Source organism: Pseudophryne corroboree, chromosome 8, assembly GCF_028390025.1.
Source record: "Pseudophryne corroboree isolate aPseCor3 chromosome 8, aPseCor3.hap2, whole genome shotgun sequence".
NCBI classification, from domain to species: Eukaryota; Metazoa; Chordata; class Amphibia; order Anura; family Myobatrachidae; genus Pseudophryne; species Pseudophryne corroboree.
The window spans coordinates 457,756,012-457,828,100 of record NC_086451.1 but is presented as its reverse complement, the minus strand read 5'-3'; the positions used below and the strand labels follow the sequence as shown (position 1 = coordinate 457,828,100).

General features: G+C 47.0%; 10 non-coding genes across 10 annotated transcripts; 4 read left to right on the top strand and 6 right to left on the bottom strand.

Moving 5' to 3' along the window:
- The first annotated feature begins 34,839 nt into the window (after positions 1-34,839).
- TRNAA-AGC (transfer RNA alanine (anticodon AGC)) lies at positions 34,840-34,912 on the top strand. Its single transcript has one exon. It is a non-coding gene; the product is annotated as a tRNA-Ala (tRNA).
- Positions 34,913-36,049: 1,137 nt separating this feature from the next.
- TRNAN-GUU (transfer RNA asparagine (anticodon GUU)) lies at positions 36,050-36,123 on the bottom strand. The gene has a single exon. It is a non-coding gene; the product is annotated as a tRNA-Asn (tRNA).
- A 4,490-nt stretch (positions 36,124-40,613) lies between these two features.
- Positions 40,614-40,687, bottom strand: TRNAN-GUU (transfer RNA asparagine (anticodon GUU)). The gene has a single exon. It is a non-coding gene; the product is annotated as a tRNA-Asn (tRNA).
- Positions 40,688-44,462: 3,775 nt separating this feature from the next.
- On the top strand, positions 44,463-44,535 carry TRNAA-AGC (transfer RNA alanine (anticodon AGC)). The gene has a single exon. It is a non-coding gene; the product is annotated as a tRNA-Ala (tRNA).
- Positions 44,536-52,383: 7,848 nt separating this feature from the next.
- Positions 52,384-52,457, bottom strand: TRNAN-GUU (transfer RNA asparagine (anticodon GUU)). Its single transcript has one exon. It is a non-coding gene; the product is annotated as a tRNA-Asn (tRNA).
- Positions 52,458-56,646: 4,189 nt separating this feature from the next.
- On the bottom strand, positions 56,647-56,720 carry TRNAN-GUU (transfer RNA asparagine (anticodon GUU)). The gene has a single exon. It is a non-coding gene; the product is annotated as a tRNA-Asn (tRNA).
- A 370-nt stretch (positions 56,721-57,090) lies between these two features.
- TRNAA-AGC (transfer RNA alanine (anticodon AGC)) lies at positions 57,091-57,163 on the bottom strand. The gene has a single exon. It is a non-coding gene; the product is annotated as a tRNA-Ala (tRNA).
- Positions 57,164-64,412: 7,249 nt separating this feature from the next.
- On the top strand, positions 64,413-64,485 carry TRNAA-AGC (transfer RNA alanine (anticodon AGC)). The gene has a single exon. It is a non-coding gene; the product is annotated as a tRNA-Ala (tRNA).
- A 355-nt stretch (positions 64,486-64,840) lies between these two features.
- On the bottom strand, positions 64,841-64,914 carry TRNAN-GUU (transfer RNA asparagine (anticodon GUU)). The gene has a single exon. It is a non-coding gene; the product is annotated as a tRNA-Asn (tRNA).
- Positions 64,915-67,792: 2,878 nt separating this feature from the next.
- On the top strand, positions 67,793-67,865 carry TRNAA-AGC (transfer RNA alanine (anticodon AGC)). The gene has a single exon. It is a non-coding gene; the product is annotated as a tRNA-Ala (tRNA).
- Positions 67,866-72,089: the final 4,224 nt, after the last annotated feature.

The window sequence follows — 72,089 nt, the reverse complement described above, 5'->3', positions numbered from 1 at the left end:
AGGACATTATACTGTGTTATAGGATGTTACAGGGCATTATACCGTGTTATAGGACGTTACAGGGGATTATACCGTGTTATAGGACGTTACAGGGCATTATACTGTGTTATAGGATGTTACAGGGCATTATACCGTGTTATAGGACGTTACAAGGCATTATACCGTGTTATAGGGTGTTACAGGGCATTATACCGTGTTATAGGATGTTACAGGACATTATACCGTGTTATAGGATGTTACAGGGCATTATACCGTGTTATAGGACGTTACAGGGCATTATACTGTGCTATAGGATGTTACAGGGCATTATACTGTGTTATAGGATGTTACAGGACATTATACTGTGTTATAGGATGTTACAGGGCATTATACTGTGTTAGAGGACGTTACAGGGCATTATACCGTGTTATAGGATGTTACAGGTCATTATACCGTGTTATAGGGTGTTACAGGGCATTATACCGTGTTATAGGACATTACAGGGCATTATACTGTGTTACAGGATGCTACAAGGCATTATTCCGTGTTATAGGACATTGCAGGCCATTATACTGTGTTATAGGATGTTACAGGCCATTATACTGTGTTATAAGGTGTTACAGGGCATTATACCGTGTTATAGGATGTTACAGAGCATTATACCTTATTATAGGACATTACAGGCCATTATACTGTGTTATAGGACTTTACAGGGCATTATACCATGTTATAGGATGTTACAGGGCATTATACTGTGTTATAGGGTGTTACAGGGCATTATACCGTGTTATAGGGTGTTACAGGGCATTATACCGTGTTATAGGATGTTACAGAGCATTATACGGTGTTATTGGGTGTTACAGGGCATTATACCGTGTTATTGGACGTTACAGGGCATTATACCGTGTTATAGGAAGTTACAGGGCATTATACCATGTTATAGGACGTTACAGGCCATTATACTGTGTTATAGGACATTACAGGCCATTATATTGTATTATAGGACGTTACAGGCCATTATACTGTATTATAGGATGTTACAGGCCATTATACTGTATTATAGGACTTTACAGGCCATTGTACTGTGTTATAGGACATTACAGGGCATTATACCTTATTATAGGACATTACAGGCCATTATACTGTGTTATAGGACATTACAGGCCATTATACCGTGTTATAGGATGTTACAGGCCATTATACCGTGTTATAGGACATTACAGGCCTTTATACCATGTTGTAGGTCATTACAGGGCATTATACCTTATTATAGGATGTTACAGGCCATTATACCATGTTATAGGATGTTACAGGCCATTATACTGTATTATAGGACGTTACAGGCCATTATACTGTGTTATAGGACATTGCAGGCCATTATACTGTATTATAGGACGTTACAGGCCATTATACTGTATTATAGGATGTTACAGGCCATTATACTGTATTATAGGATGTTATAGGCCATTATACCATGTTATAGGATGTTACAGGCCATTATACTGTGTTATAGGATGTTACAGGCCATTATACTGTGTTATATGGTGTTACAGGCCATTATACAGTGTTATAGGATGTTACAGGGCATTATACCATGTTATAGGACGTTACAGGGCATTATACCGTGTTATAGGATGTTACAGAGCATTATACCGTGTTATAGGACGTTACAGGGCATTATACTGTGTTATAGGATGTTACAGAGCATTATACCGTGTTATAGGACGTTACAAGGCATTATACTGTGTTATAGGACGTTACAGGACATTATACTGTGTTATAGGATGTTACAGGGCATTATACTGTGTTATAGGATGTTACAGGGCATTATATCATGTTATAGGACGTTACAGGGCATTATACCGTGTTATAGGATGTTACAGGACATTATACTGTGTTATAGGATGTTACAGGGCATTATACCGTGTTATAGGACGTTACAGGGCATTATACCGTGTTATAGGACGTTACAGGGCATTATACTGTGTTATAGGATGTTACAGGGCATTATACCGTGTTATAGGACGTTACAAGGCATTATACTGTGTTATAGGGTGTTACAGGGCATTATACCGTGTTATAGGATGTTACAGGACATTATACCGTGTTATAGGATGTTACAGGGCATTATACCGTGTTATAGGACGTTACAGGGCATTATACTGTGCTATAGGATGTTACAGGGCATTATACTGTGTTATAGGATGTTACAGGACATTATACTGTGTTATAGGATGTTACAGGGCATTATACTGTGTTAGAGGACGTTACAGGGCATTATACCGTGTTATAGGACGTTACTTGGCATTATACCATGTTATAGGATGTTACAGGGCATTATACCGTGTTATAGGACATTACAGGGCATTATACTATGTTATAGGATATTACAGGCCATTATACCGTGTTATAGGATGTTACAGGGCATTATACCGTGTTATAGGACGTTACAGGGCAATATACCGTGTTATAGGACGTTACAGGGCATTATATCGTGTTATAGGGTGTTACAGGGCATTATACCGTGTTATAGGGTGTTACAGGGCATTATACCGTGTTATAGGGTGTTACAGGGCATTATACCGTGTTACAGGATGCTACAAGGCATTATTCCGTGTTATAGGACATTACAGGCCATTATACCGTGTTATAGGATGTTACAGGGCATTATACCGTGTTATAGGACGTTACAGGGCATTATACCGTGTTATAGAATGTTACAGAGCATTATACCATGTTATAGGGCGTTATAGAGCATTATACCGTGTTATAGGATGTTACAGAGCATTATACCGTGTTATAGGGTGTTACAGGCATTATACTGTGTTATAGGACATTACAGGCCATTATATTGTATTATAGGACGTTACAGGCCATTATACTGTATTATAGGACGTTACAGGCTATTATACTGTGTTATAGGACATTTCAGCCATTATACTGTATTATAGGACGTTACAGGCCATTATACTGTATTATAGGACATTACAGGGCATTATACCTTATTATAGGACATTACAGGCCATTATACTGTGTTATAGGATGTTACAGGGCATTATACCGTGTTATAGGATGTTACAGGGCATTATACCGTGTTATAGAATGTTACAGAGCATTATACCATGTTATAGGGCGTTATAGAGCATTATACCGTGTTATAGGATGTTACAGAGCATTATACCGTGTTATAGGACATTACAGGCCATTATATTGTATTATAGGACGTTACAGGCCATTATACTGTATTATAGGACGTTACAGGCTATTATACTGTGTTATAGGACATTTCAGCCATTATACTGTATTATAGGACGTTACAGGCCATTATACTGTATTATAGGACATTACAGGGCATTATACCTTATTATAGGACATTACAGGCCATTATACTGTGTTATAGGATGTTACAGGGCATTATACCGTGTTATAGGGTGTTACAGGAAATTATACCGCGTTATAGGGTGTTACAGGGCATTATACCGTGTTATAGGATGTTACAGAGCATTATACCGTGTTATAGGACGTTACAAGGCATTATACCGTGTTATAGGGTGTTACAGGGCATTATACCGTGTTATAGGATGTTACAGGGCATTATACCGTGTTATAGGGTGTTACAGGGCATTATACCGTGTTATAGGGTGTAACAGGGCATTATACCGTGTTATAGGGTGTTACAGGGCATTATACCGTGTTACAGGATGCTACAAGGCATTATTCCGTGTTATAGGACATTACAGGCCATTATACCATGTTATAGGTCATTACAGGACATTACAGGCCATTATACTGTGTTATAGGACATTACAGGGCATTATACCGTGTTATAGGACGTTACAGGGCATTATACTGTGTTATAGGGTGTTACAGGGCATTATACCGTGTTATAGGGAGTTACAGAGCATTATACCGTGTTATAGGGTGTTACAGGGCATTATACCATGTTATAGGGTGTTACAGGGCATTATACCGTGTTTTTGAACGTTACAGGGCATTATACTGTGTTATAGCTTTGCAAGGGCAAGGGCAAAAGACTGGCGCCCAAGATGGCTGCCTCACCTTTTGTATGCTCCTGATCATCTCCATAAAACAGCTTAAATTCACCACAACTGACCTATGAATCATCATAAATATCCATGGACTTACCTTTAACTTGTACTACTCTACGTGGACATTTCATCAAAACCAACGGATTGCATTCCTGCGCTGAGATACACACTGGATTGAATCCTGGACTGAATCCTCTGCATATCTCCACTGAGAAATCCTTCAGTTTAGCAGCTGCTGTACTCTGCATTGGACATTACCCAGATAAGGTACTGTGGATTACAACCTATCTTTGGCTACATCCAGCCCCTCACTTAGACATCATCCACCTGTGTTCTCTGAGCAACAAATAACTGACTTATTGCATTAATCTACTAATATCAGTATATTCAGGCTCTGAATTGCTGAAGGCTCACTGTTTAAAATCAGGATCCATTTCCAGGACACGTTATCACTACTACCCCCACAAAAAAAAAAAAAAAATCTACTTCAAAGGCTTCTCACACTGAGACTTTTCACACCTACACAGTAGGAATTGGCTTCTAACACCTTCCAAAAGACTGCCTATCCTAGGATAATTGACTAAATCAACAGTTATTTTATTTATTACTTGCTTCAAATACACCCAATAGGTTATAGCAATAACTTTGTTCATAATCCCATTATAATTTTGGATCACATACCGAATTGGGGGAAAACAAAACACACAAAAAAAAACAAACAAAAACAAAAAAACACTGCTTTCTCTCCCTCTCTCATCATATGCAGCTCAAACTTATAGTAATCTGTCATTGATGACCAAATGTATACGTATTGCTCCAGCTTCATTATTTCACTCCGCCCACCACGTTCTGCAGTTCCTATCACACCATCACAGGCTTCTATTCTCCAATCCCTTGGCATTTTAAAAAGAAAACACTGGCGCATTCGTGGGAAGCGAGCAGGCCGGAAATGTATTTCCCCCGGTAACCATCTAAGTCCTTTGCCCACCTGCTCACCCCCATACTCAAAGAACAATCAAATAGAAGTGATACCCAAAAGACGGCCCTGTGTTTGGAAGGACAGAACTGTCAACTCTCACTTTGTGACCCCCATACCCAGAGCTCCTGCACTTAACATAAAGAAAACTAAAGGCCCTCTGGTATGCGCAATCAGGTCAGTCCTTTGTAATGCCAGATCTATAAGAAACAAGACTGCAACAATTGCTGACCTTATTGAATCTGCAGATCTAGCCTGTATTACAGAGACCTGGCTAGATGAAAATGCAGCACCTATATTGGAGGCTGCAGTACCAACAAACTACTCTGTCATCCACAACCCAAGACTGGACCGCAGGGGTGGCGGGGTGGCTATCTGCTTCAAAAAAGAACTTAAACTTAGGGTCCACCCTATTGAAACTACTCGCTCATTCGAGTGCATTGCTGCCCGGAGTTCGACAGGATTAGGTTTCAGAGTACTTCTCATTTACCGGCCACCTGGAGATGGAAAGATATTTCTACAAGAAATTGCAGACACTGTTGCTGGCCTGGTTCTGGAACATCAAAGATGGCTCATCCTCTGGGATTTCAATGCATGGGTGGATGATGAGCTCTCATGCCTTGGCCAAGACCTCCTGTGCACAATGAATGGTCTGGGCTTCACACAGGTTGTTCCCTCTGCCACACATAAAAGTGGTCACACCCTCGACCATGTCTTTCAGATTGGATTAGAAGTCACTGACCTAAAAATAAACCCAGTCATCTGGTCAGACCACTACTCCCTCTGGTTCTCAGTTGCAACCCCTCAAATAAAATCTCTGCCCGTGGAGTTGACCAGGTATCGTCCAAGGAGGGGTATGACTCCCCAGGCTCTTGCAGCAAATCTGGATCTCTCTGCTATACTGGGTGCCTGTGAAGATCCCTGTTCCCTAGTCCGTTATTATAATAGGGATGTTATGGCTGCAATTGATATTATCGCCCCTGTGCGTTTAAGACCTCGTAAACCACAACGTCAAGCTCCATGGTTCGACAACAGTGTTAGTGAGCTCAAGAAAAGGGGGCGTAGACTGGAAAGACGATGGAGGAAGACTAACCTAGTGGATGACAAAATAAAACTAATAAAGCATAACGAAGAATATCAATCGACAATCACTCGTAAGAAAGCACAGTTCCTGTCAAATTAGATCACAGCAGCAAACAATAGGCCAGCTCAACTTTTCCGCACAGTGGAGATGCTTTGCAAGCCAGCATGCCTGCAGATTGATGAAACCCTCTCCCAGGCAAGATGCAACGAGTTTGCAAACTTCTTTGCAGATAAAATATCCACCATCCGGGCTGGAATCTCCACAGTGCCATCAAAGGAGTGCCAAACTACAAAGCCTGCCAATATAAGCTACCTGCCTTCATGGACCAGCTTTGACCCAGTGGATGGAAAGGACACTGCTGAAATTGCTCGGATTTTGCGTCCCACCACCTGTGATCTGGACCCAGCCTCAACCAAGCTTCTAATCGGTTGTATGGATATAATTGGTCCTGTCTTTACAAAAATTGTTCAATGCTCTTTGCAGACAGGCATTTTTCCTGGACCCCTAAAGGAAGCAATTGTTAGACCGCTTCTTAAAAAACCTAATTTAGATCCCGACTGCATGACCAACTACAGACCGGTATCAAACCTTCCTTTCCTAGGAAAGGTTATTGAGAAAGTCGTTGCAAATCAACTGGAAACCCGCCTGACAACCCATGATATTTATGATCCATTTCAATCAGGATTCAGGAGAAGACATAGCACTGAAACAGCCCTGGTGTGTGTGTTAAATGATCTTCTGATGGCAAAAGACAGAGGTGACTGTTCAATATTAATCCTTCTGGATCTCTCGGCAGCATTTGATACCGTGGACCATGGGCTTCTGATTGAGCGACTGATACATTTCTGTGGTCTGGATGGAACAGTCCTAAGCTGGTTCAAATCATTTCTCACAGGCAGGTCACAGAGAGTATCATCTGGATTATACTCATCACCACCAGTGCCATTGCCATGTGGTGTCCCACAAGGTTCTATACTATCCCCCATGCTTTTAGCAGTATACATGCTCCCATTGGGCGAAATAATCAGGCGCCATGGCCTCGTCTACCACTGCTATGCAGATGATACACAACTGTACTTGTCCTTTGCTCCGGGCACTGATAACCCAATAGCCACCCTAAATGGCTGTCTAGCTGAACTACAGGAGTGGATGAGCGCCAGCTGGCTGCGACTGAACCCGGATAAAACAGAGGTCCTTATGATACGACCGCAACATCAAAGGACAAGACTGCAGCATAGCCAACCAACTGGACTTACACTCGGGGATTCAGAATTACAGACCAGTGATCGTGTGCGGAATCTTGGCGTTGTCCTGGATGGTGGCTTGACACTTAAACATCAGATATCAGCCACAATCTAATCCTCATTCTTTCACCTGAGGAACATAGCCAAAATCAAGCACTTAATTCCCTCAGATGATCTGCCAAAAGTCATACATGCATTTGTATCATCTCGTTTAGACTACTGTAATGCCCTCTACCTTGGTCTACCAGCAAAAGAATTGCAACGCTTACAGCTGGTGCAAAACACAGCTGCCAGGCTATTAACCAACCAGCCCCGTTCTAGCCACATAACACCCATCCTCTACTCCCTTCACTGGCTGCCTGTAAGATGGCGAATCATCTTCAAGATTGGCTTACTGAGTTTCAAAGCATTACATGACCAAGGCCCAAGGTACCTGAAACAGCTGCTGACCCCATACTGCCCCACTCGATTACTGCGATCTGTAGATGAAGGACTTTTAGCAGTACCTAGAATATACCGTAATTCATCTGGGGGTGGAGCTTTCAGTCATGCGGCTCCAACTCTATGGAACTCACTTCCCCGCACAGTGCGAGAGGCCCCAACTATAGAATCCTTCAAAAGTAGACTCAAGACTTTTCTGTTTACTCAAGCATTTCCATAGTGTCCCTTTTAGTATCTTCATGCTTCTGTATTTTATGAAAATGTACTTCATTATTTTCTGTACTATATTATGCTATGTATCTGTTAAGCGCCTTGAGTCCTATTGGAGAAAGAGCGCTATATAAATAAAATTATTATTATTATTATTATAGGACGTTACAGGCCATTATACTGTATTATAGGACATTACAGGCCATTATACTGTATTATAGGACGTTACAGGGCATTATAGGATGTTATAGGGATTAATAACACCTGATCGGTGCTTTGTGTGTTCGCACAGCAGCGCTCAGGCCTGAACGGCTGTCTTTGGCTAGCGATCGCCTCTGCCTGATTGACAGGCAGAGGTGGTCGATGGGTGGGAGGCGGCGTTAAGGGGCGCGGTCCGGCCAATGCAGGCGTGACCGTGCCGGTGTCGGGTCGCAGCAGCTGCGTGATGTCACACGCAGCCGCTGCGACCCGGGCAGCGACGAGTAGCTCCCGGCCAGCACGCAGGAGCTAGTCTGGCCGGGAGCTACTCCTACAGTACAAAAGCATCGCCGCTGTGCGATGCTTTTGTGCTTCTGTGACGGGGCAGGGACTGACACGCGGGGCGGACTAGCCCTGTGCTGGGCGTCCCCCCGCATGTCAGTGTGCCTGATCGTAGCTGTGCTAAATTAAATTTAGCACAGCTACGATCATCTCTGAATCACCCCCATTGTAGGATGTTTGAGGGCATTATAGCATACCTCCCAACTTTCTGTTCTTGTGGAGCGGGACACTCGCACGGCGAAGCCGCACGCGCTCCCAAAAAGGGGTGTGGTCTATGAAAAGGGGGCGTGGCTTCGCAGGAGGACCCACGATCGCGAGCCACGCCCCCGTTTTCGTAACTGAGGGGGCATGCCCAGCGCTCTGTGAGCAGCTGGCATGCCCCCTCTCCCTCTAGTTAATAGACGCTGTGCGCATGCGCACAGCGTCTATTCACCGCTGCTCTGCTAAGCAGAGCAGCGATTGACAGAGCCTCCCAACTGACCCCCCCACCGCGGGACACTGTGGCCCGCGGGTGGGACAGCGGGACACTCCCCAAAAACGGGACTGTCCCGCGAAAATCGGGACAGTTGGGAGGTATGTTATAGTGAGTTATAGGACATTATAGTGTGTAATATGATACATGTGGACATTACAGGGTGTTGTAGGGCATTACAAGGCCGTAGGTGTTATAGGATTTTACAGGACATTATAGATACTACAAGGCATTATAGTACTAACCAATCAGTTTTTCTCATACGTCCTAGAGGATGCTGGGGACTCCAAAAGGACCATGGGGTATAGACGGATCCGCAGGAGCCTGGGCACACTATAAAGACTTAAACTGGGTGTGAACTGGCTCCTCCCTCTATGCCCCTCCTCCAGACCTCAGTTAGATTCTGTGCCCAGGAGTGACTGGACACACACTAGGGGAGCTCTACTGAGTTTCTCTAAAGACTTTATGTTAGGTTTCTTATTTTCAGGCAGACCTGCTGGCTACAGGCTCCCTGCAGCGCTCCCTGCTCCCGCACACCATGGGCTCGTGCAGGGCGCTGGGGGGGAGCGCCCTGGGCGGCATATTTGGACAGATCGCTGGCGGGGGAACATATTTAGTTGCCCGGACACCGGGTAGCTTCACCCCGCCAGGGTACCCCAGCGTGCGCGCTGCGCTCCATGGCTCCCACACACCAACGGCTTCCGAGGGTGCAGGGCGCAGGGGGGGTGCCCTGGGCAGTTTTTTATATATAGGGATATATACAGGGGGTTACCCTCTGTATGTAGGCCCCCCCAGCTCAATATAGATATTTATATATATATTTCTCTTACGTCCTAGAGCAGGGGTGGCCAAACAGTCGATCGTGATCGACTGGTCGATCGCGGACATGCGACCAGTCGATCGCGATCCGCCGCCCAGCCACCCGAAGCCGGGCCTCTCCTGCCTGCCGCTCTGCCTCCTCAGTCTGGTCTGCGGCAGTGACGGCCGAGTGTATAGCTCAAATCAGGTGCCGGTTCGTTAGCCAATGAGAGCTCGCGGACCGGCACCTGATTTGAGCCATACACGCTGCCATCACCGCCGGAGATCAGACTGAGGAGGCAGAGCAGCAGACAGGAGAAGCGCGCGCTGCGCTCTCCACACACAGCACGGTGAGCTCTTCTATGGGGGCATATCTGGCACTGTGGGGGCACATAGCTCAGTGGGGGCATATCTGGCACTGTGGGGTCATATGTGGCACTGGGGGCATATCTGGCTCTGCGGGCACATGGCACTGTGGGGCATATCTGGCACTGTGGGGGCATATCTGGTACTGTGGGCACATGGCACTGAGGGCATATCTGGCACTGGGCACATGGCACTGTGGGGGCATATCTGGCACTGCGGGGGCATATCTGGCACTGTGGGGTCATATGCGGCACTGCGGGCACATGGCACTGTGGGGGCATATCTGTAATCTGGCGCTGTGGGGGCATACCTGTAATCTGGCACTGTGGGGGCATATCTGGCACTGTGGGGTCATATGTGGCACTGGGGGCATATCTGGCTCTGCGGGCACATGGCACTGTGGGGGCATATCTGGCACTGTGGGGGCATATCTGGCACTGTGGGGGCATATCTGTAATCTGGCACTGTGGGGGCATATCTGGCACTGTGGGCACATGGCACTGTGGGGGCATATCTGTATCTGGCACTGTGGGGGCATATCTGGCACTGTGGGCACATGGCACTGTGGGGGCATGTGTATCTGACACTGTGGGGGCATATCTGGCACTGTGGGCACATGGCACTGTGGGGGCATATCTGTATCTGGCACTGTGGGGGCATATCTGGCACTGTGGGCACATGGCACTGTGGGGGCATGTGTATCTGGCACTGTGGGGGCATATCTGGCACTGTGGGCACATGGCACTGTGGGGGCATATCTGTATCTGGCACTGTGGGGGCATATCTGGCACTGTGGGCACATGGCACTGTGGGGGCATGTGTATCTGGCACTGTGGGGGCATATCTGGCACTGTGGGCACATGGCACTGTGGGGGCATATCTGTATCTGGCACTGTGGGGGCATATCTGGCACTGTGGGCACATGGCACTGTGGGGGCATGTGTATCTGGCACTGTAGGGGCATGTGTTTGAGGTTTTTACCTGTGGGGGCCAATGTGTTATTTCGTGTGAGGCAGTCATTACACTCTGCGCAGCAAGGCTACGTCCCTTTTTTTAGTTATACCACGCCCACTTTTTGTTATACCACGCCCACTTTTGTTATACCACGCCCCTTTTTTGCACGCGCGCCTGCGGCGCGCACTATTATTCCTCCTGGGTAGATCACAAAAGCTTTTTAGCTTTCACAGTAGATCACCGACTCCAAAAGTCTGGCTGCCCCTGTCCTAGAGTATGCTGGGGACTCCGTAAGGACCATGTGCACTGGCTCCTCCCTCTATGCCCCCCCTCCAGACCCCAGTTAGATCTTGTGCCCAGAGGAGACTGGATGCATTACAGGGGAGCTCTCCTGAGTTTCTCTGAAAAAGACTTTTGTTAGGTTTTTTATTTTCAGGGAGCACTGCTGGCAACAGGCTCCCTGCATCGTGGGACTGAGGAGAGAGAAGCAGACCTACTTAAGTGATAGCCTCTGCTTCTTAGGCTACTGGACACCATTAGCTCCAGAGGGAGTCGGAACGCAGGTCTTCCCTCGCTGTTCATCCCAGAGCCGCGCCGCCGTCCTCCTCGCAGATAGAAGCCAGGTGAGTATAAGAAGAAAAGAAGACTTCAAGGCGGCAGAAGACTTCAGATCTTCACTGAGGTAAGCGCGCAGTGTTACCGCTGCGCGCCATTGCTCCCACACACAACACATAAGGCACTGATGGGTGCAGGGCGCCCTAGGCAGCAATAAACCTCTAGGGCTGGCAAACATACATATATAGGCTACAGAGGCAATATATATCATAACCCCCGCCAGTATTGTAAAAATGAGCGGGACCGAAGCCCGCCGGTGAGGGGGCGGAGCTTGATCCCTCAGCACTGAAAGCGCCATTTTCTCCACAGCACACTGCATGGAGCTGGCTCCCCGGACTCTCCCCTGCTGAAGACACAGGGCAAAACAGAGGGGGGGGGGGGGGGCACTTATTAGCAGCAGTGAGTGTATATAATGTGACTAGGTGATTAATCGCGCCCTACGGGCGCTCTTCACACCGTCGAAAGGGGCTGCGCCCCATTAACCCCTGAACGGTTTTCTGCCGTTTATACTGACAATGGCCACAGGTAGCAGAGCCGCTTATACACACAATGGCCACAGGTAGCAGAGCCGCTTATACACACAATGGCCACAGGTAGCAGATCCGCTTATACACACAATGGCCACAGGTAGCAGAGCCGCTTTTACACACAATACCCACAGGTAGCAACGCCGCTTATACACACAATACCCACAGGTAGCAGAGCCGCTTATACACACAGTACCCACAGATAGCAGAGACGCTTATACACACAATACCCACAGGTAGCAGAGGCGCTTATACACACAGTGCCCACAGGTAGCAGAGCTTCTTATACACACAATGGCCACAGGTAGCAGAGCTTCTTATACACACAATGGACACAGGTAGCAGAGCCGCTTATACACACAATACCCACAGGTAGCAGAGCCGCTTATACACACACACAATACCCACAGGTAGCAGAGCCGCTTATACACACAATACCCACAGGTAGCAGAGCCGCTTATACACACACAATACTCACAGGTAGCAGAGCCGCTTATACACACACACAATACCCACAGGTAGCAGATCCGCTTATACACACACAATACCCACAGGTAGCAGAGCCGCTTATACACACACAATACCCACAGGTAGCAGAGCCGCTTATACACACAGTGCCCACAGGTAGCAGAGCTGCTTATACACACAATACCCACAGGTAGCAGAGCCGCTTATACACACAGTGCCCACAGGTAGCAGAGCTGCTTATACACACAATACCCACAGGTAGCAGAGCCGCTTATACACGTAATACCCACAGGTAGCAGAGCCGCTTATACACACAATGGGCACAGGTAGCAGAGTCGCTTCTACATACAATGCCCACAGGTAGTAGCTGCATTTATACACACAGTGTGCACAGGTAGCTGTTTCACGTATACACGATGCCCACAGGTAGCAGTGTCACTTATACACATAATGGCCACAGTATTGGTGTTTCTTATTAATCCAATGTCCATTGGTAGCACCTACACTCACAGAAGTTCAGTGTGTGTGGGTGGGCTTGGAAAGGGGGTGGGTGCAGTGAGGTGGAGGAGCCTCTCCATGCCACTGATCACCCCTTATTCAGGGAGTCACTGGTAGCGGCTGCGGATGGTGTTGAAGGAGCTACGTGTGGTGGAGGGGTGGGTGCAGAGGGGGGCTGTGGATGGGAGTCCAGAAGTGCAGGGGCTGGGGGAGGGGCGGATGCGCAGATGGGGGGAGTGCAAAGGTGCTGTGGGTGGGGAAGGGACGGGTGCGCAGGGGGCATGGATGGGGGAGGGGGTCTAGAGGTGCTGTGGATTGGGGAGGGGGTCTGTATATGCTGCTGTTGGGGGGGGGCGGGGGGGGGGGGGCGGGGATGAAGGAGGGGGTTTGGAGATGCTGTGCGTGGGGGAGGGGTGGATGCAGGGGTGGTGCATTTGGGGGAAGGCTTCTAGAGGTGCTGTGGGTGGGGGAAGTGTGGGTGCGGGGTGCCGCGGATGGGGTATGTAGATGCAGCGGGTGGGGGGGAGCTGTGGATTGGGGAGGGGGTCTGGAGGTGCTGTGGGTGGGGGAGGGGTAGGTGGTGGAGATGTGGTTGCAGAGGGGGTGCTGCGGATGGGGGAGGGGGTCAAGAGGTGCTGCGGGGGGGGAGGGGCAGGTGGGGGAGGTCAGCAGATGGGGAGGGTGTCTGTAGATGCTGCTGGTAGGGGGTGGGTCAGATGGGGGAGTGGGCCGGAGGTGCTGTGGTTGGGGGTATGGTGGGTGCGGGGTTGCCGCGGGTGGGGTAGGGGGGCGGATGCGCTGCAGCCAAGAGGGGCGAGTGTGGAGGTGCCGCGGTTGGGGGGGCGGTGCAGTTGGTGGGGGAGGGTGCGGTGGTGGTGCGGGAGGGGGAGGGGCGGGTGCTAGGGTGCTGCGATGGGGGAAGGGGGGCAATGCAGGGGTGCAGGTGGTGGGGGAGGGGCGGGGGTGCCACGGGTGGGGGAGGGCCTGGTGCGGGGGTGCTGCAGGTGGGGGAGGGGTGGGTGCACGGGGCAGGACGGAATTAGAGTCTGCTACACTACAGTGAGCAGATGGGATGGTGGTTAGTGTGTAAGACAATGATTCTGCAACTCTAATACTGCTGAGTATACAGGGATTTGCATTTCTCCTCATTGCACTGACAGCTCTCCTATCTGGTAACCCCATCACCCGAGGTCACCCATTCCAGCACTCACTGAACTACTCCCCGTCCCAGCAGCACGGAGTCTCCTGTGTGTCACACATCACACATGGTGGGCTGCAGCAGGTCTCCATTACAGGCTCTAATCCCAGGCAGCAGGAGCAGGGCTTCCGAGACGTCACTACTGGCTGCACACAGCATTCAGAGAGCCGACGTGTACACAGGAGGAGGGGGCTGTTACTGCTGTCGGGTGGGGGGATAACGCTGCACTGTGTGAAGGGCGAGAGGGTAATCTATCTCCGGGACTGCTGGCGCCCCCTCTGTCCCAGTGCCCAGAGCATGCACCCTGCTCGCCCCGCCAGTGCCGTAACTAGGCATTTTAGCGCTGTGTGCAAGAAATGGCATTGGCGCCCCCACATTCAAGATAGGGGCAGTGCGCGCCGCAGGCGTGTGAAAAATATATAGGGGCGTGGCTTCATGGGGAAGGGGCATGGCCACAAAATAATACCAATTCATACTACGGTGCACAGTAGTCACCATTATTCAAATTACGCTGCACAGTAGCGCCACTACACCAGGTAGAGCCCCTTTTACACATTACAGCAGCCAGTCCCCCTTGTTACACATTACGGCAGACAGCGTCCCCCTTTTTACACATTACGGCAGACAGAGTCCTTTTTTTATTTACACATTACGGCAGACAGCGTCCCCCTTTTTACACATTACGACAGACAGCGTCCCCCTTTTTACGCATTATGGCAGACAGCGTCCCCTTTTTTACACATTACAGCAGGCAGCGTCTCCTTTTTACACATTACGGCAGACAGCGTCCCCTTTTTTACACTTTACGGCAGACAGCGTCCCCCTTTTTACGCATTACGTCAGACAGCGTCCCCTTTTTTACACATTACAGCAGGCAGCGTCTCCTTTTTACACATTACGGCAGACAGCGTCCCCTTTTTACACATAACGGCAGACAGCGTCCCCCTTTTTACACATAACGGCAGACAGCGTCCCCCTTTTTACACATTACGGCAGACAGCGTCCCCCTTTTTACACATTACGGCAGACAGCGTCCCCCTTTTTACACATTACGGCAGACAGCGTTCCCCTTTTTACACATTACGGCAGACAGCGTCCCTTTTTTACACATTACAGCAGGCAGCGTCCCCTTTTTATACATTACGGCAGACAGCGTCCCCTTTTTTTACACATTACGGCAGACAGCGTCCCCTTTTTACACATTACGGCAGACAGCGTCTCCTTTTTTACACATTACGGCAGACAGCGTCCCCTTTTTACACATTACGGCAGACAGCGTCCCCGTTTTTACACATTACGGCAGACAGCATCCCCTTTTTACACATTACAGCAGGCAGCATCCCCTTTTTACACATTACAGCAGGCAGCGTCCTCTTTTTACACATTACAGCAGGCAGCGTCCTCTTTTTACACATTACAGCAAGCAGCGTCCCCTTATTATACATTACGGCAGACAGTGTCCCCTTTTTTACACATTACGGCAGACAGCGTCCCCTTTTTACAAATTACGGCAGACAGCGTCCCCTTTTTACACATTACGGCAGACAGCATCCCCTTTTTACACGTTATGGCAAACAGCGTCCCCTTTTTATTTTAAAGACCACAGATTGCATTTAGATAAACAGACCAAAATATATTCAAAATCAGTCAAATAAAAAAAACATAAGAAATAAAAATAATAATGATTTAAAAAAAAAAGAAGAATCATATATGTAGACAGAAGCTATGTTATTGCTGGAATGTGACCCCATAGCAGGCTATACTCCCCAATCAGTCACCAGTTTAAACCCCCCCTACAATAAAGGAGCCATTTACAAAGAGACCTCTGATCATTGGGGCAGCCCATTACTTCTACTCACCCTCCTCCAGTGCTGCAGTGTCGCGGCCCCTTCAGTGCAGACAGTCTCACTCTGGCTGGCAGTGGCTCATTCACTGTGCAAGCGCGCTTACACTCCAGTTTAACCTGATTGGTGGATAGCACCAGCCATCCACCAATCAGTGTTTAGATACTCCCGAAAACTGTGATAGGTGGATGGCCAGCGCCATCCACCAATCGACACTTGTCTCACCCAGCAGTGGAGCCGCAGCGTGACTACGGACACTGACAGCTCCTGGGCTGGCAGTGAAATTGTGTATAGCCCGGCGACAGCTAGCGGCTGGGAGCCAGCAAGAGAAAGCTGGCCGCTCCAGTTGTGGCAGGTAAGCATTCTTTTCCTGCCACTGGGCTGCGGCCATTGAATGCAGAGCACAAAGGGTTGCGGGAGCCGGAGGAGCAGCCGGAGCGGCAATAAGCGGAGCACACGGGGGCAAGAGGCGGCCGATCGGGGTGTATGTGGAAGGTGCGCCCACAGGGCAAATGCGCTGTGGGCAATGCACCTTCTGCACACACCTAGTTACGGCCCTGCGCCCCGCCTTGGTCTTACACCACTGACCGAGAGTTATTCTGATAGGGGAGGGGGAGAGCTGGAGCCTGAGACGCACATCTCGGACAGAGAACCAGTGCAGGTGGCTTGTCAGAGCGGGTGCTAGGCGCGGCCCTGCGGAGTGTCACTTTGCTGCCTATGGGAGAACGGGCAGCAGCCAATATCAGCAGCAGTGGGTGACATGAGTGGGACGGGCCCTCACTCTCCCCCTTGATGGTGGCCCTGCCCAGATCTGTGTCTCTGACTCCGCCCAGCGTTACGGCCAGGCACAGAGTCACAGATCTGGGCTATTATACAGGAGATTATATAAAAGCGCTGTTTTATCTGGGAATTCTATTTCCGGTGTCAGTTGGCGCTGGGTGTGTGCTGGCATACTCTCTCTCTCCAAAGGGCCTTATTGGGGATCTATCTCCATATAAATATCCCTGTGTGTGTGGGGTTGTGTCGGTACATGTGTGACGGCATGTCTGAAGCGGAAGGCTCATCTAAGGAGGAGCAGATGATTGTGGTGTCTCTGTCGGCAACGCCGACACCTAATTGGTTGGACATGTGAAATGTTTTAAATGCAAATGTCATTTTATTACATAAGAGATCGGTCAAAGGATTTGACTGTGTCACAGGGCCCTTCAGGGTCTCAAAAACGTCCCCTGTCCCAAATAGTAGACACTGATACCGACACGGATTCTGACTCCAGTGTCGACTATGATGATACAAGGTTACACCCAAGGGTGGCAAAAAGTATTCATTATATGATTATTGCAATAAAAGATGTTTTGCATATCACAGATGACCCCTCTGTCCCTGACACGAGGGTACACATTATTTGAAAAAGCTTGGGAAACTCCAGACAAAAAACTGCAGATTCCCAAAAGAATTATGGCGTATCCTTTCCCCTCGAAGGACAGGTTACGGTGGGAATCATCACCCACGGTCGACAAGGCCTTACCGCGCTTGTCCAAAAAGGTGGCCCTACCGTCCCCGGACACGGCGACACTAAAAGATCCTGCGGATCACAGGCAGGAAATTACCTTAAAATCTATTTATACACATACGGGGGCTTTGCTCAGACCGGCAATAGCATCGGCTTGGGTTTGTGGCGCGGTAGCAGCTTGGACAGATACCATGGTCAGCTGATATTGATACCCTAGATGGGGATACCATTTTATTGACCTTAGGTCACATCAAAGACGCAGTCTTATATATGAGAGACGCTCAGAGAGACGTTGGGCTGCTAGGTTCAAAGGCCAGCGCAATGGCGATTTCTGCTAGGCGAGCACTGTGGACCCGCCAATGTACGGGTGATGCCGACTCAAGGAGGCATATGGAAATTTTGCCTTACAAGGATGAGCTTTTAATTGGGGAAGGTCTCGCGGACCTGGTTTCCACAGCTACCGCGGGTAAACTACCTTTTTGCCTTATGTTCCCCCACAGCAAAAGAAAATGCTGCAGTATTAGATGCAGTCCTTTCGGTCGCATTAGTCCAGAAGAGGTCGGGGCTCTTCCTTCCTTGCCAGAGGTAAGGGTAGAGGGAAAAGAATACCTGCTACGTCCAGTTCCCAGGAACAGAAGTCCTCCCCGGCTTCTACTAAATCCACCGCATGACGCTGGGGCTCCACTGAGGGAGTCCGCTCCGGTGGGGGCACGTCTTCGATTCTTCAGCCGCGTCTGGGTTCAGTCGGATGTGGAACCTTGGGCGATGGAAATTGTGTCCCAAGGTTACAAGCTGGAATTCGAAGACGTGCCTCCCCGCCGATTCTTCAAATCGGCTTTACCAACGTCTCCCCCAGAGAGGGAGATAGTGTTGGCTGCAATTCGAAAGCTGTGTCTACAGCAAGGGATTATCAAGGTTCCCTTAATGCAACAGGGAAAAGGGTACTATTCAACCCTATATTGTGCTCCCGAAACCGTATGTCTCGGTCAGACCCATTCTCAACTTAAAATCCCTGAACCTGTACTTAAAAAGGTTCAAGTTCAAGATGGAATCGCTCAGGGCAGTGATCTACAGCCTGGATGGGGGGGATTTTATGGTGTCACTAGACATAAGGGATGCATACCTTCAAGTCCCCATTTATCCTCCTCATCAGGCGTACCTGAGATTCGCTGTATAGGGCTGTCATTACCAATTTCAGATGTGGCCGTTTGGGTTTTCCACGGCCCCAAGGGTTTTCACCAAGGTAATGGCGGAAATGATGGTACTCTTGCGCAGGCAAGGAATCACAATTATCCCGTACTTGGACGATCTCCTGATAAAAGCGAGATCAAGGGAACAGTTGCAGAAAAGCGTGTCTCTCTCCCTGAGAGTGCTGCAACAACATGGCTGGATTCTAAATCTACCAAAGTCACAGTTGGTTCCAAAAACTCGGCTGTCTTTCTTAGGCATGATTCTGGACACAGAACAGAAGAGGGTTTTTCTCCCAATGGAAAAAGCCCAGGAACTCCAGAACATGGTCAGAGACCTGTTAAAACCAAAAAGAGTGTCAGTCCATCAATGCACTCGAGTACTGGAGAAAACGAGGCCATCCCCTTCGGCAGGTTTCATGCGAGGACTTCTCAGTGGAACCTTCTGGACAAGTGGCCCGGGTCTCACCTTCAAATACATCAGAAGATAGCCCTATCCCCCAGGGCCAGGGTGTCTCTCCTGTGGTGGCTGCAGAGTGCTCATCTTCTAGAAGGTCGCAGGTTCGGCATTCAGGACTGGGTCCTGGTGACTACGGACGCGAGCCTCCGAGGATGGGGAGCAGTCACACAAGGAAGCAATTTTCAGGGACTGTGGTCAAGCCAGGAGGCTTGTCTACACATCAACATACTGAAATTAAGGTTCATTTACAACGGCCTACGACAAGCGGAGAATCTTCTTCGCGACCTACCGGTTCTGATTCAATCAGACAACGTCACAGCTGTGGCTCATGTAAACCGCCAAGGAGGTACAAAGAGCAGAGTGGCAATGGCGAAAGCCACCAGGATTCTGCGGGGGGCAGAAAATCACGTAAGCGCTCTGTCAGCGATATTCATTCCGGGAGTGGACAACTGGGAAGCAGACTTCCTCAGCAGACACGATCTCCGTCCAGGAGAGTGGGGACTTCATCAAGAAGTCTTTGCAGAGATAACAAGTCGTTGGGAGCTTCCTCAAATAGACATAATGGCATCACGCCTCAACAAGAAGCTTCAGAGGTATTGCGCCAGGTCAAGGGACCCTCAGGCAGTAGCGGTGGACGCCCTGGTGACACCATGGGTGTTTTCAGTCGGTCTATGTGTTTCCTCCTCTTCCTCTCATCTCAAAAATATTGAGAATCATAAGACGAAAAAGAGTACAGACAATACTCATTGTTCCAGATTGGCCTCGAAGGGCCTGGTATTCAGATCTTCCGGGGATGTTCACAGAAGATCCGTGGCCTCTTCCTCTCAGAGAGGACCTGTTGCAGCAGGGGCCCTGCGTGTTCTAAAACTTACCGCGGTTACGTTTGACGGCATGGCGGTTGAACACCGAATCCTAGCGGAGAAGGGTATTCCATAAGAAATCATCCCTACTCTGATAAAGGCTAGGAAGGAAGTGATGGCGAAACATTATCACCATATCTGGAGAAAGTATGTATCTTGGTGTGAAGCCAAGAATGCTCCTACGGAAGGTTTCCACTTGGGCCGTTTTCTCCACTTTCTACAGACAGGAGTGGATATGGGCCTAAAGTTAGGCTCCATTAAGGTACAGATTTCGTTCCTGTCTATATTCTTCCAGAAGGAATTGGCTTCTCGCCCAGAAGTCCAAACTTTTGTAAAGGGAGTGCTACATCCAGCCTCCTTTTGTGCCCCCAGTGGCACCATGGGACCTTAACGTAGTGTTACAGTTACTTAAATCACACTGGTTTGAGCCTCTTTAAACAGTTAAATTGAAATTTCTCACTTGGAAAGTGGTCATGTTATTGGCCTTGGCATCTGCAAGGCGGCTGTCCGAATTGGCGGCTTTGTCTCACAAGAGCCCCTATCTGATTTTCCATGTGGATAGAGCGGAATTGAGGTCTCGTCCTCAATTTCTACCTAAGGTAGTTTTGTCTTTTCACATGAACCAACTTATTGTGGTGCCTGTGGCTACGGGTGTCTTGGAGGATTCCAGGTCCCTGGATGTAGTCAGGGTTTTAATAATATATGTAGCCAGAACGGCTCGGGTTAGGAAAACAGAGGCACTGTTTGTCCTGTATGTAGCCAACAAGGTTGGCGCTCCTGCTTCTAAGCAGACTATTGCACGCTGGATCTGTAACACGATTCAGCAGGCTCATTCTACGGCGGGATCGCCGTTACCGAATTCGGTTAAGGCCCATTCCACTAGGAAAGTGGGCTCTTCTTGGGCGACTGCCCGAGGGGTCTCGGCATTACAGCTTTGCCAAGCAGCTACTTGGTTGGGTTCAAACACTTTTGCTAAATTTTACAAGTTTGATACCCTGGCTGATAAGGACCTCATGTTTGCTCAGTCGGTGTTGCAGAGTCATCCGCACTCTCCCGCCCGATCTGGAGCTTTGGTATAATCCCCATGGTCCTTACGGAGTCCCCAGCATCCTCTAGGACGTAAGAGAAAATAAGATTTTAAACCTACCGGTAAATCTTTTTCTCCTAGTCCGTAGAGTATGCTGGGCGCCCGTCCCAGTGCGGACATATTTTTGCAAGACTTGTATATAGTTGTTGCTTACATAAGGGTTATGTTACAGTTAAGATCAGTCGTTGGCTGATACTGTTTTGTTCATGCTGTTAACTGGTTGCGTATATTCCAGGTTATACGGTGTGGCTGGTATGAATCTTGCCCTTGGATTAACAAAATCCTTTCCTCGTACTGTCCATCTCCTCTGGGCACAGTTTCTCTAACTGAGATCTGGAGGAGGGGCATAGAGGGAGGAGCCAGTGCACATGGTCCTTACGGAGTCCCCAGCATCCTCTACGGACTAGGAGAAAAATATTTACCGGTAGGTTTAAAATCTGATTTTTTTGAGCGGGCTTAAGCGCGCCGGGAAGGGGCGGAGCTTAGCCCTCACAGAGGAGTCAGCGCCATTTTCCTCAGGTCCCCGCCAAGATTTACTGTATAGTAAGAAGGAGGGGGGGCACAGTGTTTTTAATGCTATATGGGTGTCATATAGCATTATGTTTGATAATGGACGCATAATCCTTGTTGTGATACATAAATTCAGTGATTCCCTGTTTGTTTACCCACTATCGGTTAGTCGACATATGTCGACAGGTGTGAGTGCTTTGTCAGAAGCTACTGTGGGGATAACTGTCGGCTTCGCCGGCGCATGGCGGTACTTGATTCGGAAAACTAAGTATTAGCAGCTTGGTGTTTGTGTGCTTAAAAAAGTAAACACGCTAGGGGAGACACAGTGGTTTGTGATGCCCTGTCGGCATCAACGGTATTTCCTGGGTGAAAAAAATTAACAGGCTGTTATTGCCTTGTACCTGTATATATATATATATATATATATATATATATATATATATATATATATTTATGGGTATATGTGGGGGGAGTGTTATTGAAATTGTATATGTATGCTTCCCTCAGACCCCTCGGGGTTCCAAGATTATTATTATTTTTTGCCCGCTTACTATTCCTTGCTGTCGACATTTACTCAGTTTCTGTCGACCATAACGTTCCTGGTAGATCCACATCGGGGGCACGTCAGTACATGGTCATACACATTCACAACACTTTACTGTCACTAGGGACCTGACAGGTCTGGACAATCCACTTGCGTATAGGTTATATCTATATGTGTATATATGTAGATATAGGTTATATATGCATGGTTAGGATATGTGTGTTTTGTTGTGTATTACATTATGTATATCCATGAATGCTGAAATAATGGTATTCTTCTCATGTGCTGATCGCTCTGTTGATTAGGCTCTAGATTGGCCGTGTCGAGTTGGTTTTCGATCCTCTCAAGGAGTCAGAATATTATTCTCTTCCCGACGCGGAGAGAACATTATGGCAGTCAACTCCTGGTCGACGCAGAGCCCGGTCGCAAAGGATCATACACAGGCAGCTAAGTGGTATTTTATTTCTATACTTTGACCTTATTTGCATTGCATGCACATGAGGGAGTGTTGTATTCGGGTAGGCATCCGATAGAATTACCCTACCCAGAGTGGGTAAGCTTGCTTATGTTGATTCTACCTTATAACATTACAGCAGGCTGCCGCGTGACAGCAGGAGGTGTAGCCGGGAAAATGCTGAGGATGACTCCGAGAGATACTGGAGGGAGGTATTCAGCTGTATGGAGAGGCCTCTGTTCAGTCAATCTCGGCGGTGACCACTGGTAAGTCTAACTTCGTGAGTTAGCCTCCTTCACAACGGTTGGTGACGCATTCTTTTGTGGGATGCAGTCGTTTTAACTGGTTCGATACCGTTCTTTTTTCCTTTTCTGTGCTGACACTGGAAAGTTGAAAGGTAAGAGTTCTGCAGCCTTGTTAGGTTCGCAGAAGCGGATGTCGTTTTCTGTTTCCACCGCTGGTCGCTGAGTCTATCTGGCTGGTTCCCACTCCGGTGAGCACTCGTCTACTAATTTTAAGTTAGTCCAGAAATAGACTAGGACCTATGAGTTAATTATAGAATCCGAAGGGGGACATTCTGAGTTACGGTTGTTTCCCCTTACTGGTTTTTCTAATAGATCTTGCCATTCCCCTCTGGAAGGGGAGGTAGTACGCGACGTCATACAGAGGTGCGTCAGGTTCAGGACATTGTCCGGTTGTCCCTGTAAAAAGGTGCAAATCATTGTTTCTCTCTGACTGTTCTTCGACACAGGGATTGGCTGTTGTTCCCATCGACACAGATGTCAGAGGTGGGTTTCAGAGTAGATACTGACCGGTTAATGTTCGGTGTTTTTTCCGGTGGAAAGAGGTCTGAGGGTCCAGAGTTGGATCAGCTTTGCTGTGACACTTCATCAATATGTTCTGTTACTAAAACAGATGGGTGCGGCCTAAGAGGCCTTTTTTTGGTGAGCAGGTCTACTGCCAGAGTGGCTTTCAAGGGGCCAGTTGGAAATGTGGTCCGGGTCTCACCTACACATGCACCGGAATATAATCCTAACGGCCAGGACATCACTCCTGTGGTGTCTGCTCGGTTCTCTCCTTCTAGAGAGATGACGGTTTGGGATCCAGGTTTAGATCCTGGTGTCCGTGCATACAGATCTCCGAGGCTGGGGAGCAGTCCTTGCAAGGGACGTATTTCCAGAGGATAAGGTTCAGTTGGAAAGCTTGTCTGCAATAAGCTTTCTTGAATTAAGAGCTATTTTCGACGAACGTATTCTTCGTGTTCTGCCCATGTTAGTTCTGCCAGACCACTTGTCAGCAGTGGCGTAAGTAAGCCGCTATGGCGGAACAAGGAGCAAAGCGGCGATGGCAGAAGATGCACAGCTTTGCCGTGGAGTGGAAAGTCTGGTAAACGCTATATTAGCGATCTTAGTCCGGAGGTAAACGACGGAGGAATAGATTTCCTCTGCTGACGCGATCTCCATCCGGGAGAAATTCAGTAATCATCGAGAAGTTTTCACAGACGTGACAAGTCTTTGTGGAGTGTCGCAATTGGTCATGTTGGTGTCTCGCTTCAACGAGAGGCCTCAGGGATATTGTTTCAGATCAAGGGACACTCAAGCTATAGCAGTGGACACCCTCGTGACACCGTGGGTGTTTTTAAGTCTGTCTATGTGGCCTCTCAGCTTTAATTTTTTCTGAAGGTGATAAACGTAAGAAGAACAAAGGTTCAGGCGATCCTCTCGGATCCGGTCTACCCAAGGAGGGTTTGCTATCCAGTTTTTCATGAGTTACTCATAGAAGATTCCTGCCCTCTTCCTCTACGTGAGGAGCTGTTACAACAAGATTAGGGCGTGTATCAAGACTTACCGCGACTGCGTCTGACGCAGTGGCGGTTGAATGCCATATCCTAAGCCGAAAGGATGTTCCCAGTGAAGTCATTTCCTCCATTCTTCAGGCTAGGAAAGAAGTAACGGCAAAGCCTTATCACCGTAGTTGGTGTAACTATGTGTCTTGGTGTGAATCCAGGAAGGTTCCTACGGAAGACTTTCAGCTAGGTCGTTCTTATCCATACTTTACAAGCCGGTGTGGATGCAGGCCAAAAGTTAGGCTCCATTTCAGTGCAGTATGGCCTTATAATTTTCTTTAACAAAATTTATTTCTTGGAAAGTGGTCATGCTATTGGCTTTGGCGTCCGCAAGGCGGGTGTCGGAAGTGGTGGTTTTTATCTCACAAGAGCTTTGTTTGCTCTTCCATGTGGATAGAGGGGAATTGAGAACTCGGATAGTAGTTCTGCCAATAGTGGTTTCTGGGTTTCGCAGTAATCGATCTATCTTGATGCCGGTGGTTACTTAGGCATTAGCTGATTCAAAGTCTCTCGATGTTGTCGGGGATTTGAATATTTAGGTCGCCAATTTGGCTCACTTTGGAGAAACAGAGGTTCTGTTTATCCAGTATGCTCCCAGCATGATTGGGGTGACTGCGTTATGCAGTCTGTTAAACGCTGGATCTGTGATGCGATTTGGCATGTTCGTTCTACGGCTGGATTGCCGTTACCGAAGTCGGTAGAGGCCATTCTAATGGGAAGATGGGCTCTTCTTGGGCGGATGCCCGAGGTGTCTCAGCGGTTCAACTTTGCCGAGCGGATACTTGGTCGGGTTCAAACGTTTTTTGCTATGCTCTACAAGTTTGATACCCTGGCTGAGGGTGACCTTTTGTTGGCTCAATCGGTGTTGCAGAGTCGTCCGCACTCCGCCGCCCGTTCTGGAGCTTTGGTATAGACCCCATGGTCCTTTTGGAGTCCACAGCATCCTCTAGGACGTATGAGAAAATAGGATTTTAATACCTACCGGTAAATCCTTTTCTCTTAGTCCGTAGAGGATGCTGGGCGCCCGTCCCCGTGCGTACTGTGTCTGCAGTTACTGGTTTTGGTTACACTCTGGTGGTGTTTCTTCTCTGTCAGGCTGTTGCTGATGTTGTTCTTGACATGGCACGCGGTGTCTTATTATTGGTTGTGTTGACACACAGGTTGTGTTACATATGCACTCAGCATATGGCTGTATGTTTTTCATACCGAGGGCTGGTATTCTGTTGAAGGCCATGTCTTGCGGTATGTTTGTGGTGTGAGCTGGTATAACACTCACTGGGCCAGATGTACTAAGCTTGAAAAGTGATAAATATCACTGTGATAATGCACCAGCCAATCGTCTCCTAACTGCCATGTCACAGGCTGTGTTTGAAAAATGACAGTTAGGAGCCGATTGGCTGGTACTTTATCACAGTGATATTTATCACTTTTCAAGCTTAGTACATCTGGCTGACTGTGTTGAAATTATAATTTCTTTCCTCGAAATGTTCATCTCTCCTGGGCACAGTTTTCTAACTGAGGTCTGGAGGAGGGGCATAGAGGGAGGAGCCAGTTCACACCCAGTTTAAGTCTTTATAGTGTGCCCAGGCTCCTGCGGATCCGTCTATACCCCATGGTCCTTTTGGAGTCCCCAGCATCCTCTACGGACTAAGAGAAAAGGATTTACCGGTAGGTATTAAAATCCTATTTTAACTGTAATTTCTCTTACTTCCTAGAGGATACTGGGGTTCCATTTAGTACCATGGGGTATAGACGAGTCCACTAGGAGCCATGGGCACTTTAAGAATTTGAGAGTGTGGTCTGGCTCCTCCCTCTATGCCCCTCCTACCAGACTCAGTCTAGGAAACTGTGCCCGAGGAGACGGACATACTTTGAGAGAAGGATAGATAAGGATCGTGGTGAGATTCTGACCCAGCACACACAACAAGAGGAAAGTCAAGCTAACCAAACTTTAAACAGGAACAGCAACGGCTGAACTAACATTACTTAACCAAGTAACAGTGCAGGAAGAACGAAGCACCAGGCGGGCGGCCAGTATCCTCTACGGGCTACGAGAAAAGTATTTACCGGTAGGTAATTAAAATCCTATTTACAGGCTGTGTTTAACAGATAGAAGCTGACTGGGTATTACTTTATCTTTTGATATTTTATCTCTCTCAAGCTTTGATAAATCTCCCCCTGTGATATAAAAACCTCTCCAGATGACTACAGCCATTGTAGCCAGTGGGCTATAGTATTGCTGGAGAGGACTGTTGTGATCCCTCACCGGTAGCCGCGGGCATCTGCCAGGTGAAATATGTATAACCCTCCCTTGCAGCCTAACCCCCCTTCTCCTGCAGCCTAACCCTCCCCTCCCGCAGCCTGACCCCCCTTCTCCTGCAGCCTAACCCTCCCCTCCCGCAGCCTGACCCCCCTTCTCCTGCAGCCTAACCCTCCCCTCCCGCAGCCTAACCCCCCTTCTCCCGCAGCCTAACCCTCCCCTCCCACAGCCTGACCCCCCTTCTCCTGCAGCCCAACCCTCCACTCCCGCAGCCTAACCCCCCTTCTCCTGAAGCCTAACCCCCCTTCTCACGCAGCCTAACCCCCCTTCTCCCGCAGCCTAACCCTCCCCTCCCGCAGCCTAACCCCCCTTCTCCTGCAGCCTAACCCTCCCCTCCCGCAGCCTAACCCCCCTTCTCCCGCAGCCCAACCCCCCTTCTCCCGCAGCCCAACCCCCCTTCTCCCGCAGCCTAACCCTCCCCTCCCGCAGCCTAACCCCCCCTTCTCCCGCAGCCTAACTCTTCCCTCCCGCAGCCTAACCTAATCTGGCTAATCTGCGCATGCATATGCACCGCAGTGCGCACGCGCGAAGTACGGGACAAAGAGCATCGTGGTTTTGCACAGGTTCTAGCCAAGCTTTCAGTCGCACGGCCGAACGCAGGAAGATTGACATGAAGTGGGCGTTTCTGGGTGGCAACCGCCCGTTTTCAGGGAGTGCTTAGAGAAACGCAGGCGTGCCTGGAAAAACACAGGCGTGGCTGGGTGTTCGCTGGGCGGGTGTGTGACGTCAAAAGCCCACCGTCGCTAGAATCAACGCACACGAAGAGTAACTACAGGGCTGGTCTTGTTTTGCACAAAATGATTTTGCAGGCGCTCTGCTGCACAAGCGTTCGCACTTCTGCAAAGCAAAAATACACCCCCCAGTGGGCGGCGACAATGCGTTTGCACGGCTGCTAAAAGTAGCTAGCGAGCGAGCAACTCGGAATGACCCCCAATGAACGATATGAACAAGTAATGAACGAGAACGTTCATATCGTTCACTACTATCTGCCAGTGTGTCGGGCCCATAACACTTTTCTAGCTGGGTACAGACTCCTAAATACTAACAATATATTGAATACTCGATACAAGGAACTCTGTGGCTACAATTTGCTAACCTACAAAAGAGACTTGTCTGTATTGAGTGTGATAATTGTTTTATGAATAACAGTGTGCTGTTGGGAAATTAACAATTGTTTCATTTCTAGGTAAAAAAAAATCAGCCGTTTATATAGAGAGACCAATTTTTATGTCTTAAAGAAAACCTAAATAAAAATAATCTATCTGTACTCTGTTTTGCTGTCTTTGTCTATATCTACAGTATCTATTTTTTTCATACTGGCGATTATTTCACAAAAATTCTATAGCATTTTGGAAATGTCTAACAAAAGAAAATCCCCCCCCCCCAAAAAAACATTTTTTTTTTAAATAAATGACTCTTTTTGTTTCTGCGTTTTTATGTTATCTTTGGTTGGAGAGCAGTCCCACACTGTGTGCACAGTTCTGCATACAAAGCCTAAGGGGGTCATTCCGACCTGTTCGCACGCAGCGGTTTATCGCTGCGGTGTGAACGGGTCCGGAATGCGCCTGCGCGGCGGCCGCAATGCGCGTGCGCGACGTTGCCCAGCAACAGGGGTTGCCGGGTTACGTTGCGTCTAACGAAGGAAGCGGTCGCAGAGCCAACCGCAAAGAAGATCCGAAGCATTGGAGACCGTTTTCGGGGAGTGGTGAAGAAAACACAGGCATGTCCAGCAGAACGGAGGGCGGATGTCTGACGTCAAAGCCGGCCCCAGCATCGCAGAGAACGTGGCACAGGGTAAGTATGTCCAGGGCTAGTCTACTTCTGCTTGACATTTTTTTAGCTTAGCAGGGCTGCACAAGCGATCGCAGTCCTGCTAAGCTAAAATACACTCCCCCATAGGCGGGGACTAGTTGGTCTCAGCAGCAGCAAAAAGTTGCTGGCTGCGATCAACTCGGAATGACCCCCATAATGTAGATTTGCAGTGTGAATGTAAGCACTGCCCTCCCTTGTGTTGTTGATGCATTTCCTGACAGCGGTTCCTTTGATCAGTAGGGTGCAGTATTTTTGCGACACCCTTACAGTAAGACAGTGCTAGAATTTATGGTGCAGATACTTGACATGTCTCCTTTAAGTGACGTTTTACTTATGTAAGCTCTGTTTCCCTAATCTGCTCCTTCCCATGTCTCTGCTCAGTGTGACGTCTGTCTGAGTAACATCAGCAAACGTTGGATCTCAGATGGGCCAAAATGATTGTTCTACCCACTTACCCCTCTGTCTGACCGATTCCCACTCTCGGTTTATTACTGTCTGCTCACAATTGTAAAGAAAAATCCGAATTAGGGAAAAAGGGTTTTACATCTTGTATCACTCATTCCAGTAGCAACACAATCTCCTTCCATCACCTCTGTAGGAACACATTCCCCTTCTCCACCATGGCAACACATCCCGTTCCCTATAACAACACATCCCCCATTTCCATAAAGGCACATTCCCCCCAACCATGTAGCGATGCATCTCACCCCCTGTCACAGCACACATATATCCTCTGTAGCCCTTAGCAGCACATTCCAGCTTTGTCACTGGTAGCAACACAATCCCCTCTCTGGGCCCGATTCAGACATGGGTGATTATCAAACTACTGCATATCGCAGGGCCGTTTCTTGGGGCAGGCGAGCAGTGCAACCGCACCGGGCGCCCACCGCGGCACTAACTGTGGCTCCCTGCTTCCCCCTCCTATTTCTCCCCGAGTAACCCTGTCGGGGGGCGGAGTTTCACAGGATGACGCGGTTGCGTCGTTACATCACGATGCAACCCCGCCACTCCGCGAAACTCCCCCCCCGAGCGGAGTACAGAGGGGGATCCAAGTTAGGAAGAGGGAAAGGCCGGCGTGAGGAGCGACTGGTGAGGCGGGCCGAAGAGCGGTAATCGCATCTGTAAGTATTCTTTCTCTCTCTCTCTCTCTCTCTCTCTCAATGTGTAAAATGGGGACACCTGCCGTAATGTGTGAAATGGGGACTTTTGCCTGCCGTAGTGTGGGGATTTAATGTATCAAGAGCATTGCGGTGTGTGGCATAATATAGTGCAGAGGGCATTACTGTGTGGGGCTTAATATGGTAGAATTTTTTTTTCCTGTGGTGGTCGTGATCTGTTGGAGCAGGGTCAAAAACTGGATTGTGAGGTAGTCTTTTCAGACGAGGCCATGCCCATTTAAATGAGGCCACACCCATTTAGATGAGGCCACGCCCCCTTGCTGGGTGTGCGCACAAGTTTTTTTTTAAATCTAGGTGTGGGGGGGGGCACATTTTTTTATGTCATGGGGGGGCGCATTTTTAAATCTTGCACTGGGAGCCAAATTGGCTAGAAACAGCCCTGTGCGTATGCACTGCAATGCGCAGGCGCGTCACCGGACAGCGACAGGATGGTGCAATCGTTTCTATTGCATGGGCGTTCCTTGCAAGGTTTTTGACAGGAAGTGGACGTTTGTGGGTGGTAACTGGCCATTTTCTGGGAGTGTCAGGAAAAACACAAGCGTGCCCAAGCGTTTTCAGGGAGGGTGTATGACGTCAGCTCCGGCCCCGATCGGCCTATTTCTATCGCACTGGAGGAGTAAGTATTGAGCTACGCACAGAATGGGAAAAACATTCAATGGTGATTGTGATGCGAACGGTTTTGCAGCTGTCCGCTGACTGAGGGGAGTTTTCACTCAGCGTACACAGGCAATCGCACACTTGCACGGGGTAAATTTTCACTCCCCCGGGCGGCGACTGATCGCAGGACAGTGTAATTTGCAGCACGGCGATCATCTCTGAATTAGGGTGGTCATTCCGAGTCAATCGCTCGCTAGCAGTTTTTAGCAGCCGTGCAAGCGCTATGCCGCCGCCCACTGGGAGTGTATTTTAGCTTAGCAGAAGTGCGAACGAAAGGATCGCAGAGCAGGGGCAAAGTTTTTGTGCAGTTTCAGAGTAGCTTCAGACCTACTCAGCGCTTGCGATGACTTCAGACTGTTCAGTTCCTGTTTTGACGTCACAAACACGCCCTGCGTTCTCCCAGCCACGCCTGCGTTTTTCCTGGCACGCCTGCGTTTTTTCGAACACTCCCTGAAAACGGTCAGTTGACACCCAGAAACGCCCGCTTCATGTCAATCACTCTGCGTCCAGCAGTGCGACTGAAAAGCTTCGCTAGACCCTGTGTGAAACTACATCGTTTGTTGTAATAATATGTTGCGTGTGCGCATTGCGCCACATACGCATGCGCAGAAGTGCCGTTTTTTTGCCTCATCGCTTCACAGCGAAGGAATGCAGCTAGCGAACAATTCGGAATGACCCCATAGGCCCTATATTTTTCACATTCCCCCCAAGCTTTGACCTGTGGTTCTCTTTCTCCTACAGGAAATGCGTCACATTCTGTTATTTGTATTATTATTCTTTTACTTTGTTGCAGCAAAGTAACAGGTAACCTCTGACCACATATGCAATGTGACGACGGAGATCTACTGTAGCTGGCCATACACTAATTAACCTCATCAGATCAGACAAATGAATGGCCATGATGTTGGCTGATACCGCCCAATGGGGGTCATTCCGAGTTCGCTCGTTATTTTTTTCTCGCAACGGAGCGATTAGTCGCTAATGCGCATGCGCAATGTCCGCAGTGCGACCGCCAAGTAAATTTGCTATGCAGTTAGGTATTTTACTCACGGCATTACGAGGTTTTTTCTTCGTTCTGGTGATCGTAATGTGATTGACAGGAAGAGGGGGTTTCTGGGCGGAAACTGGCCGTTTTATGGGTGTGTGTGAAAAAACGCAGGCGTTTCTGGGAAAAACGCGGGAGTGGCTGGAGAAACGGAGGAGTGTCTGGGCGAACGCTGGGTGTGTTTGTGACGTCAAACCAGGAACGACAAGCACTGAACTTATCGCACTGGCAGAGTAAGTCTCGAGCTACTCAGAAACTGCACAGAGAAGTCTTTTCGCAATATTGCGAATCTTTCGTTCGCAATTTTGATAAGCTAAGATTCACTCCCAGTAGGCGGCGGCTTAGCGTGTGCAAAGCTGCTAAAAGCAGCTTGCGAGCGAACAACTCGGAATGAGGGCCAATATTCTATCTCTAGGTTGTTGGCCCCTGGGCTGGCTTCTCCAGGATGGTTGAGCCCGCAGAAATATGTGTGTGCCCCCAATTGCACTAGGGCTCTTCCCGCATGCCTGCGTGTAGCAGTGGATCCTGGGTAATGGGTGTAAAAATACATTTGTGACACTACAGGTACCAGAATGCCCTGGTGTCAGTATCACAAGCTGTAGCATGCTTCAACGTGAAAAACAACAAGTTCCAGCTTGCACTGGCAACCATGCCACCTGGTACCTGTATAACATGGGGGGGATGCAAATAAAATCCCAAACACAGATTTAATCCAAAAAATAATCATAATAATAAATAACGATTCCCCAAGATCTCTCGTAAGAAGCCATTTTTTGTTACCTTCCTAAAGTCTTATTTGGATGTGGAATAATACGATAGACAATGTCTAGGTAGACAGTCATTAAGTATACACCATATGGTCGACATGAAAATGGTCGACCCCCATCGGTAGAATCCTGTACCCTCACAGGCTCACTTCGCTCGCCACGCTTTGATCATGGTGACACGCTTGACTCCACTCGCCTGATAAATGTTCAGATGGATAGTAAATAAAGCAGATCCTAAATTTGGGTATAAAAAAAAGAAGAAAAAAGTCGCCCATTTGTGTGTCGACCATTTTCATGTCATACTTTTGTACCAGTCGACGTAATGACTGTCAACCTATACGTTATCGCCCGGATATCTATTTATTTTAGACCAATTAAGGGTTAAAAAAAAACCAAAACCTTAAAAACAATTAGTGATTTCAGCTGAAATAGTGCGTCCGAAACCACATGGCTATACTCGCTCTGGCGTTTTCCTGGGGTCCTGGCGCCAGGTTGCAGCCAGACTGTGGGTCTGCTTTTCGGAGTTGTACGCAATGTTGATTTACCACACGGTGGAGCGATTTTTTGGCACTGCGCCTGTGTGGTGATGATCTTTTGAAGGGATTTATTTGCAAAGTGATTGACAGATTGTGACCGTGCTGGCGAGGTAACAGTGAGTGGCGGAAGAAGTGCACGAGTGTCACGACCATTTTAGGGGCATGTTTAATCCCGTAAGCAGTTACAGTGGCTCCGGAGTCTCACATTCCGTACTCAGAACTCCCAGAATTGACTGATCTGCGACAGATGGTGCATCATTGTACGCAGCCGCTGGGATCTGCAAATCCGCCACAGGGCGTCTCACTACAAATCCAGCCTGCAGCAACGTTGGCGCATATTCCCATACAGCTGCGATAGCGCTAGCGCACATATCAGAATCAGGCGGTTGATCAAACCAAACATCTTAGAAACCAAACCGATTGGTAACTACTGTTTTTTTTTACATTTCTTAGCGCTTGCCCGATTATCCTTTGTTAGCATACACAGATATTTGATTGGTTGGTTTGTATGATCATTGGTGGTCATTCCGAGTTGCTCACTAGCTGCTTTCGTTTGCTGTGCAGCGATGAGGCAAAAAAATGACACTTCTGCGCATGTGTATGCGACGCAATGCGCACGCGCGAAGTAATATTACAACGAACAATGTAGTTTCACACAAGGTCTAGCGAAGCATTTCAGTCGCACTGCTGGCCGCTGAGTGATTGACATGAAGTGGGCGTTTCTGGGTGTCAACTGACTGTTTTCAGGGAGTGTTCGAAAAAACACAGGCGTGCCTGGAAAAATGCAGGCGTGGCTGGCTGAATGCAAGGCGTGTTTGTGACGGAATCCGGTCTAAAGATCGACAGTGTCTAGGTCGACAATGTTTAGGTCGACCACTATAGGTCGACAGTCACTAGGTCGACATGGATGGAAGGTCGACAGGGTTTCTAGGTCGACATGTGCTAGGTCGACAGGTCTAAAGGTCGACATGAGTTTTTCACATTTTTTTTCTTTTTTTGAATTTTTTCATACTTAACGATCCACGTGGACTACGATTGGAACGGTAAAGTGTGCTGAGCGAAGCGAAGGCACCATGCCCGAAGCATGGCGAGCGAAGCGAGCCATGCGAGGGGACGCGGTGGCGGTGCACTAATTTGGGATCCCGGTCACTCTACGAAGAAAACTACACAAAAAAAAAAAACATCCTCATGTCGACCTTTAGACCTGTCGACCTAGCACATGTCGACCTAGAAACCCTGTCGACCTTCCATCCATGTCGACCTAGTGACTGTCGACCTATAGTGGTCGACCTAAACATTGTCGACCTAGACACTGTCGATTTGATGAACCACACCCGTTTGTGACGTCAAAACAGAAACTGAACAGTCTGAAGTGATCACAAGCGCTGAGTAGGTTTTGAGCTACTCTAAAACTGCACAAAATAATTATGCCGCCGCTCTACGATCCTTTCGTTCGCACTTCTGCTAAGCTAAAATACACTCCCAGTGGGAGGCGGCATAGCGTTTGCACGGCTGCTAAAAACTGCTAGCGAGCAAACAACTCGGAATGACCCCCATTGTACAGTGTATAAATGTACTGTGTAAGCAAGCAGCATAAGCATAGATGTATAGCGACATCTGCTCTGGGTGATAAGACTCCCATACTTATCAGCTGGGTCACCGTCTGTCGTGTCGGGTGTCCTGAGATGTGTGCCCCTGATTATCACACGCTGATGTCTTCTCAAAGCTCCACCTCGCCTAGAATGCTTTCCTGAGCCGCAGACACCTATCACTTTCATACCGTGTGTTGGCCATCACAGTGCTGGGGAATTAGCTCAGATGGTAGAGCGCTCGCTTAGCATGCGAGAGGTAGCGGGATCGATGCCCGCATTCTCCAAGTATTTTTATTTCTTTTTTTACAGCCATTGCAACGTATTGCCAGCAGTATTTGCTTTTTTTTTTATTTTTTTAAATCTACAGCAATATTTTGCTAATACTCATGACCACATTAATTAATTTTTTTTATAGAATACCCGAACAAATGGTTATAGCTATTTAGAAAACGTTAACCACTTAGCAGGCTAATAGTTTTGACAAAAACAGCTCAGAAATTGTCTATTTTTTTTATGAATGAATTAGGTTAAGAACATTTACAGTACTTAAAACTTTCCGCCAATTTTTTTTTTAAAACATGTTTTATAAACATCGGTTTAAACATTGATGCATACTTGCCTACTCTCATAGAGTGGCCGGGAGGCTTCCGAAAATCAGTTGGCACTTCCGGCCTCCCAGGAAAGAGGGCAAGTCTCCTGGAGCTGCATACTCCCCGCCACAGCCGTCAGTGGGTGGGGTGATGACGCGATTTGTGCTGACATGCGTCATCATAGACACGTCCTTCTTCTTTACCAAGCCTGTAATCTGTGCATTGTAAAGTAGGGGGCGGGGCTGTGATGCGTTCAAGTCTCCACACCCCCGCACCGCCCTTATATACTGAAGTCACCCCCCTGTTATGCAGACATGGCATAACAGTCGGCAAGTATGCATTTGCATCAGTGATCGAAACATCGGAACCATCGCGACTTTGTATTTCCCAGCAGCTGCTCCTGTCTACAGCTGCCTGGTGACCTCCCTCAAACGGTCCTTGGCTATCAGTTCACAAAGAAATCCTCTCTGGGAGCGACTTCACAAAGGTAACATAGCGCGTGGGAAGTGCGACCACAACACGCACAGTCAGGCGATAATTGCTCAACTCCATCAATATCAGCAGAGCGTACATTTCTCAGTCAGGCCCTTTGCCCGCTATTTGATCTTCTTGTACAGCGCTACTGTGAATTGTCGCAGTACCTCACACTCTCTTGGGACTGATTCTGGTTATCAAGTAATGCAGAGTCCGTATATAACTGCGGTGTAAGTTTGTGTATTGAGGAATCATTAATGAAGGTTATGGCAGATGTTCTCAGATACGCTGTATGTTTGTATATTTGAACAATATGTAACAGGCAATCCTGTAGCCGGAGAAGGAGTAAAACATTGACGTCCCTGGGTGGGCTTGAACCACCAACCTTTCGGTTAACAACCGAACGCGCTAACCAATTGCGCCACAGAGACTTGTGATCTGTTTCTGGACTATATATATCGGTTACAAGGGACGGAGCATTTCAGCATTTAACCCATAAACTGTTATAATGTTCTGTTAGGAAAACACAGCTGCAGTTTTGTCTATAGCACCTGGAGAAATGAAGGCTGTATGCAGTTGTTATCCTCATTCTCTACATTTCCCTCCAGAGGTTCCTGTCTCAGATCTGGTCCTCTAGAAGCCCCAATAGGTCATGTCTGATACTTTTCTAGGTTAAGGAGTGCATTTTACCAGTAGAACTTTGAAGTAGTAGAAGGGTTGAGTTTAGAAGTGCTCAGGCTTATTAGTATTGCTGTAGGATTCAAAGAAACATTGTCAAATATTGTGAGGGCTGTAAAATAAAAAAAAAACACATGGAGAATGCGGGCATCAATCCCGCTACCTCTCACATGCTAAGCGAGCGCTCTACCATCTGAGCTAATTCCCCAGCGCTGTCTTTTACTGGTACACACTGTTATTTGGTCGTTTCAGTGCGATTTGTCAAAAAATTGGGGTGATTTTTCTTCCATCTTCCATTATTGTTTGGGGATAATATTATAAATTGGGGAATATGAATGAAAAAAGTGTGGAATTCTCTTAACCAAACAAAAAAAAATTCATACCGAGACATTGAGTGGGGAAACACTCCGGATTTAAGGCCCGTAGTTATTCAAGTATTTAGCCTTTTCCCTGCGGGGTGAATCCTCTGGTAATGCACGGAAACCCACTGATTCTGCGTAAAATGGGGAATTTAATAGGTTTCCCCGCATGCTAAATGCAGAAGGGGCTTTTCATCTCTGTGACTGTGAGGAAAAATCCTGCCTCTGGGGATCAGCGATCAGCGTTCCCGCAGTGCTGTCATTTAGCCTTGGGGTAAACATCACGGCTAATTGGATACGCCTCTTATAGGCTCTACACACTGGCCGACATCAGTCAAAGATATGAACGATCTCGTTCATAAATGAAAGAGATACCGTTCATATCTTTGAGTGTGGAGGCTCCAGCGATGAACGATGCGCGGCCCCGCGCTCGTTTATCGCTGGTCCCCCGTCGGCTGTACATGCAGGCCAATATGGACGATCTCGTCCATATTTGCCTGCACTTCAATGCAGCCGGGTGACGGGGGGAGTGAAGAAACTTCACTCCCCCCGTCACTGCCCTCCCGCCGCCGGGTCGGCCGTATCCGCCGTCGGGCAGCTCGGCGGCGGATCGGCCAATGTGTAGGGCCCTTTAGTCTTCTTTTTCTGTGTTCCTGTCTTGTAACTATATAAATGGGATATTACTAGTTGGATTAAGAATGATGATCCCTGAAAACTCATCTCTTCAGACAAGCCTACCAAATTTCAGACCCACCCACATAACCTTCAATGCTTCCCTATCCAGTTACATCCCCTCTGTACAGTCCACATAACCTCACATTTTGTCTTCCAACATTGCTGGGTGATCATATCATACAACCCATTAAGAACCTAGCAATTTGGTGAACCATTATGTAACAGGTAGCATCTATCCTTGTGTATCAATGCCTATTTCCCTATAGATTGTAAGCTTGCGAGCAGGGCCTTCCTACCTCTATGTCTGTCTGTTTTTACCCAGTTTTGTTCTATAACTGTTGTTCTAATTGTAAAGCGCAACGGAATATGCTGCGCTGCGCTATATAAGAAACTGCTAATAAATAAATAATAAATAAATGATCGCTGTGTCTAAATGTAGCAAGTCTAATTTGGTATGATTTACAACTTCTGCATTGTAAAAGGATGGTAAAACTAAGTCACATATTTGCTTACAGTTATGTTACCTTACATTGCTCTGTGTAACACACAACTCCTACTATTAGCCAGGGCTGGCCCGAGGCCAAATTTTTTGGTAAGCAAATATATCCTTCAGTGCCCCCCCAAGTACTTATGGGCATGCCTTGGAAATTAAGGGGGCGTGGTCTAACCTGAAAAGCCCACTTGTAGTGCTTCTTACACATTTTGCCCACTGAAAAAGTGCCCCTTTACATTTTGCCCATTGTACAAGTGCCCCTTACACATTTCGCCCACTGTAAAAGTGCCCCATACACATTTTGCCCACTGTAAAAGTGCCCCTTTACATTTTGCCCACTGTAAAAGTGCCCCTTTACATTTCGCCCACTGTAAAAGTGCCCCTTACACATTTTGCCCACTGTAAAAGTGCCCCTTTAAATTTTGCCCACTGTAAAAGTGCCCCTTACACATTTTGACCACTGTAAAAGTGCCCCTTTACATTTCACCCACTGTAAAAGTGCCCCTTACACATTTTGCCCACTGTAAAAGTGCCCCTTTACATTTTGCCCACTGTAAAAGTGCCCCTTACACATTTTGACCACTGTCGTAGTGCCCATTACACATTGTGCCCACTGTAAAAGTGCCCCTTACACATTTTGCCCACTGTAAAAGTGCCCCTTACACATTTTGCCCACTGTAAAAGTGCCCCTTTACATTTTGCCCACTGTAAAAGTGCCCCTTTACATTTCGCCCACTGTAAAAGTGCCCCTTACACATTTTGCCCACTGTAAAAGTGCCCCTTTACATTTTGCCCACTGTAAAAGTGCCCTTTACACATTTTGCCCACTGTAAAAGTGCCCCTTTACATTTTGCCCACTGTAAAAGTGCCCCTTACACATTTTGACCACTGTAAAAGTGCCCCTTTACATTTCTCCCACTGTAAAAGTGCCCCTTACACATTTTGCCCACTGTAAAAGTGCCCCTTTACATTTTGCCCACTGTAAAAGTGCCCCTTACACATTTTGACCACTGTAGTAGTGCCCATTACACATTAAACTATATGCCCCCATTGCAGCCCCTTTCCGGAGACTCACCGAGCAGGTAGTGGTGTTTTCACGCCGCTGCCCCGTTTCCGGCAGCGCACCCACCTACAGTACTATGAAGAATCTTAAAATAAACTACCGCTCCTAGCAGCCGGACAGCAAGGGCTTCTGGGAGTGGTAGTTTACTTTTAGATTCTTCAAATTACTGTAGCCGGGTGCACTGCCAGAGCAGACATGGCACTGCAGCACCAACAGCACTGCCTGCTTGGTGAGTCTCCGGGCAGGCTCTGCAGTGCACAGGGGGCATATCAGGGCCGGTGTTACACATGTCGCTGGCGCTGCGGAGTAGGCTGCCCTGCTCTATGCTGCGCCCTACTCAGCTGCGTACCCAGCGTATGTGTAAAACCGGCCCTGACACTAGCCCCCAGTGTCAGTTCTGGGGTTTACCAATTATAATAAGCAATGAATTTGTTCTTTTTCTGTTATTGATGCCCCACTCACAGGCATGACTAGAACAGGCCCCGATCACACTATGTCACAGGTTCTCAAACTCGGTCCTCAGGACCCCACATGGTTCCTGTTTTGTAGGTCATTTGTGGATTTTTAAAAAGTGACAGTTGGTGATACACAGCGCACCTGCCGGGTGACCTGGGACATGTGACCTGTGTGGGGTCCTGAGGACTGAGTCTGAGAACCACTGACCTAGGTGATCTTTAGAAGCTGATGGAGCTTATCGAAATCTGATTTATCTATCACTTCACTTATTTATAGGTGTATGAACTATGGCGGGGGGTTCCCAGCTGTGCTCTTCCAAAAAATGATACTGCCGCCTTATTTACAGCTACCAACAAATGAAATAACATTTTACCCTCACAATCTGAGACCGACGCATTCTCCGGAGGTAGTACGCCATAAAATCCGTACCATTGCCTAAATCAAAATATAACAGCGTAGATTGTTCTCAAACCCTATTTGCTATTTATTTTTTTCTCTGCTTACTACAATAAAACCTGACAGACGAAATAAAACCTGACAGACGACTGCTGATATTTTTATTTTCTAGCAGTTCATGCAGCGACTTCGCAGATCCCAGCAACTCTGTACAAAGACGCAGCGGTGGTCGCAGATCCTTTGATAATTGGCCATCTGAGAACTATATGGTCGTGCAGAATGGCAGCGGGAGCTGAGACGCTGGTGCCATGAATTTTGCATATGGGATTGCAGTTATTGGCTGAGACATGCCCGGAAATATGCCGGCATTGTTACTGCCACTCCCCGTTACCTCCCTCAAATGTTCCTTGGCTATCAGTTTGCAAAGAAATCCTCTGCCAGGCGACTTCACAAAGGTAACATAGCGCGTGGGAAATGCGACCACAACACACGCATAGTCAGGCGATAATCGCTCAATTCCATCAATATCAGCAGAGCGTACATTTCTGAGTCAGGCCCTTTGCCCGCTATTTGATCTTCTTGTACAGCGCTACTGTGAATTGTCGCAGTACCTCACACTCTCTTGGGACTGATTCTGGTTATCAAGTAATGCAGAGTCCGTATATAACTGCGGTGTAAGTTTGTGTATTGAGGAATCATTAATGAAGGTTATGGCAGATGTTCTCAGATACGCTGTATGTTTGTATATTTGCACAATATGTAACAGGCAATCCTGTAGCCGGAGAAGGAGTAAAACATTGACGTCCCTGGGTGGGCTTGAACCACCAACCTTTCGGTTAACAGCCGAACGCGCTAACCAATTGCGCCACAGAGACAGGTGATCTGTTCCTGGGTTATATATATAGGTTACAAGGGACGGAGCATTTCAGCATTTAACCCAGAGGTTCCCAAACTGTGTGCATGGCTCCCTGGGGTGCCTCGGGACACTTGCAGGGGTGCCCTGGGTTGGTGGTCCAGGACCAATTCAAATTATTCATGGTCAATATAATAGGTAAAACCAGTGCTGGTGGCTGCCAGTCATAAAATATGTGGCCAAACAGAAGCAAATCTTGTCCCTCACCACACAACTGACCCTAAGGATGACATATAAACGCGATCTACTTAATGTAATATTTCTTTCTAAATTTCTCAATAAGAAATTTTTGGCCTAGGGGTGCCGTGAAAAAAAATCTGATATTCTAGGGCGCCGTGATCCAAAAAAGTTTGGAAACCACTGATTTAACCCATAAGCTGTTATAATGTTCTGCTGCAGCTTTGTCTATAGCACCCGGAGAAATGAAGGTTGTATGCAGCTGTTATCCTCATTCTCATCATTTCCCTCCAGAGGTTCCTGTCTCAGGTCTGGTCCTCTAGAAGCCCCAATAGGTCATGTCTGATACTTCTCTAGGGTAAGGAGTGCATTTTACCAGTAGAACTATGAAGTAGTAGAAGGGTTGAGTTTAGAAGTGCTCAGGCGTATTGCCGTAGGATTCAAAGAAACATTGTCAAATATTGTGAGGGCCGTTAAAAAGACCAAAAGACATGGAGAATGCGGGCACCGATCCCGCTACCTCTCGCATGCTAAGCGAGCGCTCTACCATCTGAGCTAATTCCCCTCTGCTGTCATTCACTTGTACACACTGTTATTTTGGTCGTTCCAGTGTGATTTGGCAAAAAATTGGGGTGATTTTTCTTCCATCTTCCATTATTGTTTGGGGATAATATTATCAATTGGGGAATATGAATGAAAAAAGTGTGGAATTCTCTTTACCAAACAAAAAAATAATTCATACCAAGACATTGAGTGGGAAAATACTCCAGGTTTAATACTCGGAGCTATTCAAGTACTTAGCCTTTTCCCTGCAGGGTAAACCCTCTGGTAATGCACAGAAACCCACTGATTCTGTGTAAACTGGGGAATTTAATGGGTTTCCCCGCATGTTAAATGCAGGGTATCCGGTCTTTAGGTCGACCACACTCAGGTCGACGGTCTTTAGGTCAACCACTATTGGTCAACATGCTTTAGGTTGACATGTTCAGTAGATTGACACATGAAAAGGTTGACATGAGGTTTTCACAATTTTTTTTTCTATTTTTTTTTTTTACTTTTTCATACTTTACGATCCACGTAGACTATGATTGGGAATTGTAACCTGTGCCGAGTGCAGCGGTAGCGAGCGAGGCACCTTGCCCGAAGAATGGCGAGCGAAGAAAGCCATACGAGGGGACACGGTGCACTTATTGGGGTTCCCGGTCACTTTAAAATCATAATAATAAATAACGATTCCCCAAGATTTCTCGTAAGAAGCCATTTTTTGTTACCTTCCTAAAGTCTTATTTGGATGTGGATTAATACGATAGACAATGTCTAGGTAGACAGTCATTAAGTAAACACCATATGGTCGACATGAAATTTATGGTCGACCCCCATCGGTAGAATCCTGTACCCTCACAGGCTCACTTCGCTCGCCACGCTTTGATCATGGTGACACGCTTGACTCCACTCGCCTGATAAATGTTCAGATGGATAGTAAATAAAGCAGATCCTACATTTGGGTAAAAAAAATAAAAAGAAAAAAGTCGCCCATTTGTGTGTCGACCATTTTTATGTCATCCTTTTGTACCAGTCGACGTAATGACTGTCAACCTATACGTTATCACCCGGATATCTATTTATTTTAGACCAATTAAGGGTTCAAAACAAAACCTTAAAAACAATTAGTGATTGGACTCAGCTGAAATAGTGCGTCCGAAACCACATGGCTATACTCGCTCTGGCGTTTTCCTGGGGTCCTGGCGCCAGGTTGCAGCCAGACTGTGGGTCTGCTTTTCGGAGTTGTACGCAATGTTGATTTACCACACGGTGGAGCAATTTTTTTGGCACTGCGCCTGTGCGGCGATGATCTTTTGAAGGGATTTATTTGCAAAGTGATTGACAGATTGTGACCGTGCTGGGGAGGTAACAGTGAGTGGCGGCAGAAGTGCACGAGTGTCATGACCATTTTAGGGGCATGTTTAATCCCGTAAGCAGTTACAGTGGCTCCGGAGTCTCACATCCCGTACTCAGAACTCCCTGATCTGCGACAGATGGTGCATCATTGTACGCAGCCGCTGGGATCTGCAAATCCGCCACAGGGCGTCTCACTACAAATCCAGCCTGCAGCAACGTTGGCGCATATTCACATACAGCTGCGATGGCGCTAGCGCACATATCAGAATCAGGCGGTTGATCAAACCAAACATCTTAGAAACCAAACCGATTGGTAACTACTGTTTTTTTTTACATTTCTTAGCGCTTGCCCGATTATCCTTTGTTAGCATACACAGATATTTGATTGGTTGGTTTGTATGATCATTGGTGGTCATTCCGAGTTGATCACTAGCTGCTTTCGTTTGCTGTGCAGCGAGGAGGCAAAAAAATGACACTTCTGCGCAGGTGTATGCGACGCAATGCGCACGCGCGAAGTAATATTACAACGAACAATGTAGTTTCACACAAGGTCTAGCGAAGCATTTCAGTCGCTGAGTGATTGACATGAAGTGGGCGTTTCTGGGTGTCAGCTGACTGTTTTCAGGGAGTTTTCGAAAAAACACAGGCGTGCCTGGAAAAATGCAGGCGTGGCTGGCTGAATGCAAGGCGTGTTTGTGACGGGACCCGGTCTGAAGATCGACAGTGTCTAGGTCGACAATGTTTAGGTCGACCACTATAGGTCGACAGTCACTAGGTCGACATGGATGGAAGGTCGACAGGGTTTCTAGGTCGACATGTGCTAGGTCGACAGGTCTAAAGGTCGACATGAGTTTTTCACATTTTTTTTCTTTTTTTGAATTTTTTCATACTTAACGATCCACGTGGACTACGATTGGAACGGTAAAGTGTGCCGAGCGAAGCGAAGGCACCATGCCCGAAGCATGGCGAGCGAAGCGAGCCATGCGAGGGGACGCGGTGCACTAATTTGGGATCCTGGTCACTCTACGAAGAAAACGACACAAAAATAAAATAAAATACTCATGTCGACCTTTAGACCTGTCGACCTAGAAACCCTGTCGACCTTCCATCCATGTCGACCTAGTGACTGTCGACCTATAGTGGTCGACCTAAACATTGTCGACCTAGACACTGTCGATTTGATGAACCACACCCGTTTGTGACGTCAAAACAGAAACTGAACAGTCTGAAGTGATCACAAGCGCTGAGTAGGTTTTGAGCTACTCTAAAACTGCACAAAATAATTATGCCGCCGCTCTACGATCCTTTCGTTCGCACTTCTGCTAAGCTAAAATACACTCCCAGTGGGAGGCGGCATAGCGTTTGCACGGCTGCTAAAAACTGCTAGCGAGCAAACAACTCGGAATGACCACCATTGTACAGTGTATAAATGTACTGTGTAAGCAAGCAGCATAAGCATAGATGTATAGCGACATCTGCTCTGGGTGATAAGACTCCCATACTTATCAGCTGGGTCACCGTCTGTCGTGTCGGGTGTCCTGAGATGTGTGCCCCTGATTATCACACGCTGATGTCTTCTCAAAGCTCCACCTCGCCTAGATGGCTTTCCTGAGCCGCAGACACCTATCACTTTCATACCGTGTGTTGGCCATCACAGCGTTGGGGAATTAGCTCAGATGGTAGAGCGCTCGCTTAGCATGCGAGAGGTAGCGGGATCGATGCCCGCATTCTCCAAGTATTTTTATTTCTGTTTTTACAGCCATTGCAAAGTATTGCCAGCAGTATTTGCTTTTTTTTTTTTTTTTTTAAATCTACAGCAATATTTTGCTAATACTCATGACCACATTAATTAATTTTTTTTATAGAATACCCGAACAAATGGTTATAGCTATTTAGAAAACGTTAACCACTTAGCAGGCTAATAGTTTTGACAAAAACAGCTCAGAAATTGTCTATTTTTTTAATGAATGAATTAGGTTAAGAACATTTACAGTACTTAAAACTTTCCGCCAATTTTTTTTTAAAAACATGTTTTATAAACATCGGTTTAAACATTGATGCATACTTGCCTACTCTCATAGAGTGGCCGGGAGGCTTCCGAAAATCAGTTGGCACTTCCGGCCTCCCAGGAAAGAGGGCAAGTCTCCTGGAGCTGCATACTCCCCGCCACAGCCGTCAGTGGGTGGGGTGATGACGCGATTTGTGCTGACATGCGTCATCATAGACACGTCCTTCTTCTTTACCAAGCCTGTAATCTGTGCATTGTAAAGCAGGGGGCGGGGCTGTGATGCGTTCAAGTCTCCACACCCCCGCACCGCCCTTATATACTGAAGTCACCCCCCTGTTATGCAGACATGGCATAACAGTCGGCAAGTATGCATTTGCATCAGTGATCGAAACATCGGAACCATCGCGACTTTGTATTTCCCAGCAGCTGCTCCTGTCTACAGCTGCCTGGTGATCTGGTCCTCTAGAAGCCCCAATAGGTCATGTCTGATACTTCTCTAGGGTAAGGAGTGCATTTTACCAGTAGAACTATGAAGTAGTATTAGGGTTGAGTTTAGAAGTGCTCAGGCTTATAAGTATCGCCGTAGGATTCAAAGAAACATTGTCAAATATTGTGAGGGCTGTAAAACAAAAATAAAAACACATGGAGAATGCGGGCATCGATCCCGCTACCTCTCGCATGCTAAGCAAGCGCTCTACCATCTGAGATAATTCCCCTCTGCTGTCTTTTGCTGGTACACACTATTATTTAGTCGTTTCAGTGCGATTTGGCAAAAAATTGGGGTGATTTTTCTTCCATCTTCCATTATTGTTTGGGGATAATATTATAAATTGGGGAATATGAATGAAAAAAGTGTGGAATTCTCTTAACCAAACAAAAAAAAATTCATACCGAGACATTGAGTGGGGAAACACTCCGGATTTAAGGCCCGGAGCTATTCAAGTATTTAGCCTTTTCCCTGCGGGGTAAATCCTCTGGTAATGCACGGAAACCCACTGATTCTGCGTAAAATGGGGAATTTAATAGGTTTCCCCACATGCTAAATGCAGAAGGGGCTTTTCATCTCTGTGACTGTGAGGAAAAATCCTGCCTCTGGGGATCAGCGATCAGCGTTCCCGCAGTGCTGTCATTTAGACTTGGGGTAAACATCACGGCTAATTGGATACGCCTCTTATAGGCCCTACACACTGGCCGACATCAGTCAAAGATATGAACGATCTTGTTCATAAATGAAAGAGATACCGTTCATATCTTTGAGTGTGGAGGCTCCAGCGATGAACGATGCGCAGCCCCGCGCTCGTTCATCGCTGGTCCCCCGTCGGCTGTACATGCAGGCCAATATGGACGATCTCGTCCATATTTGCCTGCACTTCAATGCAGCCGGGTGACGGGGGGAGTGAAGAAACTTCACTCCCCCCGTCACTGCCCTCCCGCCGCCGGGTCGGCCGTATCCGCCGTCGGGCAGCTCGGCGGCGGATCGGCCAATGTGTAGGGCCCTTTAGTCTTCTTTTTCTGTGTTCCTGTCTTGTAACTATATAAATGGGATATTACTAGTTGGATTAAGAATGATGATCCCTGAAAACTCATCTCTTCAGACAAGCCTACCAAATTTCAGACCCACCCACATAACCTTCAGTGCTTCCCTATCCAGTTACATCTCCTCTGTACAGTCCACATAACCTCACATTTTGTCTTCCAACATTGCTGGGTGATCTTATCATACAACCCATTAAGAACCTAGCAATTTGGTGGACCATTATGTAACAGGTAGCATCTATCCTTGTGTATCAATGCCTATTTCCCTATAGATTGTAAGCTTGCGAGCAGGGCCTTCCTACCTCTATGTCTGTCTGTTTTTACCCAGTTTTGTTCTATAACTGTTGTTCTAATTGTAAAGCGCAACGGAATATGCTGCGCTATATAAGAAACTGCACAAAAAAAGGGAAGAAAGAGGGTTCGGAATGCCCTAAAGTGGTGCACACAATCTTATATTAAAATATAACTTTTATTATTATATATAATAAAACCAGCGAATTTTAAGAAAAAAGGTAAGAGAGTGTAAATAAGATAGAAATTGTGATTAAAATTGAAAAAGCTGCGCACTAGATGTCATCCGTATAGTTCCTAAATTCTAATATTGGAACAATGAAGAGTGTCCTAGAGGTATATGCTTTCTCTATAACTGTATATCTGTTATTCTAAACTCCTAGAATAAGTGTCTCTATTTTTCAAGTCCCTCTCGGCATATGTACTGTGAGACCGTTATGGAAACAGGACTCCTATTTTCTTAATATATAATAGTAACAAAATGATAGTAGTGCTCCAATGGTTTGCTGTGTTAAATAATAAACATAATGAAATGATCTTCCAACAATGTGTGTTATGTTTTTATTGTATCACTGGAATGATAACATAATTCTTAGGCTTCAATTGTACCACAGAGGCATCTGTATATTCTCAGTTCATTTGATACTGTTACATCCACTGTGAATGAGTCATGTGTGTAGTGATACAATTGTAACACATGCAGGAGAAACAGCAGGTGTCTGATTCTCAGATTGAACTCTATGGTTCTTGGCTGTTTATGCCTGACAATCTAATCTCAGTTTAATTGTGACATGAGGATGGACTTATTTGCAGCTCACGTCGCTGCTTATCACAATGGGTTAAACTTTCCCCGTCACAATGTTGATTGGTGATTAATATTCACCTTAACACAGTATTAATTAAGCACTTTCCCCTCGGAATCACTATAATGTTATACTGTATTCGCTCCTAAATTATTCATAAAGGAGCATTCAAAGTTTATTCTTTTGAATTAGATTGAGACAGAGATAGAGCAGGCTTATTGGATAGCAATTAGGCATTCATTAAGCATGTGAACCATGTCACTGATGCCCCAGTATATATGCAGTCCTTTGAACAGTGCTTTATAGTATAAGTATACTGTTTATGTTAAAACTAAGTACTGCATCTATAAGGACATTAATTAAAGGTATTTACTACATGTCATTAATTCTGCTCAGTAACTTTCAATGCACACAATAGAGTTACATATATTTCTCAATTAAGCTGTTTCCTACTCAAGGAGCACTTGATATATCCTTCACTATGCACACTGAATTTCACAATGCACACTGGAGTCTGGTATCTGACAAGACTGTTTCCTATTTCCCTGCAATTTGCATGGGATGACACTCCTCATATGGTTATATCCTTCCTAATCTAACATGATATGGAGACTGTCTAAGATGCGCTGCGCATCTTAGACAGTCTCCATATCATGTTAGATTAGGAAGGATATAACCATATGAGGAGTGTCATCCCATGCAAATTGCAGGGAAATAGGAAACAGTCTTGTCAGATACCAGACTCCAGTGTGCATTGTGAAATTCAGTGTGCATAGCGAAGGATATATCAAGTGCTCCTTGAGTAGGAAACAGCTTAATTGAGAAATATATGTAACTCTATTGTGTGCATTGAAAGTTACTGAGCAGAATTAATGACATGTAGTAAATACCTTTAATTAATGTCCATATAGATGCAGTACTCAGTTTTAACATAAACAGTATACTTATACTATAAAGCACTGTTCAAAGGACTGCATATATACTGGGGCATCAGTGACATGGTTCACATGCTTAATGAATGCCTAATTGCTATCCAATAAGCCTGCTCTATCTCTGTCTCAATCTAATTCAAAAGAATAAACTTTGAATGCTCCTTTATGAATAATTTAGGAGCGAATACAGTATAACATTATAGTGATTCCGAGGGGAAAGTGCTTAATTAATACTGTGTTAAGGTGAATATTAATCACCAATCAACATTGTGACGGGGAAAGTTTAACCCATTGTGATAAGCAGCGACGTGAGCTGCAAATAAGTCCATCCTCATGTCACAATTAAACTGAGATTAGATTGTCAGGCATAAACAGCCAAGAACCATAGAGTTCAATCTGAGAATCAGACACCTGCTGTTTCTCCTGCATGTGTTACAATTGTATCACTACACACATGACTCATTCACAGTGGATGTAACAGTATCAAATGAACTGAGAATATACAGATGCCTCTGTGGTACAATTGAAGCCTAAGAATTATGTTATCATTCCAGTGATACAATAAAAACATAACACACATTGTTGGAAGATCATTTTATTATGTTTATTATTTAACACAGCAAACCATTGGAGCACTACTATCATTTTGTTACTATTATATATTAAGAAAATAGGAGTCCTGTTTCCATAACGGTCTCACAGTACATATCCCGAGAGGGACTTGAAAAATAGAGACACTTATTCTAGGAGTTTAGAATAACAGATATACAGTTATAGAGAAAGCATATACCTCTAGGACACTCTTCATTGTTCCAATATTAGAATTTAGGAACTATACGGATGACATCTAGTGCGCAGCTTTTTCAATTTTAATCACAATTTCTATCTTATTTACACTCTCTTACCTTTTTTCTTAAAATTCGCTGGTTTTATTATATATAATAATAAAAGTTATATTTTAATATAAGATTGTGTGCACCACTTTAGGGCATTCCGAACCCTCTTTCTTCCCTTTTTTTGTGCAGATTTATTTTGCCCGTGGTAGCACCCCCTAAAACTGTCATGAATAACACAGATGTGTTTGGGACAAAATAAATAAGGGGTCATTTTCATAGAAGTTATTCAACCTGTGCGACCAGTACTACAGTCACTATATAAGAAACTGCTAATAAATAAATAATAAATAAATGATCGCTGTGTCTAAATGTAGCAAGTCTTATTTGGTATGATTTACAACTTCTGCATTGTAAAAGGATGGTAAAACTAAGTCACATATTTGCTTACAGTTATGTTACCTTACATTGCTCTGTGTAACACACAACTCCTACTATTAGCCAGGGCTGGCCGAGGCCAAATGTTTTGGTAAGCAAATATATCCTTCAGTGCCCCCCCAAGTACTTATGGGCATGCCTTGGAAATTAAGGGGGCGTGGTCTAACCTGAAAAGCCCACTTGTAGTGCTTCTTACACATTTTGCCCACTGAAAAAGTGCCCCTTTACATTTTGCCCATTGTACAAGTGCCCCTTACACATTTCGCCCACTGTAAAAGTGCCCCTTACACATTTTGCCCACTGTAAAAGTGCCCCTTACACATTTTGCCCACTGTAAAAGTGCCCCTTTACATTTTGCCCACTGTAAAAGTGCCCCTTTACATTTTGCCCACTGTAAAAGTGCCCCTTACACATTTTGCCCACTGTAAAAGTGCCCCTTTACATTTTGCCCACTGTAAAAGTGCCCCTTACACATTTTGACCACTGTAAAAGTGCCCCTTTACATTTCGCCCACTGTAAAAGTGCCCCTTACACATTTTGCCCACTGTAAAAGTGCCCCTTTACATTTTGCCCACTGTAAAAGTGCCCCTTACACATTTTGACCACTGTAGTAGTGCCCATTACACATTGTGCCCACTGTAAAAGTGCCCCTTACACATTTTGCCCACTGTAAAAGTGCCCCTTACACATTTTGCCCACTGTAAAAGTGCCCCTTTACATTTTGCCCACTGTAAAAGTGCCCCTTTACATTTCGATCACTGTAAAAGTGCCCCTTACACATTTTGCCCACTGTAAAAGTGCCCCTTTACATTTTGCCCACTGTAAAAGTGCCCCTTACACATTCTGCCCACTGTAAAAGTGCCCCTTTACATTTTGCCCACTGTAAAAGTGCCCCTTACACATTTTGACCACTGTAAAAGTGCCCCTTTACATTTCACCCACTGTAAAAGTGCCCCTTACACATTTTGCCCACTGTAAAAGTGCCCCTTTACATTTTGCCCACTGTAAAAGTGCCCCTTACACATTTTGACCACTGTAGTAGTGCCCATTACACATTAAACTATATGCCTCCATTGCAGCCCCTTTCCGGAGACTCACCGAGCAGGTAGTGGTGTTTTCACGCCGCTGCCCCGTTTCCGGCAGCGCACCCACCTACAGTACTATGAAGAATCTTAAAATAAACTACCGCTCCTAGCAGCCGGACAGCAAGGGCTTCTGGGAGTGGTAGTTTACTTTTAGATTCTTCAAATGACTGTAGCCGGGTGCACTGCCGGAGCAGACATGGCACTGCAGCACCAACAGCACTGCCTGCTTGGTGAGTCTCCGGGCAGGCTCTGCAGTGCACAGGGGGCATATCAGGGCCGGTGTTACACATGTCGCTGGCGCTGCGGAGTAGGCTGCCCTGCTCTATGCTGCGCCCTACTCAGCTGCGTACCCAGCGTATGTGTAAAACCGGCCCTGCTACTAGCCCCCAGTGTCAGTTCTGGGGTTTACCAATTATAATAAGCAATGAATTTGTTCTTTTTCTGTTATTGATGCCCCACTCACAGGCATAACTAGAACAGGCCCCGATCACACTATGTCACAGGTTCTCAAACTCGGTCCTCAGGACCCCACATGGTTCCTGTTTTGTAGGTTATTTGTGGATTTTTAAAAAGTGACAGTTGGTGATACACAGCGCACCTGCCGGGTGACCTGGGACATGTGACCTGTGTGGGGTCCTGAGGACTGAGTCTGAGAAACACTGACCTAGGTGATCCTTAGAAGCTGATGGAGCTTATCGAAATCTGATTTATCTATCACTTCACTTATTTATAGGTGTATGAACTATGGCGGGGGGTTCCCAGCTGTGCTCTTCCAAAAAATTATACTGCCGCCTTATTTACAGCTACCAACAAATGAAATAACATTTTACCCTCACAATCTGAGACCGACGCATTCTCCGGAGGTAGTACGCCATAAAATCCGTACCATTGCCTAAATCAAAATATAACAGCGTAGATTGTTCTCAAACCCTATTTGCTATTTATTTTTTTCTCTGCTTACTACAATAAAACCTGACAGACGAAATAAAACCTGACAGACGACTGCTGATATTTTTATTTTCTAGCAGTTCATGCAGCGACTTCGCAGATCCCAGCAACTCTGTACAAAGACGCAGCGGTGGTCGCAGATCCTTTGATAATTGGCCATCTGAGAACTATATGGTTGTGCAGAATGGCAGCGGGAGCTGAGACGCTGGTGCCATGAATTTTGCATATGGGATTGCAGTTATTGGCTGAGACATGCCCTGAAATATGCCGGCATTGTTACTGCCACTCCCCGTTACCTCCCTCAAATGTTCCTTGGCTATCAGTTTACAAAGAAATGCTCTCTGCCAGGCGACTTCACAAAGGTAACATAGCGCGTGGGAAGTGCGACCGCAACACACGCATAGTCAGGCGATAATCGCTCAATTCCATCAATATCAGCAGAGCGTACATTTCTGAGTCAGGCCCTTTGCCCGCTATTTGATCTTCTTGTACAGCGCTACTGTGAATTGTCGCAGTACCTCACTCTCTCTTGGGAATGATTCTGGTTATCAAGTAATGCAGAGTCCGTATATAACTGCGGTGTAAGTTTGTGTATTGAGGAACCATTAATGAAGGTTATGGCAGATGTTCTCAGATACGCTGTATGTTTGTATATTTGCACAATATGTAACAGGCAATCCTGTAGCCGGAGAAGGAGTAAAACATTGACGTCCCTGGGTGGGCTTGAACCACCAACCTTTCGGTTAACAGCCGAACGCGCTAACCAATTGCGCCACAGAGACAGGTGATCTGGTTTTGGGCTATATATATCGGTTACAAGGGACAGAGCATTTCAGCATTTAACCCATAAACTGTTATAATGTTCTGCTGCAGCTTTGTCTATAGCACCTGGAGAAATGAAGGCTGTATGCAGTTGTTATCCTCATTCTCTACATTTCCCTCCAGAGGTTCCTGTCTCAGATCTGGTCCTCTAGAAGCCCCAATAGGTCATGTCTGATACTTCTCTAGGGTAAGGAGTGCATTTTACCAGTAGAACTATGAAGTAGTATAAGGGGTGAGTTTAGAAGTGCTCAGGCTTATTAGTATTGCCGTAGGATTCTAAGAATCACTGTCAAATATTGTGAGGGCTGTTAAAAAAACAACACATGGAGAATGCAGGCATCGATCCCACTACCTCTTGCATGCTAAGCGAGCGCTCTACCATCTGAGCTAATTCCCCTCTGCCAGCTTTCACCCAGAGCTGGCCTTAGGCATAGGTAAACTAGGCAAATGCCTAGGGCATTTAGTATGCTTAGGGGCACCAGCAGCTTCTGCTGATTAAAATGATATGCGGCATGCCTTTATTCTGTGTGTCACTGCGACTGTAGCTGCATACGAAATGCTACATTGCAGGGTAAAACTGGAAATCACTGCAATGTAGCATTTCGTATGCAGATACAGCCGCAGTTGCACACAGAATATAGGCATGCTGCATATCATTTTAATCAGCAGAAGCTGCTTGTGCATCCTAGCCACATAGTAATGCAAATATTATGCATTTTCAGAAACAAAAGGCGCCAGACATTAGCAGAGCTGCCAGCTGACTCATGCCAGGCATCTCCTGCAGAACTAGCGGCGGTGCTAGGGGGCACCAGCCAAAATCTTGCCTAGGGCATCATATTGGTTAGGGCCAGCTCTGCTTTCACTGGTACACAATGTTATTTGGTCGTTCCAGTGTGATTTGGAAAAAATTGGGGGGATTTTTCTTCCATCTTCCATTATTGTTTGGGGATAATATTATAAATTGGGGAATATGAATGAAAAAAGTGTGGAATTCTTTTTACCAAACAAAAGAAAAATTCATACCAAGACATATCGATTGGGGAAACACTCCGGGTTTAATACTCGGAGCTATTCTAGTATTTAGCCTTTTACCTGCGGGGTAAACCCTCTGGTAATGCACGGAAACCCAATGATTCTGCGTAAAATAGGGAATTCAATAGGTTTCCCAGCATGTTAAATGCAGAAGGGGCTTTTCATCTCAGTGACTTTGAGGGGAAATCCTGCCTCTGGGGATCAGCGATCAGCGTTCCCGCAGTGTTGTCATTTAGCCTTAGGGTAAACATCACAACTAATTGGATACGCCTCTTAGTCTGCTTTTTCTGTGTTCCTGTCTTGTACTATATAAATGGGATATTACTAGTTGGATTAAGAATGATGATCGCTGTGTCTAAATGTAGCAAGTCTTATTTGGTATGATTTACAATTACTGCATTGTAAAAGGATGGTAAAACTAAGGGGGTAATTCCAAGTTGATCGCAGCAGGAATTCTGTTAGCAATTGGGCAAAACCATGTGCACTGCAGGGGAGGCAGATATAACATGCATAGAGAGAGTTAGATTTGGGTGTGGTGTGTTCAATCTGCAATCTAATTTGCAGTGTAAAAATAAAGCAGCCAGTATTTACCCTGCACAGAAATAAAATAACCCACCCAAATCTAACTCTCTCTGCACATGTTATATCTGCCTCCCCTGCAGTGCACATGGTTTTGCCCAACTGCTAAAAAATTTCCTGCTGCGATCAACTTGGAATTACCCCCTAAGTCACATGTTTGCTTACAGTTATGTTACCTTACATTGCTCTGTGTAACACACAACTGCTACTACCAGCCAGGTCCGCCCTGAGGCCAAATTTTTTGGTAAGCAAATATATCCTTCAGTGTCCCCCTAAGTACTTATGGGCGTGCCGTGGAAATTAAGGGGGTGTGGTCTCACCAGGAAAGCAGTGACGTGCGGTGGGGTGAGGCAGGTGAGGCAGAGCCTGTCCTGTCATACTAATGTTTGTACCAGAGTTTTGACTGTATAAATTATATGAAAAATACAAAGAATTTGTTGGAAATGTCTTCTTTGCATTATTCTAATCATTTTTATAGCCAAAACTCTGGAGTAAAAAGTCTATGGCAGGTGAGGCAGTGCCTCATCTGTGTATCTTTTCCACACATCTCTGTTCAAAACTCACCACATTTCCAGCAGTATATACTGCTGTACATGTGTATAATGCCCAGATGTACCCTTTGGCTCATATATTGCATGTAAATCTGGCTCTGGTGCTAGCCAGTGCCCTCTGAGCCATTTTGCTCACCGTACGTCCCTGCAGGAAAGCCCACTTGTAGTGCCCCTTACACATTTTGCCCACTGTAAAAGTGCCCCTTACACATTTTGCCCACTGTAAAAGTGCCCCTTACACAATTTGCCCACTGTAAAAGTGCACCTTACACATTTTGTCCACTGTAGTAGTGCCTATTACACATTAAACTATATGCCCTCTTTGCAGCCCCTGCCCGGAGACTCACCGAGCAGGTAGTGGTGTTTTCACGCCGCTGCCCCGTTTCCGGCAGCGCACCCACTTACAGTACTATGAAGAATCTTAAAATAAACTACCGCTCCTAGCAGCCGGACAGCAAGGGCTTCTGGGAGTGGTAGTTTATTTTTAGATTCTTCAAATGACTGTAGCCGGGTGCACTGCCAGAGCGGACATGGCACTGCAGCACCAACAGCACTGCCTGCTTGGTGAGTCTCCGGGCAGGCTCTGCAGTGCACAGGGGGCATATCAGGGCCGGTGTTACACATGTCGCTGGCGCTGCGGAGTAGGCTGCCCTGCTCTATGCTGCGCCCTACTCAGCTGCGTACCCAGCGTATGTGTAAAACCGGCCCTGCTACTAGCCCCCAGTGTCAGTTCTGGGGTTTACCAATTATAATAAGCAATGAATTTGTTCTTTTTCTGTTATTGATGCCCCACTCACAGGCATGACTAGAACAGGCCCCGATCACACTATGTCACAGGTTCTCAAACTCGGTCCTCAGGACCCCACATGGTTTCTGTTTTGTAGGTCATTTGTGAATTTTTAAAAAGTGACAGTTGGTGATACACAGCGCACCTGCCGGGTGACCTGGGACATGTGACCTGTGTGGGGTCCTGAGGACTGAGTCTGAGAACCACTGACCTAGGTGATCTTTAGAAGCTGATGGAGCTTATCGAAATCTGATTTATCTATCACTTCACTTATTTTTAGGTATATGAACTATGGCGGGGGGTTCCCAGCTGTGCTCTTCCAAAAAATGATACTGCCGCCTTATTTACAGCTACCAACAAATTAAATAACATTTTACCCGCACAATCTGAGACCGACGCATTCTCCGGAGGTAGTACGCCATAAAATCCGTACCATTGCCTAAATCAAAATATAACAGCGTAGATTGTTCTCAAACCCTATTTGCTATTTATTTTTTCTCTGCTTACTACAATAAAACCTGACAGACGAAATAAAACCTGACACGACTGCTGATATTTTTATTTTCTAGCAGTTCATGTAGCGACTTCGCAGACCCCAGCAACTCTGTACAAAGACGCAGCGGTGGTCGCAGATCCTTTGATAATTGGCCATCTGAGAACTATATGGTCGTGCAGAATGGCCGCGGGAGCTGAGACGCTGGTGCCATGAATTATGCATATGGGATTGCAGTTATTGGCTGAGACATGCCCGGAAATATGCCGGCATTGTTACTGCCACTCCCCGTTACCTCCCTCAAATGTTCCTTGGCTATCAGTTTACAAAGAAATGCTCTCTGCCAGGCGACTTCACAAAGGTAACATAGCGCGTGGGAAGTGCGACCGCAACACGCGCATAGTCAGGCGATAATCGCTCAATTCCATCAATATCAGCAGAGCGTACATTTCTGAGTCAGGCCCTTTGTCCGCTATTTGATCTTCTTGTACAGCGCTACTGTGAATTGTCGCAGTACCTCACACTCTCTTGGGAATGATTCTGGTTATCAAGTAATGCAGAGTCCGTATATAACTGCGGTGTAAGTTTGTGTATTGAGGAACCATTAATGAAGGTTATGGCAGATGTTCTCAGATACGCTGTATGTTTGTATATTTGCACAATATGTTACAGGAAATCCTGTAGCCGGAGAAGGAGTAAAACATTGACGTCCCTGGGTGGGCTTGAACCACCAACCTTTCGGTTAACAGCCGAACGCGCTAACCAATTGCGCCACAGAGACAGGTGATCTGCTCCTGGGCTATATATAGGTTACAAGGGAAGGGACAGAGCATTTCAGCATTTAACCCATAAGCTGTTATAATGTTCTGTTGCAGCTTTGTCTATAGCACCTGGAGAAATGAAGGCTGTATGCAGTTGTTATCCTCATTCTCTACATTTCCCTCCAGAGGTTCCTGTATCAGATCTGGTCCTCTAGAAGCCTCAATAGGTCATGTCTGATACTTCTCTAGGGTAAGGAGTGCATTTTAGCAGTAGAACTATGAAGTAGTATTAAGGTTGAGTTTAGAAGTGCTCAGGCTTATTAGTACTGTCGTAGGATTCAAAGAAACATTGTCAAATATTGTGAGGGCCGTTAAAAAGACCAAAAGACATGGAGAATGCGGGCATCGATCCCGCTACCTCTCACATGCTAAGCGAGCGCTCTACCATCTGAGCTAATTCCCCTCTACCATCTTTCACTTGTACACACTGTTATTTTGGTCGTTCCAGTGCGATTTGGCAAAAAATTGGGGTGATTTTTCTTCCATCTTCCATTATTGTTTGGGGATAATATTATCAATTGGGGAATATGAATGAAAAAAGTGTGGAATTCTCTTTACCAAACAAAAAAATAATTCATACCGAGACATTGAGTGGGGAAATACTCCAGGTTTAATACTCAGAGCTATTCAAGTACTTAGCCTTTTCCCTGCAGGGTAAACCCTCTGGTAATGCACAGAAACCCACTGATTCTGTGTAAAATGGGGAATTTAATGGGTTTCCCCGCATGTTAAATGCAGGGTATCCGGTCTTTAGGTCGACCACACTCAGGTCGACGGTCTTTAGGTCAACCACTATTGGTCGACATGCTTTAGGTTGACATGTTCAGTAGATTGACACATGAAAAGGTTGACATGAGGTTTTCACAATTTATGTTTTCTATTTTTTTTTTACTTTTTCATACTTTACGATCCACGTGGACTATGATTGGGAATAGTAACCTGTGCCGAGTGCAGCGGAAGCAGAGCGAGGCACCTTGCCCGAAGAATGGCGATCCGAAGAAAGCCATACGAGGGGATACGGTGCACTTATTGCGGTTCCCGGTCACTTTACGAAGAAAACAACACAAAAAAATATATTAAAAAAATTCATGTCAAAAGTTTTTCCATGTCGACCTTTTCCATGTCAACCTGATAACCATGTCGATTTATTTCATGTGTCAACCTAGTCTCACTGTTGACCAATAGTGGTCAACCTAATGACTGTCAACCTAGTTAGGGTCGACCCAATTAACCATACCCAAATGCAGAAGGGGCTTTTCATCTCTGTGACTGTGAGGGAAAGTCCTGCCTCTGGGGATCAGCGATCAGCCTTCCCGCAGTGCTGTCATTTAGCCTTGGGGTAAACATCACGGCTAATTGGATACGCCTCTTAGTCTTCTTTTTCTGTGTACTACTACTACTACTATTACTCTCCCATAGCGAGTGAGCTCCGGCTGCCGCTGAGGGGAAGGTGTCGGCGCTCGCTGGTAACACAACCTCAGTGGGTGCCCGGTATCTCCATGCGGCTCCTGGCTCACATTCTACGCAACTCAGTTCTGGCTCACTTTACCTGCTGGCCTGGTGACCTGGAAAACGTGACCTATGTGGGGTCCTGAGGACCGAATCTGAGAAACGCTGCACTACGTGATCTTTAGAAGCTGATGAAGCTTATCAAAATCTGATTGATCTATCACGTCACTTATTTATAGGTATATGATAATGGAACTATGGCGGGGGTTCCTAGCTGTGCTGTTCAAAAAAATTATACTGCCGCCAATAAATGAAATAACATTTTACCCTCACAATCTGAGACCGATGCATTCTCCAGAGGGAATCAGTATGTGAAGCTGGCGGGTGGGATCCCGATTGCGCAGAAGCTGACAGGTGAGTAAGGGGTGCTATACCCTCTCCCATACCCCTCTAACCCTCCCTACCCGCTGCCTAACCCTAACGTCCCCTTAGTGCCTAACCCTAACCTTCCCCCGTCAATGTGTGGAGATGTGGTCCAGCGCTGGGGTGGTGCGTCCGCTCCCAGCCTGGATGGGCGGCAGAGTGCAGGGGGCGCTGGTGCTGCAGCAGCAGTGGATGTCCAGAGCCGGGACCATCGATTGGTTCCCGCCACTGGTCATTTAGCGGTGACGGGCAGCAGCACTGCAGCAGCGTCTTAAATTTGGCGCCCTCTATGAGCGGCAGCCAATGGAAAGCGGTCGCGGCGAGCCAATTGGAGTTCGCCGCGCCACACCAGGTGAGAAGCAGGCCGTGCGGAACAGCGATGAAGAGTCGGGCGACGCTGGAGAGAAGGACGCCTCGGAGGGAGTTCCAGAGGCCCGGAAGAGGCCAGAAGACAATAGACTCCAAAAGGAATATGATCAGAAGCATCTGGACTCTGAGAAGTGGCGGCGGTGTAGCTGGCCAGGTTGGGCCAGCGGCAGAAGAGTGAAGGCGCAGACCGGAGAGGCCACCAGGGATGGAAAGAAATAGAGCTAACAAAGCTCCCCCCTGGTGCCTCTCTCTCGAGACAGGTAGACCCTCGGTGAGGGCACCTGTCACCTACCCCCCTCCCTAGACCACCATGGAACGGGCATTAGGCCCGGGGCACAGTCAGGCCACCAGCCTGTGGTGCTGTAGTCGGGAACTAGGCCCGTGGGCATAACTTCAGGCATTAGTCCTGTGCCAGCATTAGATGGGATTAGGCCCTAATGTAAGTGTGGCCAATTAGGTAAATAAGGTGACCCTGGGCTTTAAGGGACAGGACGTTGTTTATTCTTGTACTGTTATTGTGATGCGTGCCGTTTTCCGTGCAGGGTAAAGTTAAAGTTTGTGTATAGTTTGTGTTGCACCGCATACACCTGGGCTAGTTTGAGGGCTCTGTAATTGAAGCTAGTGTAGCGGACACTAGAGATGAGCGCCTGAAATTTTTCGGGTTTTGTGTTTTGGTTTTGGGTTCGGTTCCGCGGCCGTGTTTTGGGTTCGAACGCGTTTTGGCAAAACCTCACCGAATTTTTTTTGTCGGATTCGGGTGTGTTTTGGATTCGGGTGTTTTTTTCAAAAAACACTAAAAAACAGCTTAAATCATAGAATTTGGGGGTCATTTTGATCCCAAAGTATTATTAACCTCAAAAACCATAATTTACACTCATTTTCAGTCTATTCTGAATACCTCACACCTCACAATATTATTTTTAGTCCTAAAATTTGCACCGAGGTCGCTGTGTGAGTAAGATAAGCGACCCTAGTGGCCGACACAAACACCGGGCCCATCTAGGAGTGGCACTGCAGTGTCACGCAGGATGGCCCTTCCAAAAAAACCTCCCCAAACAGCACATGACGCAAAGAAAAAAAGAGGCGCAATGAGGTAGCTGTGTGAGTAAGATTAGCGACCCTAGTGGCCGACACAAACACCGGGCCCATCTAGGAGTGGCACTGCAGTGTCACGCAGGATGGCCCTTCCAAAAAACCCTCCCCAAACAGCACATGACGCAAAGAAAAAAAGAGGCGCAATGAGGTAGCTGTGTGAGTAAGATTAGCGACCCTAGTGGCCGACACAAACACCGGGCCCATCTAGGAGTGGCACTGCAGTGTCACGCAGGATGTCCCTTCCAAAAAACCCTCCCCAAACAGCACATGACGCAAAGAAAAAAAGAGGCGCAATGAGGTAGCTGACTGTGTGAGTAAGATTAGCGACCCTAGTGGCCGACACAAACACCGGGCCCATTTAGGAGTGGCACTGCAGTGTCACGCAGGATGTCCCTTCCAAAAAACCCTCCCCAATCAGCACATGATGCAAAGAAAAAGGTTAGGTGGTATACAATTATGGACGGACTGCCTGCCGAGTGCAGACACAGAGGTAGCCACAGCCGTGAACTACCGTACTGTACTGTGTCTGCTGCTAATATAGACTGGTTGATAAAGAGATGTCGTAGTAGTATGTATGTATAAAGAAGAAAAAAAAACCACGGTTAGGTGGTATACAATTATGGACGGACTGCCTGCCGAGTGCAGACACAGAGGTAGCCACAGCCGTGAACTACCGTACTGTGTCTGCTGCGACTGGATGATAAATGATATAAAAAATATATATATATCACTACTGCAGCCGGACAGGTATATATTATATATTATATAATGACGGACCTGCTGGACACTGTCTGTCAGCAGAATGAGTTTTATTTTTATAGAATAAAAAAAACAACAACACACAAGTGAAGTCACACGACGAGTGTTTAACTTTTTCAGGCAATCACAATATAAGTATACTACTAACTATACTGGTGGTCAGTGTGGTCAGGTCACTGGTCAGTCACACTGGCAGTGGCACTCCTGCAGCAAAAGTGTGCACTGTTTAATTTTAATATAATATTATGTACTCCTGGCTCCTGCTATAACCTATAACTGGCACTGCAGTGCTCCCCAGTCTCCCCCACAATTATAAGCTGTGTGAGCTGAGCAGTCAGACAGATATATAATATATATAGATGATGCAGCACACTGGGCTGAGCCTGAGCAGTGCACACAGATATGGTATGTGACTGAGTCACTGTGTGTATCGCTTTTTTCAGGCAGAGAACGGATATATTAAATAAACTGCACTGTCTGGTGGTCACTCACTATATAATATTATGTACTCCTGGCTCCTGCTATAACCTATAACTGGCACTGCAGTGCTCCCCAGTCTCCCCCACAATTATAAGCTGTGTGAGCTGAGCAGTCAGACAGATATATAATATATATAGATGATGCAGCACACTGGGCTGAGCCTGAGCAGTGCACACAGATATGGTATGTGACTGAGTCACTGTGTGTATCGCTTTTTTCAGGCAGAGAACGGATATATTAAATAAACTGCACTGTCTGGTGGTCACTCACTAGTAAACTCTCTGCACTCTCTACACTTCTACAGTACTCCTCCTAGTCCTAAGCTCCAGTAAATCTCTCTCTCTTATAATCTAAATGGAGAGGACGCCAGCCACGTCCTCTCACTATCAATCTCAATGCACGTGTGAAAATGGCGGCGACGCGCGGCTCCTTATATAGAATCCGAGTCTCGCGAGAATCCGACAGCGTCATGATGACGTTCGGGCGCGCTCGGGTTAACCGAGCAAGGCGGGAGGATCCGAGTCTGCTCGGACCCGTGAAAAAAACCATGAAGTTCGGGCGGGTTCGGATTCAGAGAAACCGAACCCGCTCATCTCTAGCGGACACACACTAGGTTAGCTTTTGGCCCTGCACGGCTGTTGTTTCTTTTTGCCTCCTTACAGGGAACTGTAAGTGGGTAAGATCCAAGCACAAGATTGGCAATGGTGAGCATCATCTGTGTCCGTCTGTCTCCTGAGCGCTGGTTCAGTGGACTTTGCTCGGGCGTGTGAGGTCCAGTTACACCTCAGCGTGAGTGCTGCATAGGGGAGAGTTGGGTGGCTGAGGCTATGTGTCGATGATGATTTTTACCTAACCGGTGAAGGTCGCCGCCACCCCTGGAGTATCCTCTTTTCCTTTAGAAGAAGAGTTGATACTCCATAATTGTTTTGCTTTCCTTCCTAGTTCGGCCGTCGTCTGATTCTGGAAGAGGATCGCTGTGTCCGGGTCCAAGTGAAGGTTCCGTGACCTGAAGGTGAGAGTGCGACGCGAGGTAAGCAGTGAGACTACACCTGCACGGCAGCAGGCACTGCTCTAACAAGTGCCTAAACCTAACCTCCCTACCCGCTTCCTAAACCTAACCCTCCTGGGCCGCAGCCTAACCCTCGGAGGGGAGTGCCTGACCATCCCCGCACCCTAACCCTCCCTGGGCACTGTCTAATCCTCCCCCCACAGCCTAAACCTTACCTCCCCCCTCCCTCGCAGCTTACCTCCTCAGCGGCGCGGTGTGAAGATGTTCGGCATCCCGGCTGTTGGAATTCCAACGACAGGATGTCTACCTATTCGGGATACCGGTGTCGGCATTCCAAATAGTGTTGGGATCCTGGTGTTGGTACTCTGACTGCCGGGACCACGACAGGCGGGATCCTGACTGCATTCCCTCCGGAGGTAGAACTCCATAGAATCAGTACCACTGCCTAAATGAAAATATAGCAACGTAGATTGTTCTCATACCCTATTTGCTGTTTTTTCCCCCCTCTGCTTACTACAATAAAACCTGACAGACGACTGCTGATATTTTTATTTTTCTAATTTTGTAGCAGCAATGAAGCAGCCTGATATCCCTGAAAATGATGCAATGTGACAGTGGGGATGGACTATGGTGGTCATTCCGAGTTGATCGCTCGCTGTTTTTAGCAGCCGTGCACACGCTATGCCGCCGCCCACTGGGAGTGTATTTTAGCTTAGCAGAAGTGCGAACGAAAGGATCGCAGAGCGGCTACAAAATAGTTTTGTGCAGTTTCAGAGTAGCTCTAAACCTACTCAGCGCTTGCGATCACTTCAAACTGTTCAGTTCCGGATTTGACGTCACACACCCGCCCAGCGTTCGCCCAGCCACGCCTGCGTTTTTCCTGGCACGCCTGCGTTTTTCTGAACACTCCCTGAAAACGGTCAGTTGGCACCCAGAAACGCCCTCTTCCTGTCAATCACTCTGCGGCCAGCAGTGCGACTGAAAAACATCGCTAGACCCTGTGTGAAACTACATCGGTCGTTGTAATAGTACTTCGCGCGTGCGCATTGCACCGCATACGCATGCGCAGAAGTGCAGTTTTTTTGCCTCATCGCTGCACAGCGAACGAATGCAGCTAGCGATCAACTCGGAATGACCACCTATGTGCAACAGTTGTATTCAGTAAGATGGGGTGGTATTCTGTTTGACGGCGGCCGGGCTCCCGGCGACCAGCATACCGCGCCGGAATCCCGACCGCCGGCATACCGACATTTATTCTCCCTCTTGGGGGTCCACGACCTCCCTGGAGGGAGAATAAATAGCGTAGCGCGCCACCGTGCTCGCATCGTGGCGAGTGCAGCGAGCCCGCAAGGGGATCATTTTGTGCTCGCCCAGCTGTCGGTATGCCGGCGTTCAGGATTCCGGCGCCGGTATACTGGTCGCCGGGAGCCCAGCCGCCGGCATAACCTACTACACCCAGTAAGATGTATTGGGGTATGGGCCCTCATTCCGAGTTGTTCACTCGCTAGCTACTTTTAGCAGCCATGGAAACGCATAGTCGCCGCCCACGGGGGAGTGTATTTTCGCTTTGCAAGTGTGTGAACACCTGTGCAGCCGAGTGGGTACAAACACATTTTGTGCAGAACAAGACAATCCCTGTAGTTACTTATTCTGTGCGATGATTACAGCGACGAAGGTCCCGAAATTGACGTCATACCCGCCCTGCAAACGCCTGGACACGCCTGCATTTTCCCAAACACACCCAGAAAACGGTCAGTTGACACCAAGAAACTCCCACTTCCTGTCAATCTCCTTGCGATCGGCTGTGCGAATGGAATCGTCGCTAGAAGCAGTGCAAAACAACGATGCTCTTTGTACCCGTACGCAGTGCGTGCATATTGCGCCCCATAGTTTCGCCATTTTTTTAAATGATCGCTACGCAGCGAACATCGGCAACTAGCGATCAACTTTGAATGACCCCCATAGTGACATCGGATCAGGGTGAGTTTTCTTGTTTCTTGGTTGGGTCAGTGTCTACACGTCTTTCCTGACCTTATAAGTCACAGTGTGAGAGTGCAGGGTCTGCAGAGGGGAATTAGCTCAAATGGTAGAGCGCTCGCTTAGCATGCGAGAGGTAGCGGGATCGATGCCCGCATTCTCCAGTCTCGTTTTTTTTCCCCAGACAATTCCATATTTATAAGCAATGCTCACTTGCAATCTGATCACTTTATTTCAATGCTTCTTTCATTTCATACACATGCTAAGTTGCTTCTAGTTGTTTTAAAGCCTTAAGCAAGAATCCAAAGTAGCCCCAGTCAGCCCTGACCCTGCCCGTTATTCAGTCCTTACTGTGCTAAACATTGCAGTGATCCGGCAGTAACGTTTCATGTGTATATAGACATTTTGTGCTATGTTTTGAGTAATCTTTAAAGAAGATTGATATACTGCATGTTTGTATAGTTGTTGTACAATATCTTACAGGCAATCCTGTACCCAGACAAGGAGAAAAAACATTGACGTCCCTGGGTGGGCTTGAACCACCAACCTTTCGGTTAACAGCCGAACGCGCTAACCAATTGCGCCACAGAGACCTATGGGATCCTTTCAGATTTTACTCACCTAGCAGGGAAGGATCACTGTTGCATAAACAGGTTACAAACCGAGAACACCCATCACAGGGGATAATTCCAAGTTGATTGCAGCAGGAAATTTTTTAGCAGTTTGGCAAAACCATGTCCACTGCAGGGGGGGGGTAGATATAACATTTGCAGAGAGAGTTAGATTTGGGTGGGTTATTTTGTTTCTGTGCAGGGTAAATACTGGCTGCTTTATTTTTACACTGCAATTTAGATTGCAGATTGAACTTACCACACCCAAATCTATCTCTCTCTGCACATGTTATGTCTGCCTCCCCTGCAGTGCACATGGTTTTGCCCAATTGCTATCAAAAATCCTGCTGCGATCAACTTGGAATTACCCCCACAGTTCAAAAAACAAGGAACGCGATCCCCTGGGGCCACTCACAATCAGATGTTCAGCAGATTACCCTCCTTAGATGCATACATGGGGGGAGCAGTGGCAAACGCAGGATTTCTAGAGGGGGGTTTCCAAATGGCAGTCCACAATCTCCCACTTTGCGAACATTGGAGTATTAATGTAAATATTGGTCTTTTACTCTTTTTATACACTGTCTACTGTATGGAATACACTATTAATATTTAACACTATAGATGGTCTTTAGTATAGGCTGTATCGATAAAGTGGTCAGGAACAGGTAAAACATACCATATTAAATGCACAAACATAATTAACCCAGTACTACACTTTCTATTTATTTATTTATTTATTTATTTATTTATCTATTTATTTATTAGCAGTTTCTTATATAGCGCAGCATATTCCATTGCGCTTTACAATTAGAACAACAGTTATAGAACAAAACTGGGCAAAGACAGACAGAGGTAGGAAGCACACATTCTCCCGCCTCATGTTAAGGCTCCTGTCTCTTCTTGCTGGTCGCTGCTCTCTGGTCCAGTGCACTGATTGAGGGCTCAGGTCCATACACACAGCAAACTTGGTAGAAGAAGCTGCTCCCACTGGGCATGTGCAGAATCTCTGCTCTGTTCCTTAAACTGCATGATGTGGCGGCAACTCTAGTAATCATATTACTGTATATACCATTGCTATTGTTGTCATAATGTGAGCCACTTGTCAAGAGAAGAGGGGTTTCTGTGCAACCAGAACCCCCCCCCTGCGTGTGTCTATGGGGAGATTCAAATGTTTGAAAAGTCAGTTAAGAGTCTGTTTCTCCTATCGAATAGACAGACTTTTCAAACATTTGAATTCCCCCCATGGAGTTGGAGTCATCAAGTCTTTGAAACCTGCGCTCACCCTCCCAGGTAAGTAATCAAACTTCCCGCTGGTAGTTAAGAAATACAGGGGCAGATGTATTCAGCCTGGAGAAGGCATAAAGAAGTGATAAAGCAGTGATAACGTACCAGCCAATCAGCTCCTAACTGTCAATTTACGTATTGGAGTTGATTGGCTGCTGCGGTATCACCTTGCACTTATCACTGCTTTATCACTTCTTTATATTTTCTCCAGGCTTAATACATCTGCCCCACAGTACTTAAAGTGGTCATAAAGAGGTGGTGGAACTCACCCTCCCCCCCAACCACCCCTATTCAATAAAGGGACTGCATACCACAAAAAGGGGTGTGACCTAAAAAGAAAGGGGCGTGGCCACACAATAGTATCCCCGATTCAAATTATGCGCACAATCTTATTCATATTACACCACATACTAGTGTCCCTTATTCATATAGGGGATAGGTAATGTGAATATCCTTACAAAGAACTAAGGTTCAAAAAAGGGTTGAGATTACCTAAAGGATAAAGAAGGAGCAGATTAAATGGGCCAAAGTGGTTCTTATCTGCCATCACATTCTGTTTCTATACTATGACACGCAGTAGTGTCCCTTTTACACAATATCCTCATTAGTGCCCCTTATACACAATGCACAGAGTAGTAGCATCCCTAATACACATAATGCCCACAGCAGTAGTGCCACTTATGCAGTGTCCTCAGCAGTAGTGCCCCTTATTCAATGCCCACTGTAGTGATAGTGCCCCTTATGCAGTGCTCCCCTATGCAATGCCCTAATTAGAATTGACCCCAGAGGTAACCCCCCTGTAGTAGTGCACCCAATAGTAATGCCAACAGTAGTATTGCCCCAACTAGTAGTGCTTCCAGTAGTATTACCCTTGTGTAGTAATGTCCTCGTGTAATATTGCATTTCAGCGGCGCTACTCTACTGTACAGGGGGCGTAACTGACCACGCCCCCTGCATGAAGCCATGCCCCTATTTCTCGCCCGGGGCGCAAAAAGGCCTAGAACCGACCCTGCAGAGGAGGTGGAACTGGTTCCGTCTCCATATGGAACTGGCAGAATGTATTTCTGCCCTGTTCCGGCTCACTTTAACCCTGACTGCTGTGTTTTGAACTGTGGTGGGTGTTCTCAGATTAGAACCTGCTTGTGGGACACTATTTCCTAAATACAGCATTGACTATTATTTGGAGAGTGCGGTGAAGGCTCTTCTGGTGTTTCATAGGCTGCTGCGTTTGCGCATTGTAGATCACCAATTGCTGAAGGGAAGGATCGCTGCAAGATTCAGCCCATAAATTGCAGCAAGTTCCTGTTAGTAAAACGCAGCCTGATATGGCTGCGACCCATGCTACAGCCCCCTTTCACCAACCCGGCATATTGCCGGCAGGGCTGGTTCAGATTCTTGTTGCACCTCGGGCGGCAATAGGGGGCGTGGCTTCATACAGGGGGCATGGTCAATTACGCGCACCGCACAGCAAAGGTCCTCTCCGCGAAGGAAAACTAGACGCTACGTGTCTACACGTCTTACCCAGAGGGCTTTCCTGACCTTCTGAGTCACAGTGTGAGAGAGCAGAGTCTATAGAGGGGAATTAGCTCAAATGGTAGAGTGCTCGCTTAGCATGCGAGAGGTAGCGGGATCGATGCCCGCATTCTCCAGTCACAGTTTTTTTTGTTCCGCCAATTCCATATTTATAGGCAATGCTCACTTGAAATCTGATCACTTTATTTCAATGCTTCTTTCATTTCAAACACATGCTAAGTTGCTTCTAGTTGTTTTGAAGCCCTAAGCAAGAATCCAAAGTAGCCCCAGTCAGCCCTGACCCTGCCCGTTATTCAGTCCTTACTGTGCTAAACATTGCAGTGATCCGGCAGCAGGGGCGTCGGAATGGGGGGCAGCTCGCCCCCCGCAAAGGTGAGAGAGGCGCCGATCTACTTTAGCAGAGGAGCGGCAGACGGTCAGGTGAATAACCGCTGCTGGGTGCTCCTCCGGCTTCCACACCACACCCGAAATTCACATTGTAGCACACTGAATGAGCCGAAATTCACATTGTACCACACTGAATGAGCCGAAATTCACATTGTACCACACTGAATGAGCCGAAACTCACATTGTAGCACACTGAATGAGCCGAAATTCACATTATAGCACACTGAATGAGCCTTAAGGCTCTCTCACAGGATCACCCTGAAGTTCCTGTCTTTTTCACTGTGCCTAAAATTCTCAAAAATCTTCAATGTCCCCCGGGCCGCCCTATCATTGCCGCTAGAAACTCCTTATTTCAACCTATTTAAGTTTTCCTGGACAACATTCTACAACCATTTATTCTTGGACATCAGAGATTTATAAAGGACACTACCTGCTTCCTCCAACGGCTCTCATCTGTGACCCTAGTTCCAGCAGGTACGATACTGTGTGTGGTTGACGTCTGCAGCCTCTACACCAGTATCCCTCACCACCAGTGCCTGAAGGCTATAGAAGAATTCATCACTGCGGAACAAATGTCAGATCTAGACCACAAGTTGTTCCTTGACTTATTAGAGCTAACCTTAACCCATAATTTTTTTCTGTTTGACGGCCATTTTTTCTGTCAGAGAACAGAATGTGCGATGGGGAGTAATGTCTCTCCATCCTTTGCCAATATTTTTATGTTCAAGGAGGAAATGGAGATCTTCTTCAAAGACCCAACAGTGGCTCAACATATTCTCCTATATACTCGCTTCATAGACGACCTGTTCATCATGTTTACCGGCCCTTTGACTCTCTTTGAGACGCTGAAGGCCACAGCGAACTCACGTGAATCCCCCATCAAATTCACCTATGTTACTAACGAATCTTCCATCAATTATTTGGATGTCCAAGTAACTGTCAAGGATGGACAGATCCAGACAAGCTTCTATACTAAGCCGACGGACCAGAATACTTTTCTCAGGGCCTATAGCCATCATCCTAAAGGCTTAGTCAATGGACTCCCTAGGTCACAGATGATAAGGATAGCTCGGATTACCAGCGATCGATCCAAACTGGAAGGAGAGCTAGATAGACTTATCATCAAATTTTTACAAAGAGGTTACGACCATAAAAAACTGCAGGCTCAAAAACTGGAGGTCTTGGCCATCCCCAGAAGCAATCTTATTTCTCCTAGCACTAAGAAGATAAGAGGGGAGGTGATCCCGTTTCTTACTCAATACAACACGACGAGTCCAGTCATTCCACGTGCCTCTAGAGCCTTGTGGCCATTAGTATCCTCTGACAATACTTTACCTTTTAAAAATAAGCGACCCATGGCATGCTACACCAGAGGACGAAACATTAAGGACATTGTGGTGCACACAGATGTGACAGGCTTTAAATGTTAGGCGCCGGGGTCCGCTCGTCTGCGCGGCCCAGCGCCTAGCAACCAGGGACGCCGTGCGCGTACAGCCACCGGCTCCCTGGCAACGCTAGACGCCGGGCGCGCTGAGCCGCAGGGACCCGTTGCTGGGTCCATTTGAATTTATGGTGCACCTGGTCTCTGGCCGTGCAGCAAGGCAGCTGCACGGCATTTATGCTATCAGCTCTGTCAGCAGCTGATTGGAGGACTCCTGTTTAAATACACTCTCAGGGCTTCTCACAGACGCCGGTAATAGCTTCCTGCATGCTGTCTTTGTTTGCTGAAAGGCTGGTTCCAGTCCTGCTGTATCCGGTCGTTCCAGTCTTCTGGAGTCCTGTACTTGGGAGTTGTCATCTCGTCCCTGGAGTCCTGACTGATCACCGTTTAACATCCAGTGGTGTTCGTGAGTCGCGGCTTTGCCGTGTGCAGCGGCTTGGCCGCTTTACCCTTTATTATTTGTGTTTGGAGCATTTTGCGGAGGGTTCCGCTTCCACAGGTCCACTCTGGTATCCGGCGGTGCTGGGTAGGAGTATTGGACAAGTGGATTTTGGTTGTCTTTTTCCCTGGCGGTTTTTCCGCACATACTTTAGGTTTTGTTAGTTAGCTCGTAGCCCCTGGCCTGTTTGTTAGTTAGAGGTCCTCTTGTTATCATCCTGCCTCGGATTTCCCTTTGTCTCTCATTAAGACCGGGGGGCACCGGAGTTGGGCAGACATAATCCGCCCTTCAAACGTGGCTGCCAAGGGCTCAAGAAACCATAGTCTCGCAAGGGATTTCCGATAGCACGGGTGAGACAACAGAGTTAGGGCGCCAGGGGCTATTATTCTTTTCTGCTCCCATTACCAGCATTCCATTCCAGTGCTCCGGTCATTATCATAAGATCTCCTCTGGCCAGGAGTGCTGGAATCATAACATTATTACCGGCCATACCAAAGCTTAAAATTAAACGGGGTTTAATTTTTTCTCATTCAGTTTTGTGAGAGTTTATCGGCCTCATGAATCCAACAGGTTTAGGGCCAAATCCTGGTCAGCTCTTAGTCAGCCAGATTCAAGAACTTACTCAGATGGTTCAGGATCTTTCTCTTCGGGTGAAGTCGCAGGAAGATCTTTTGCGAGCTTCCCAGAGGGTAGTCCCTGAACCAAAGATGCATTTGCCTGACCGTTTTTCTGGTGATAGGAAAGAGTTTTTTAATTTTAAAGAATCCTGTAAACTCTATTTTCGTTTAAGACCGATTTCCTCGGGTACTGAATCTCAGCGGGTCGGGATTATTATTTCTTTGCTCCAGGGGGATCCTCAGACCTGGGCATTTGGTTTAAAAGCAGAGGATCTGGCATTGCTGTAGGTGGACGCTTTTTTGGGGTCTTTAGGGCTCTTGTATGATGACCCTGATAGAGAGGCATCCACTGAAAGTCAGTTGCGCGCTCTCAGACAGGGTAGAAATCCTGCAGAGGTTTATTGTACGGAGTTTCGCCGTTGGTCGAACGACTGTGGCTGGAATGACCCAGCCCTGCGCAGTCAGTTTCGCCTCGGCTTATCAGAGTCTATAAAAGACAGTCTCCTTCAGTACCCCGCTCCTGAGACTCTCGATAAACTCATGGAGCTTTCTATTAAGATTGATCGTCGTCTCAGAGAGCGGAGGGCTGAAAAAGGAGCACCTGTAAGGTCAAGTCCATGTGTATATTCCATTCCTGAGGACGTAGAGGAGCCCATGCAGATGGGTCTCTCCCGGCTGTCTCCTGAAGAAAGAGCAAGAAGGCAAAATTCTGGTCTTTGTCTGTAGTGTGGGGGTAAGGGACATTTTGCTCGTAATTGTCCGAACAAGTCGGGAAACGCCTTGACCAGGTGAATTGTGAGGGGATTCACCTAGGTCTGCAGCTTATCTCCTCGAATAACTCCCTTTTAGTCCCAGCTAAGGTTTCCTTTGGCAGCCTCAGTTCTTCGGTGTCAGCTTTTGTTGACAGTGGAGCTGCAGGAAACTTTATATATTTAACTTGGGCTAAGGCCTTAGGCATTCCTCAGTTACCTTTGGGTAGGTGTGTCACCATGCATGGCTTAGATGGGAGTCCACTGTCCAATGGGGTTATTTCTCTCTGTACACCCCCTGTATTACTTACGGTAGGAGCTCTACATTCTGAAAAAATTGAGTTCTTCCTTACTCATTGCCCAGCAGTTCCAGTAGTTCTGGGTCACCCTTGGCTGGCCTTTCATAATCCCACCATTGATTGGCGGTCGGGGGAGATTTCACAATGGGGTACCTTTTGTGATAAGGAATGTATTACGTTTCCAGTCAGAATAGCAGCTGCCATTCCTGAACTCATTCCTGTGGAATACCAGGAGTTTGCTGATGTGTTCTCCAAGGGCAATGCGGACATTCTGCCTCCCCATCGGCCTTATGATTGTGCTATTGAGCTAATTCCTGGTGCCGCATTGCCAAAGGGAAGGTTATATGCTTTATCCGGGCCAGAAACTGCGGCCATGAATGATTATGTTAAGGAGAGCCTAGGGAAAGG